This window comes from Zea mays, chromosome 5 (genome assembly GCF_902167145.1).
Source record: "Zea mays cultivar B73 chromosome 5, Zm-B73-REFERENCE-NAM-5.0, whole genome shotgun sequence".
NCBI classification, from domain to species: Eukaryota; Viridiplantae; Streptophyta; class Magnoliopsida; order Poales; family Poaceae; genus Zea; species Zea mays.
In genome coordinates, this window is record NC_050100.1 from 14,296,263 (window position 1) to 14,368,351 (window position 72,089).

At 46.3% G+C, this 72,089-nt stretch overlaps 2 protein-coding genes, 1 long non-coding RNA gene and 3 other non-coding genes across 6 annotated transcripts; 5 read left to right on the forward strand and 1 right to left on the reverse strand.

Annotated features, from left to right (window-relative positions):
- Positions 1 to 31,275: 31,275 nt before the first annotated feature.
- Positions 31,276 to 33,227, forward strand: LOC100274049 (uncharacterized). Its single transcript, NM_001148429.1, has 2 exons — positions 31,276 to 32,318; positions 32,591 to 33,227. The coding sequence occupies exons 1-2, from the start codon at positions 31,748 to 31,750 to the stop codon at positions 32,995 to 32,997; spliced, it is 978 nt and encodes a 325-aa protein (NP_001141901.1). The 5' UTR covers positions 31,276 to 31,747; the 3' UTR covers positions 32,998 to 33,227.
- A 3,780-nt stretch (positions 33,228 to 37,007) lies between these two features.
- LOC103625992 (uncharacterized) lies at positions 37,008 to 43,157 on the forward strand. Its single transcript, XR_552652.4, has 2 exons — positions 37,008 to 37,572; positions 38,393 to 43,157. It is a non-coding gene; the product is annotated as an uncharacterized lncRNA (long non-coding RNA).
- Positions 38,596 to 38,691, forward strand: LOC111589468 (small nucleolar RNA snoR126). Its single transcript, XR_004849887.1, has one exon. It is a non-coding gene; the product is annotated as a small nucleolar RNA snoR126 (small nucleolar RNA).
- LOC111589467 (small nucleolar RNA snoR126) lies at positions 38,902 to 38,994 on the forward strand. Its single transcript, XR_004849886.1, has one exon. It is a non-coding gene; the product is annotated as a small nucleolar RNA snoR126 (small nucleolar RNA).
- LOC111589470 (small nucleolar RNA snoR126) lies at positions 39,066 to 39,164 on the forward strand. The gene has a single exon (XR_004849888.1). It is a non-coding gene; the product is annotated as a small nucleolar RNA snoR126 (small nucleolar RNA).
- Positions 40,118 to 42,945, reverse strand: LOC100101540 (uncharacterized). The gene is given in 5 exon segments (NM_001367392.1): positions 40,118 to 40,929; positions 41,157 to 41,475; positions 41,786 to 41,840; positions 41,843 to 41,973; positions 42,644 to 42,945. Coding segments are annotated over 5 exon segments (1,284 nt in total). The 5' UTR covers positions 42,882 to 42,945; the 3' UTR covers positions 40,118 to 40,388.
- Positions 43,158 to 72,089: the final 28,932 nt, after the last annotated feature.

Below are 72,089 nucleotides of genomic sequence, written 5' to 3' on the forward strand. Positions count from 1 at the left end.
CTGGCTCAGGCCACAGACGTAAAGATGGGAAGAAGAAGAAGACAAGGCGCATCAAGGAGATTGTCTACTACGACAGCGACGAATCTTCCTCTTCCCAAAAAGATGACGACAACGACTACAGGAAGACGGTTAATTCAAACTTTTCATTTGATTATTCTCGTATTCCACATAGTTCGAATTCGCATTTGCTTTCCATTCCTCTCGGCAAACCTCCACACTTTGATGGGGAGGACTACGGATTTTGGAGTCACAAAATGCGTAGTCACTTATTCTCTCTTCATCCAAGCATATGGGAGATTGTAGAGAATGGAATGAAATTTGATAGCTCGGATAGTCCTATGCTTATAAATGAACAAATCCATAGAAATGCACAAGCTACTACTGTTCTTTTAGCATCTTTGTGCAGGGAAGAATACAATAAGGTGAGCGGCTTGGACAATGCCAAGCAGATATGGGACACCCTCAAGATCTCTCACGAGGGCAACGACGTCACCATGCTCACCAAGATGGAGTTGGTAGAGGGTGAACTTGGAAGATTTGCTATGATAAGGGGGGAGGAGCCAACCCAAACATACAACCGGCTCAAAACCCTTGTCAACAAGATAAGGAGCTATGGAAGCACACGATGGACGGACCACGACGTCGTCCGCCTAATGCTAAGGTCCTTTACCGTTCTTGATCCTCATTTGGTGAATAATATTCGTGAGAATCCCAGGTACACCAAAATGTCGCCCGAAGAAATTCTTGGAAAATTTGTAAGCGGGCGGATGATGATCAAGGAGGCGAGGTACGTCGATGACGCGTTGAACGGCCCAATCCACGAGCCTCAACCCATTGCTCTCAAGGCATCGAGAAGCAAGGAGGCACTACCAAGCAAGGTGGCGCAAATTGAGGCGGCCGGGCTTAATAATGAAGAAATGGCTCTCATCATTAAGCGCTTCAAGACGGCGTTAAGGGGTCGCAAGGAGCATCCCAACAAGTCCAAGACGAAGGGGACGCGCTCATGCTTCAAGTGTGGTAAGATTGGTCACTTTATTGCTAATTGTCCCGATAATGATAGTGATCAGGAAAAGGGAAACAAGAGGGAAAAGAAGAAGCATTACAAGAAGGCAAAGGGCGAGGCGCATCTAGGCAAGGAGTGGGACTCGGATTGCTCCTCTTCCGACTCCGACAATGAAGGACTCGCCGCCACCGCCTTCAACAAATCAACCCTCTTCCCCAACGAGCGTCACACATGCCTTATGGCAAAGGAGAAGAAGGTATGTACTCGCAACTCTACCTATGCTTCTTCAAGTGAGGACGAATCTAGTGATGAGGATGAAGTAGATTATTCATGTTTGTTCAAGGGCTTAGATAGATCTAAGATAGACAAAATTAATGAATTAATTGATGCCTTGAATGAAAAGAATATACTTTTAGAAAAGCAAGAGGATCTGTTGTATGAAGAACATGATAAGTTTGTAGAGGCTCAAAAATCCCTTGCATTAGAAATCAAGAGGAATGAAATGCTTGCTTGTGAAGTGTCAACATGCCATGATTCTATTTCTAACTTAAAGAGCATAAACGATGATTTAAATGCTAAACTAGTAGAAGCAAATAAATCCAACTCTTGTGTTGAACATGTTGAAATTTGCACTAGGTGTAAGGATGTTGATATTAATGCTTGTAGTGAACACTTAGTTTCCATTTCAAAATTAAGTGATGAAGTAGCTAGTCTTAATGCTCAACTTAAGACTAGCAAAAGTGATTTTGAAAAACTAAAATTTGCTAGGGATGCCTACACGGTTGGTAGACACCCCTCAATTAAGGATGGACTTGGCTTCAAGAGGGAAGCCAAGAACTTAACAAGCCATAAGGCTCCCATTCCCGCCAAGGAGAAAGGGAAGGCCCCTATGGCTACTAGTGCTAAAAGGAACCATGCCTTTTTGTATCATGATAAAAGACAAACTAGAAATAGAAGTTATGATGCTTTTGATTCATATGTTTATGATTCTCATGCCATGTTTGCTCCTAGTTCTTCTTATGTGTATGATAGAAATGTTACTAGGAGAAATGTTGTTCCTAAAAGAAATGTTGCAAATGTTCATAGAAAAGTAGTGAATGAACCCTCTACAATTTATTGTGCTTTGAATGCTTCATTTGAAATTTGTAGAAAGGATAGAAAAGTAATTGCTAGGAAGTTAGGGGCAAAATGCAAAGGTGATAAAACTTGCATTTGGGTCCCTAAGGAAATTGTGACTAACCTTGTAGGACCCAACAAGAGTTGGGTACCTAAGTCCCAGGCCTAAATTTGCCTTGCAGGTTTATGCATCCGGGGGTTCAAGCTGGATTATCGACAGCGGATGCACAAACCATATGACAGGGGAGAAGAAGATGTTCACCTCCTACGTCAAGAATAAAGATTCCCAAGATTCAATTATATTCGGTGATGGGAATCAAGGCAAGGTAAAAGGGTTAGGTAAAATTGCGATTTCTAATGAGCATTCTATCTCTAATGTATTTTTAGTAGAGAGTCTTGGATATAATTTGCTATCTGTTAGTCAATTATGTCATATGGGGTATAACTGTCTATTTACAAATGTAGACGTGTCTGTCTTTAGAAGAAGTGATGGTTCACTAGCTTTTAAGGGTGTATTAGACGGCAAACTTTATTTAGTTGATTTTGCAAAAGAAGAGGCCGGTCTAGATGCATGCTTAATAGCTAAGACTAGCATGGGCTGGCTGTGGCATCGCCGCTTAGCACATGTGGGGATGAAGAACCTTCACAAGCTTCTAAAGGGAGAACACGTGATAGGTCTAACTAATGTTCAATTCGAAAAAGATAGACCTTGTGCAGCTTGTCAAGCAGGGAAACAGGTGGGAGGCTCTCATCACACCAAAAATGTGATGACAACATCAAGACCCTTGGAGATGCTGCATATGGACCTTTTTGGACCCGTCGCCTATCTGAGCATAGGAGGAAGTAAGTATGGTTTAGTTATTGTTGATGACTTTTCCCGCTTCACTTGGGTGTTCTTTTTGCAGGAAAAGTCCGAAACCCAAGGAACTCTCAAACGCTTCCTCAGGAGAGCTCAAAATGAGTTTGAGCTCAAAGTGAAGAAGATAAGGAGCGACAACGGATCCGAGTTCAAGAACCTTCAAGTGGAGGAGTTCCTTGAAGAGGAAGGGATCAAGCACGAGTTCTCCGCTCCCTACACACCACAGCAAAATGGTGTGGTAGAGAGGAAGAACAGGACGCTCATCGATATGGCGAGGACGATGCTAGGAGAGTTCAAGACCCCCGAGTGCTTTTGGTCGGAAGCCGTGAACACGGCGTGCCACGCCATCAACAGGGTCTACCTTCACCGCCTCCTCAAAAAGACTTCGTATGAGTGAGAGCACCTAGAGGGGGGGTGAATAGGTGATCCTGTAAAAACTTAAACTTATAGCCACAAAACTTAGATTAAGTGTTAGCGCAGTAATTGCCAAGTGGCTAGAGAGAACTCAAAACACGATAACCACAAGAAAGCAATCACAGAGTTGACACGGTGGTTATCCCGTGGTTCGGCCAAGTACAAAACTTGCCTACTCCACGTTGTGGCGTCCCAACGGACGAGAGTTGCACTCAACTCCTCTCAAGTGATCCAATGATCAACTTGAATACCACGGTGTTTTTCTTTCCTTTGATCTTTTTCCCGTTTGCGAGGAATCTCCACAACTTGGAGTCTCTCGCCCTTACAATTGAGTTCACAAAGAAATACGGAGTAAGGTGGGAATGAGCAACGCACACAAGACTCGAAAATCAGAGCAACAACACGCACACAAGTCGCAACAAGAGCTCGCAATGCAACACAAAGAGTTCACAACTCCACAAGAGCTCTATATGCTATCACAATGAAACGAATGCGTGAGATTGATGTCTTGGTGCTTAGAAGAGTTGTAGGAATGCTTGGTGTCCTCCTCCATGCGCCTAGGGGTCCCTTTTATAGCCCCAAGGCAGCTAGGAGCCGTTGAGAACACATCTGGAAGGCTATCCTTGCCTTCTGTCGTCGGGCGCACCGGACAGTCCGGTGCACACCGGACACTGTCCGGTGCCCGATTTATTTCCATAAACAGCGAAGCCGACCGTTGCCGACCGTTGCAGATCTGGCGCACCGGACAGTCCGGTGCACACCGGACAGTCCGGTGCTTCCTTCCGACCGTTGGCTCGGCCACGTGTCGCGCGCCGATCGCGCGGCCGACCGTTGGCTCGGCCGACCGTTGGCTCACCGGACAGTCCGGTGCACACCGGACGGTCCGGTGAATTTTAGCCGAAGTCGCCGGAGAAAACCCGAGAGCGGCCTCTTTGGCCGAGGCAGCCTGGCGCACCGGACACTGTCCGGTGCACCACCGGACACTGTCCGGTGCACCACCGGACAGTCCGGTGCCCCAGACCGAAACAGCCCCTTGGCTGTACACAGCCAAGTCTTCTCTTCTCTTCTTCTTTCTGTTTCTAACACTTAGACAAATATATTAGTATTCGAAACTAATGTACTAAGGCTTAGAAACATACCTTTACTTGTGATTTGCACCTTGTTCACCCATGAGCATATTTTCACATTTAAGCACTTGTGTTTGCACCCAATCACCAAAATACTTAGAAATGGCCCAAGGGCACATTTCCCTTTCAATCTCCCCCTTTTTGGTGATTTATGCCAACACAACATAAAGCAACTAGAACAAGTGCAAAATTATTTCAAATAAAAACTGACTTTGAGTTTTATTCAATTTTGGCATATATGGATCATCCTTTGCCACCACTTGGTTTGTTTTTGCAAATCAAATTCAAATCTCTATCTCTAAGTCAAACACACATGTTGAAGTATAAAGAGAGTTATTCCACAAGAGATTGATCAAAGATTTCAAAAACTCCCCCTATTTCCCATAATCAACACTTCTCCCCACAAGAAGCGAACTTTTGACAAGAGACACAATAAAAGAGTTTTGCTAAAACAAAAAGCTCTATTCTACTGTTTTCAAAATCTTCTCAAGTGGTAGCTGATCCATTTATCGCTTTGGCCTTTATTTTCTCCCCCTTTGGCATCAAGCACCAAAACGGGATCAATCTTGGCCCTTTAACCCCATTGCCTCACCAAAATCGTCAATTAAGAGCAAATGGCAATAAGATTGCATGAGATGAACTTGGAATTAGTTACCCTCTCATCGGAGTGCAGTGGAAGTCTTTCATGGTCCAAGTCCACCTTTTCCCTTTCAATCCTCCTTCGAGACTAAATTATCAAACTCAAGCACATGGTTAGTCTCAAAGGGTCAAGTTGTAACACATCTCCCCCTAAACATGTGCATCACTTTGCAACGGACTTGTGAGGTCCAGGGAGTGTTTGTACAACTTGAGCACCACAATAAGCAAAAAAATGCAGAATGAACCTAATCAAGGGCATAAGCACATGTATGCTACAATTCAATCCAGGTTCCGCGAATCTAAGACATTTAGCTCACTACGCAACCTGCAAAAGGTCTTCTCATCTAGAGGCTTAGTGAAGATATCGGCTAGCTGGTTCTCGGTGCTAACATGAAACACTTCGATATCCCCCTTTTGCTGGTGGTCTCTCAAAAAGTGATGCCGGATGTCTATGTGCTTTGTGCGGCTGTGTTCAACAGGATTTTCCGCCATGCGGATAGCACTTTCATTATCACATAGGAGTGGGACTTTGCTCAGATTGTAGCCAAAGTCCCGGAGGGTTTGCCTCATCCAAAGTAGTTGCACGCAACACTGACCTGCGGCAACGTACTCGGCCTCAGCGGTGGATAGGGCAACGGAGGTTTGTTTCTTAGAGTTCCATGACACCAGGGACCTTCCTAAGAATTGGCACGTCCCTGATGTACTCTTCCTATCGACCTTACATCCAGCATAGTCGGAGTCTGAGTATCCAACTAAGTCAAAGGTAGACCCTTTTGGATACCAGAGCCCGAAGCAAGGCGTAGCAACCAAATATCTAAGAATTCGCTTCACTGCCACTAAGTGACACTCCTTAGGATCGGATTGAAATCTAGCACACATGCATACGCTAAGCATAATATCCGGTCTACTAGCACATAAATAAAGTAAAGACCCTATCATTGACCGGTATGCTTTTTGATCGACAGACTTACCACCTTTGTTGAGGTCGGTGTGTCCGTCGGTTCCCATCGGAGTCTTTGCGGGCTTGGCGTCTTTCATCCCAAACCGCTTTAGCAGATCTTGCGTGTACTTCGTTTGGGAGATGAAGGTGCCGTCCTTGAGTTGCTTCACTTGGAACCCAAGGAAGTAGTGCAACTCGCCCATCATTGACATCTCGAATTTTTGCGTCATCACCCTGCTAAACTCTTCACAAGACTTTTGGTTAGTGGAACCAAATATTATGTCATCGACATAAATTTGGCACACAAACAAATCACCATCACAAGTCTTAGTAAAAAGAGTTGGATCGGCTTTCCCAACCTTGAAAGCATTAGCAATTAAGAAATCTCTAAGGCATTCATACCATGCTCTTGGGGCTTGCTTAAGTCCATAGAGCGCCTTAGAGAGCTTACACACATGGTCGGGGTACCGTTCATCCTCGAAGCCAGGGGGTTGCTCCACGTACACCTCCTCCTTGATTGGCCCGTTGAGGAAAGCGCTCTTCACATCCATTTGGTACAACCTGAAAGAATGGTGAGCGGCATATGCTAGCAAGATTCGAATTGACTCTAGCCTAGCCACAGGAGCAAAGGTCTCCTCGAAATCCAAACCTGCGACTTGGGCATAACCTTTTGCCACAAGTCGAGCCTTGTTCCTCGTCACCACCCCGTGCTCGTCCTGTTTGTTGCGGAACACCCACTTGGTTCCCACAACATTTTGCTTCGGACGAGGCACCAGTGTCCAAACTTCATTGCGCTTGAAGTTGTTTAACTCCTCTTGCATGGCCAATACCCAGTCCGGATCTAGCAAGGCTTCTTCTACCCTGAAAGGCTCAATAGAAGAGACAAAGGAGTAATGCTCACAAAAATTAACTAATCGAGATCGAGTAGTTACTCCCTTGCTAATGTCACCCAGAATTTGGTCGACGGGATGATCCCTTTGAATCATCGCTCGAACTTGGGTTGGAGGTGCCGGTTGCGCTTCTTCCTCCACCACAAGATCATCTTGTGCTCCCCCTTGATCACACGCCTCCTGTTGATGAACCTGTTCATCGTCTTGAGTTGGGGGATTCACCATAGTTGAGGAAGAAGGTTGATCTTGCTCTTCTTGTTCCTGTGGTCGCACATCACCAATCGCCATGGTTCGTATAGCGGCCGTCGGAACATCTTCTTCATCTACATCATCTTGATCAACAACTTGCTCTCTTGGAGAGCCATTAGTCTCATCAAATACAATGTCGCTAGAGACTTCAACCAAACCCGATGATTTGTTGAAGACTCTATACGCCTTTGTATTTGAGTCATAACCTAACAAAAACCCTTCTACAGCTTTGGGAGCAAATTTAGAATTTCTACCCTTCTTCACCAGAATGTAGCACTTGCTCCCAAATACACGAAAGTAAGATACATTGGGTTTGTTACCGGTTAGTAGTTCATACGACGTCTTCTTGAGGAGTCGGTGAAGGTAGACCCTGTTGATGGCGTGGCAAGCCGTGTTCACGGCTTCCGACCAAAACCGCTCGGGGGTCTTAAATTCTCCAAGCATCGTCCTCGCCATGTCGATTAGCGTCCTGTTCTTCCTCTCTACCACACCATTTTGCTGTGGTGTATAGGGAGCGGAGAACTCGTGCTTGATCCCTTCCTCCTCAAGAAACTCTTCCACTTGAAGGTTCTTGAACTCGGACCCGTTGTCACTCCTTATCTTCTTCACCTTGAGCTCAAACTCATTTTGAGCTCTCCTGAGGAAGCGCTTGAAGGTCCCTTGGGTTTCAGACTTATCCTGCAAAAAGAACACCCAAGTGAAGCGGGAAAAATCATCAACAATTACTAGACCATACTTACTTCCTCCTATACTCAGATAGGCGACGGGTCCGAAGAGGTCCATATGCAGCAGCTCCAGGGGTCTTGAAGTGGTCATTACATTTTTGGTGTGATGAGAGCCTCCCACCTGTTTCCCTGCTTGACAAGCTGCACAAGGTCTATCTTTTTCGAATTGAACATTAGTTAGACCTATCACGTGTTCTCCCTTTAGAAGCTTGTGAAGGTTCTTCATCCCCACATGTGCTAAGCGGCGATGCCACAGCCAGCCCATGCTAGTCTTAGCTATTAAGCATGCATCTAGACCGGCCTCTTCTTTTGCAAAATCTACTAAATAAAGTTTGCCGTCTAATACACCCTTAAAAGCTAGTGAACCATCACTTCTTCTAAAGACAGACACATCTACATTTGTAAATAGACAGTTATATCCCATGTTGCACAATTGACTAACAGATAGTAAATTGTAACCAAGAGACTCTACTAAAAACACATTGGACATAGAATGCTCATTGGAAATTGCAATTTTACCTAACCCTTTTACCTTGCCTTGATTCCCATCACCGAATATGATTGAATCTTGGGAATCTTTATTCTTGACGTAGGAGGTGAACATTTTCTTCTCCCCCGTCATATGGTTTGTGCATCCGCTGTCGATAATCCAGCTTGAACCCCCGGATGCATAAACCTGCAAGGCAAATTTAGGCTTGGGTCTTAGGTACCCAACTCATGTTGGGTCCTACAAGGTTAGCACATATATCCTTAGGGACCCAAATGCAAGTTTTATCTCCCTTGCATCTTATCCCTAACTTTCTAGCAATTACCTTCTTATCCTTTCTACAAATAGCAAAGGGTGCATTGCAAGCATAATAAATGGTAGAAGGTTCATTTGCTACTTTCCTAGGAGCATGAATAACCTTCTTTTTAGGAACAACATTTTTCCTAGTAACATTTCTATTATTCACATAAGAAGAACTAGGAGCAAACATGGCATGAGAATCATAAACATATGAATCAAAAGCATCATAACTCCTATTTGCATTTCTAGTATGTCTTCTATCATGATACAAAAAGGCATGGTTCCTTTTAGCACTAGTAGCCATAGGGGCCTTCCCTTTTTCCTTGGCGGGAATGGGAGCCTTATGGCTTGTTAAGTTCTTGGCTTCCCTCTTGAAGCCAAGCCCATCCTTAATTGAGGGATGTCTACCAACCGTGTAGGCATCCCTAGCAAATTTTAGTTTTTCAAAATCACTTTTGCTAGTCTTAAGTTGAGCATTAAGACTAGCCACTTCATCATTTAGTTTTGAAATTGAAACTAAGTGTTCACTACAAGCATTAACATCAAAATCCTTACACCTAGTGCAAATTGTAATATTTTCAACATACGAGTTACTTGCTACTTCTAGTTTAGCAGTTAAATCGTTAATTTCACCTTTTAAAGAGGAAATGGTTTCATTACAAGTAGAAAGTTCACAAGAAAGTATTCCATTTCTTTTAACTTCTAGAGCAAGTGAATTTTGTGCACTAACAAATTTATCATGTTCTTCATATAAGAGGTCTTCTTGTTTCTCTAAGGTTCTATCCTTCTCATTTAAGGCATCGATCAACTCATTAATCTTAGCTATCTTAGTTCTATCCAATCCCTTGAATAAACTAGAGTAATCAATTTCATCCTCACTAGATTCATCATCACTAGAAGAATCATTAGCATTACGAGTGATTACCTTCTTTTCCCTTGCCATGAGGCAAGTGTGATGCTCGTTGGGGAAGAGAGCCGATTTGTTGAAGGCAGTGGCGGCGAGTCCTTCGTCGTCGGAGTCGGACGAAGAGCAATCTGAATCCCACTCCTTTCCAAGGTGTGCTTCGCCTTTGGCCTTCTTGTAAGCCTTCTTGTTCTCTCTCTTCCCATTTTTCCCTTGCTCCTGGTCACTATCATTTTCGGGACAGTTAGCAATAAAATGACCAAGCTTACCGCATTTGAAGCATGATCGCTTTCCCTTGGTCTTGGCCTTGCTTGGCTGTCCCTTTCGACCTTTTAGCGCCGTCTTGAATCTCTTGATGATGAGAGCCATTTCTTCATCATTGAGCCCGGCCGCCTCAACTTGCGCCACCTTGCTAGGAAGCGACTCCTTGCTCCTCGTTGCCTTTAGAGCAATGGGTTGAGGCTCATGGAGTGGACCGTTCAATGCGTCGTCGACGTATCTTGCCTCCTTGATCATCATCCGCCCGCTCACGAATTTTCCAAGTACTTCCTCGGGCGTCATCATCGTGTACCTGGGATTCTCACGAATATTGTTCACGAGATGAGGATCAAGAACGGTAAAGGACCTGAGCATTAGGCGGACGACGTCGTGATCCGTCCAACGCGTGCTTCCGTAGCTCCTTATTTTGTTGATAAGGGTCTTGAGCCGGTTGTAAGTTTGAGTTGGCTCCTCTCCCCTTATCATGGCGAATCGTCCAAGCTCGCCCTCCACCAACTCCATCTTGGTGAGCATGGTGATGTCGTTCCCCTCGTGAGAGATCTTGAGGGTGTCCCATATCTGCTTGGCATTGTCCAAGCCGCTCACCTTATTGTATTCTTCCCTGCACAAAGATGCTAAGAGAACAGTAGTAGCTTGTGCATTTCTATGAATTTGTTCATTTATAAGCATAGGGCTATCCGAGCTATCAAATTTCATTCCATTCTCCACAATCTCCCATATGCTTGGATGGAGAGAGAATAAGTGACTACGCATTTTGTGACTCCAAAATCCGTAGTCCTCCCCATCAAAGTGTGGGGGTTTGCCAAGAGGAATGGAAAGCAAATGCGAATTCGAACTATGTTGAATACGAGAATAATCAAATGAAAAGTTCGAATTGACCGTCTTTTTGTAGTCGTTGTCATCATCCTTTTGGGAAGAAGTAGATTCATCACTATCGTCGTAGTAGATGATCTCCTTGATGCGCCTTGTCTTCTTCTTCTTCCCTTCCTTCCGTCTATGCCCCGAGCCGGAGTCGGTAGGCTTGTCGTCTTTTGGCTCGTTGACGAAGGATTCCTTCTCTTTGTCGTTGATCACGATTCCCTTCCCCTTAGGATCCATCTCTTCGGGCGGTAAGTCCCTTTGTGAAGAGAACGGCTCTGATACCAATTGAGAGCACCTAGAGGGGGGGGTGAATAGGTGATCCTGTAAAAACTTAAACTTATAGCCACAAAACTTAGATTAAGTGTTAGCGCAGTAATTGCCAAGTGGCTAGAGAGAACTCAAAACACGATAACCACAAGAAAGCAATCACAGAGTTGACACGATGGTTATCCCGTGGTTCGGCCAAGTACAAAACTTGCCTACTCCACGTTGTGGCGTCCCAACGGACGAGAGTTGCACTCAACTCCTCTCAAGTGATCCAATGATCAACTTGAATACCACGGTGTTTTTCTTTCCTTTGATCTTTTTCCCGTTTGCGAGGAATCTCCACAACTTGGAGTCTCTCGCCCTTACAATTGAGTTCACAAAGAAATACGGAGTAAGGTGGGAATGAGCAACGCACACAAGACTCGAAAATCAGAGCAACAACACACACACAAGTCGCAACAAGAGCTCGCAACGCAACACAAAGAGTTCACAACTCCACAAGAGCTCTATATGCTATCACAATGAAACGAATGCGTGAGATTGATGTCTTGGTGCTTAGAAGAGTTGTAGGAATGCTTGGTGTCCTCCTCCATGCGCCTAGGGGTCCCTTTTATAGCCCCAAGGCAGCTAGGAGCCGTTGAGAACACATCTGGAAGGCTATCCTTGCCTTCTGTCGTCGGGCGCACCGGACAGTCCGGTGCACACCGGACACTGTCCGGTGCCCGATTTATTTCCATAAACAGCGAAGCCGACCGTTGCCGACCGTTGCAGATCTGGCGCACCGGACAGTCCGGTGCACACCGGACAGTCCGGTGCTTCCTTCCGACCGTTGGCTCGGCCACGTGTCGCGCGCCGATCGCGCGGCCGACCGTTGGCTCGGCCGACCGTTGGCTCACCGGACAGTCCGGTGCACACCGGACGGTCCGGTGAATTTTAGCCGAAGTCGCCGGAGAAAACCCGAGAGCGGCCTCTTCGGCCGAGGCAGCCTGGCGCACCGGACACTGTCCGGTGCACCACCGGACACTGTCCGGTGCACCACCGGACAGTCCGGTGCCCCAGACCGAAACAGCCCCTTGGCTGTACACAGCCAAGTCTTCTCTTCTCTTCTTCTTTCTGTTTCTAACACTTAGACAAATATATTAGTATTCGAAACTAATGTACTAAGGCTTAGAAACATACCTTTACTTGTGATTTGCACCTTGTTCACCCATGAGCATATTTTCACATTTAAGCACTTGTGTTTGCACCCAATCACCAAAATACTTAGAAATGGCCCAAGGGCACATTTCCCTTTCAATGAGCTTCTAACCGGTAACAAACCCAATGTATCTTACTTTCGTGTATTTGGGAGCAAGTGCTACATTCTAGTGAAGAAAGGTAGAAATTCTAAGTTTGCTCCCAAAGCTGTAGAAGGGTTTTTGTTAGGTTATGACTCAAATACAAAGGCGTATAGAGTCTTCAACAAATCATCGGGTTTGGTTGAAGTCTCTAGCGACGTTGTATTTGATGAGACTAATGGCTCTCCAAGAGAGCAAGTTGTTGATCTTGATGATGTAGATGAAGAAGATGTTCCGACGGCCGCTATACGGATCATGGCGATTGGTGATGTGCGACCACAGGAACAAGAAGAGCAAGATCAACCTTCTTCCTCAACTATGGTGAATCCCCCAACTCAAGACGATGAACAGGTTCATCAACAGGAGGTGTGTGATCAAGGGGGAGCACAAGATGATCTTGTGGTGGAGGAAGAAGCGCAACCGGCACCTCCAACCCAAGTTCGAGCGATGATTCAAAGGGATCATCCCGTCGATCAAATTCTGGGTGACATTAGCAAGGGAGTAACTACTCGATCTCGATTAGTTAATTTTTGTGAGCATTACTCCTTTGTCTCTTCTATTGAGCCTTTCAGGGTAGAGGAGGCCTTGCTAGATCCGGACTGGGTGTTGGCCATGCAGGAGGAGCTCAACAACTTCAAGAGGAATGAAGTTTGGACACTGGTGCCTCGTCCGACGCAAAATGTTGTGGGAACCAAGTGGGTGTTCCGCAACAAACAAGACGAGCACGGGGTGGTGACGAGAAACAAGGCTCGACTTGTGGCAAAAGGTTATGCCCAAGTCGCAGGTTTGGATTTCGAGGAGACTTTTGCTCCAGTGGCTAGGCTAGAGTCAATTCGAATCTTGCTAGCATATGCCGCTCACCATTCTTTCAGGTTGTACCAAATGGATGTGAAGAGCGCTTTCCTCAACGGGCCGATCAAGGAGGAAGTATACGTAGAGCAACCCCCTGGCTTCGAGGATGAACGGTACCCCGACCACGTGTGTAAGCTCTATAAGGCGCTCTATGGACTTAAGCAAGCCCCAAGAGCATGGTATGAATGCCTTAGAGATTTCTTAATTGCTAATGCTTTCAAGGTTGGGAAAGCCGATCCAACTCTTTTTACTAAGACTTGTAATGGTGATTTGTTTGTGTGCCAAATTTATGTCGATGACATAATATTTGGTTCTACTAACCAAAAGTCTTGTGAAGAGTTTAGCAGGGTGATGACGCAGAAATTCGAGATGTCGATGATGGGCGAGTTGAACTACTTCCTTGGGTTCCAAGTGAAGCAACTCAAGGACGGCACTTTCATCTCCCAAACGAAGTACACGCAAGACTTGCTAAAGAGGTTTGGGATGAAGGACGCCAAGCCCGCAAAGACGCCGATGGGAACCGACGGACACACCGACCTCAACAAAGGAGGTAAGTCCGTTGATCAAAAAGCATACCGGTCAATGATAGGTTCTTTGCTTTACTTATGTGCTAGTAGACCGGATATTATGCTTAGCGTATGCATGTGTGCTAGATTTCAATCCGATCCTAAGGAGTGTCACTTAGTGGCGGTGAAGCGAATTCTTAGATATTTGGTTGCTATGCCTTGCTTCGGGCTCTGGTATCCAAAGGGGTCTACCTTTGACTTAGTTGGATACTCAGACTCCGACTATGCTGGATGTAAGGTCGATAGGAAGAGTACATCGGGGACGTGCCAATTCTTAGGAAGGTCCCTGGTGTCATGGAACTCTAAGAAACAAACATCCGTTGCCCTATCCACCGCTGAGGCCGAGTATGTTGCCGCAGGACAGTGTTGCGCGCAACTACTTTGGATGAGGCAAACCCTCCGGGACTTTGGCTACAATCTGAGCAAAGTCCCACTCCTATGTGATAATGAGAGTGCTATCCGCATGGCGGAAAATCCTGTTGAACACAGCCGCACAAAGCACATAGACATCCGGCATCACTTTTTGAGAGACCACCAGCAAAAGGGGGATATCGAAGTGTTTCATGTTAGCACCGAGAACCAGCTAGCCGATATCTTTACCAAGCCTCTAGATGAGAAGACCTTCTGCAGGCTGCGTAGTGAGCTAAATGTCTTAGATTCGCGGAACTTGGATTGAATTGTAGCATACATGTGTTTATGCCTTTGATCATGTTCATTCTGCATTTTGTTGTTTATTGTGGTGCTCAAGTTGTACAAACACTCCCTGGACCTCACAAGTCCGTTGCAAAGTGATGCACAGTTTTAGGGGGAGATGTGTTACAACTTGACCCTTTGAGACTAACCATTTGCTTGAGCTTGCTTGATTTAGTCTCGAAGGTGGATTGAAAGGGAAAGGTGAACTTGGACCATGCAAGACTTCCACTGCACTCCGATGAGAGGGTAACTTATTCCAAGTTCATCTCTATGATCTTATTGCCTTTGTACTCTTAATTGAAGATTTTGGTAAGGCAATGGGGTTAAGAGGCCAAAATTGATCCCGTTTTGGTGCTTGATGCCAAAGGGGGAGAAAATAAAGGCCAAAGTGATAAATGGATCAGCTACCACTTGAGAGATTTTGAAAATAGTAGAATAGAGTTTTTGTTGTGTCAAAAGGCTTTTATTATCTCGTATTGTCTCTATTGTCAAAAGTTGGCTTCTTGTGGGGAGAAGTGTTGATTATGGGAAATAGGGGGAGTTTTTGAAATCCTTGATCAATCTCTTTTGGAATGACTCTCTTTATGCTTCAACATGTGTGTTTGACTTAGAGATAGAGATTTGAGTTTGATTTGCAAAAACAAACCAAGTGGTGGCAAAGGATGATCCATATATGCCAAAATTGAATAAAACTCAAAGTCAGTTTTTATTTGAAGTGATTTTGCACTTGTTCTAGTTGCTTTATGTTGTGTTGGCATAAATCACCAAAAAGGGGGAGATTGAATGGGAAATGTGCCCTTGGGCCATTTCTAAGTATTTTGGTGATTGAGTGCAAACACAAGTGCTTAAATGTGAAGATATGCCCATAGTTGAACAAAGTGCAAATCACAAGTAAAGGTATGTTTCTAAGCCTTAGTACATTAGTTTTGTGTACTAACATCTTGTCTAAGTGTTAGAAACAGGAGAAAGAAGAAAAGAAAAGAAGTGGAGAGTGGCTGTGTACAGCCAAAGTCTGCTTCGGACTGGGGCACCGGACTGTCCGGTGTGCACCGGACAGTGTCCGGTGCGCCAGACCAGCACGAGCAAACCAGCTGCTCTCGGGTTTTTCTCCGGCGACTTCGGCTAAAATTCACCGGACTGTCCGGTGTGCACCGGACTGTCCGGTGAGCCAACGGTCGGCCGGGCCAACGGTCGGCCGCGTGATCGGCGCGCGACACGTGGCCGAGCCAACTGTCGAGAAGGGGCACCGGACTGTCCGGTGTGCACCGGACATGTCCGGTGCGCCAACGGTGCGCAGATCTGACTCAGACAGCAACGGTCGGATGCGCTGTTTAAGGAAACAAATCGGGCACCGGACAGTGTCCGGTGTGCACCGGACTGTCCGGTGCGCCACGAGACAGAAGGCAAAGATGGCCTTCCAGATTTGTTCCCAACGGCTCCTAGCTGCCTTGGGGCTATAAAAGGGACCCCTAGGCGCATGGAGGAGTACATCAAGCATTCCTACAACTCTTCTAAGCACCAAGACATCAATCTCACGCATTCGTTTCATTGTGATAGCATATAGAGCTCTTGTGGAGTTGTGAACTCTTTGTGTTTCGTTGTGAGCTCTTGTTGCGACTTGTGTGCGTGTTGTTGCTCTGATTTTCGAGTCTTGTGTGCGTTGCTCATTCCCACCTTACTCCGTATTTCTTTGTGAACTCAATTGTAAGGGTGAGAGACTCCAAGTTGTGGAGATTCCTCGCAAACGGGAAAAGATCAAAGGAAAGAAAAACACCGTGGTATTCAAGTTGATCATTGGATCACTTGAGAGGAGTTGAGTGCAACTCTCGTCCGTTGGGACGCCACAACGTGGAGTAGGCAAGTTTTGTACTTGGCCGAACCACGGGATAACCACCGTGTCAACTCTGTGATTGCTTTCTTGTGGTTATCGTGTTTTGAGTTCTCTCTAGCCACTTGGCAATTACTGTGCTAACGCTTAATCTAAGTTTTGTGGCTATAAGTTTAAGTTTTTACAGGATTACCTATTCACCCCCCCTCTAGGTGCTCTCAGGGTCTCCAATATTGTGCCGGTGGAGAAAAAGGAGTCAGGTAAACTTAGAGTATGCATTGATTTTCGCAATTTAAATAGAGCAACTCCTAAAGACGAATATCCCATGCCCATAGCCGACACATTAATCAATAATGCATCAGGAAATAGAATTATTAGCTTCCTTGATGGTAATGCCAGATATAATCAGATTTTCATGGCCAAAGAAGATGCGTCTAAAATGGCCTTTATATGTTCAGGCTTCATTGGTTTATTTGAGTGGGTTGTCATGACATTTGGTCTGAAAAATGCTGGTGCTACTTATCAGAGGGCTATGAATTTGATCTTCCATGAATTGTTAGGAAACACTGTGGAAGTTTACATTGATGATATTGTAGTCAAATCAGCTGAGTTTAGTTCTCATATAGTTGATTTGCGCAAAGCCTTTGATAAAATGTGTCAGTATGGTTTGAAAATGAACCCACGAAAATGTGCCTTTGGAGTGTCGGCTGGTAAGTTTTTAGGATTTGTCATACATGAACATGGTATAGAGATAGACCCTGACCGAATCAAGTCTATTCGGAATGTGGGACCTCCGACCTGTAAGGTCGAGGTACAAAGGTTTCTCGGCAAGGTGAATTATTTACGAAGGTTTATTTCTAACCTAGCCGGGAAGATTGATGCGTTTACCCCTATTCTTCGACTTAAGAATGATGCCGAATTCGCTTGGGGGACAGAACAGCAAGCAGCATTTGATCTCATCAAAAAATACTTATCTTCGGCTCCCGTATTAAAAGCACCACGAGCAGGAGTACCATTCCGATTATACATTGCAGCTGAGGATAAGGTCATTGGGGCTGTTCTGACACAAGAAACTGAGGGGAAGGAGCATGTGGTGACATATCTAAGCCGAAGGTTGGTCGATGCTGAAACAAGGTACACTTTTATTGAAAAGTTATGCTTATGCTTGTTTTTTGCATGCACCAAATGTAGATGTTATTTACTGTCTAGTCATTGCACTGTTTCTGGTCAAGCCGATGTGATCAAATACATGTTGCATAACCCAATTATGAGTGGTAGAATTGGTAAGTGGGCTTATGCACTCATAGAATATGACTTGGCCTATGAACCATTGAAATCTATGAAAGGCCAAGTCATAGCGGATTTCATTGTAGAACATCGGGTTAATGATATTCATGAACTAGACATGTCATACCTCACTATTACTCCTTGGACTTTATATTTTGATGGATCGGTTTGCAATGAAGGGCAAGGAATTGGCATTGTGCTTGTTTCACCAAGTAATGTCTCCTTTGACTTCTCTAGCCGATTGAAAACTTATTGCACTAATAATCAAGCTGAATATGAGGCCCTCCTATTCGGCTTAGAACTTTTAAATGGTATGGGAGTAAAACATGTGAAGGTATTTGGTGATTCTCAGCTGGTTGTCCAACAAGTGTTAGAAGAATATCAATGTTTTGATGGTGCTCTAAATAGTTACCTTGAGAAATGTTGGAGCATAATTCATTCTTTTGACGAATTCAGTATTCGGCATATCTCTAGAGTTGAGAATCATAGAGCTAACGATTTGGCACAAGATGCATCAGGTTATCGGATAAAGAGAGGGAAGTTTCACAAAACTGAAAATCTGATAACCAGTGCAGAGCCAAATTCCCAGGTCGCGGACCGTCCGCGTGATGGCGCCGGACCGTCCGGGGTTACCAGAAATGTTCTCTTCATCGATTCGGCTGACAATGAAGTCGATGCAAGAGATTGGAGGACACCTATTGAAAGGGAATTAGGCTTACACCTAGTTCTTATATAATTTTGGTGGTTGAATTACCCAACACAAATTATTGGACTAACTAGTTTGCTCTAGAATATATGTTCTACAGGTGCCAAAGGTTCATCTACAAATATACTAAATCGACTGTCCGGAATACCGTAGATTATTCCGGACAGGAGAAGCTTTTTGGAAAAAACAGGCCAAGCGCGGACTGTCCGGGCCCTTGCGGCGGACCATCCGCACCACCAGGATGACCCTCGGATAGGACCAATGCAAAAATCTAAGTCTGCACTATGGACCGTCCGAAGGAAAAGAGCGGACCGTCTGGGACCTCGCGCGGACCGTCCGGCCTCAGGCGCGGACCGTCCGGTAGGTGAGGAACCGAAAAACCCGAAGGTGACGGGTTCGGAAAAATGAATTATAGCGTCCGCGCGGACCGTCCGGGGTGCACGACCGGACCGTCCGCGCCTGACTTTATCTGACATCTGACGACGCATTAAATGCAATATAGCCGTTGATATAGCCGTTACTGCTGACCGTTGCCTTTTCAGCCGTTGATCTACAGGGGCGGACCGTCCGGACCTGGCGGGCGGACCGTCCGCGCTCAGCAGAATGGAGTAACGGCTAGGAAGTGGTTGGTGGCTATAAATACAACCCCAACCACCTCCATTCAAAACATCCAAGCATTCCAACCTTCAGCATTCAATACAAGAGCTAGCAATCCATTCCAAGACACATTCAAAGCCTCCATCTCTCCAAGTTTCACAATTGAGAAAAGAGATCTTTAGTGATTAGTGACTTGAGAGAGAAAGTGATCCGTGTGTTATTTGTCGCTCTTGTCGCTTGGCTTTTGCAATCGTGCTTTCTTTCAATCTTTCTTGCGATCAAAACTCACTTGTAATTGAGGCAAGAGACACCAATCTTGTGGTGGTCCTTGTAGGAACTTTGTGTTCCAAGTGATTGAGAAAAGAAAGCTCACTCGGTCCGAGGGACCGTTTGAGAGAGGGTAAGGGTTGAAAGAGACCCGGCCTTTGTGGCCTCCTCAACGGGGAGTAGGTTTGAGAGAACCGAACCTCGGTAAAACAAATCCGCGTGTCTCACTTGATTATTCGCTTGCGATTTGTTTTGCACCCTCTCTCATGGAGTCTATTATATTTCTAACGCTAACCCGGCTTGTAGTTGTGATCATTTTTGAGAATTTCAGTTTCGCCCTATTCACCCCCCCTCTAGGCGACTTTCAATTGGTATCGGAGCCCGGTGCTTCATTAGAGCCTAACCGCTCGAAGTGATGTCGGGAGATCACACCAAGAGGGAGATGGAGACCGGCGACAAGCCCACTACGAGCCATGGGAGCACTTCATCGGAAGAGTCCCGCACCAAGAGGAAGGAGAAGAAGAAAGACTCCTCCAAACGGAAGGAGAAAAGATCTTCCTCTTCTCACCACAAAGAGAAGAAGGAAAAATCTTCTTCTCACAAGTCGCATCGGAAAGGCGACAAGCACAAGAGGATGAGGAAAGTGGTCTACTACGAGACCGACACTTCATCAACATCGACCTCCGACTCCGATGCGCCGTCCGTAACTTCTAAGCGCCAAGAACGCAAGAAGTTTAGTAAGATCCCCTTACACTATCCTCGTACATCTAGACCTACTCCATTACTTTCCGTTCCATTAGGCAAACCGCCAACCTTTGATGGCGAAGATTATGCTAGGTGGAGTGATTTAATGAAATTTCATCTAACCTCACTCCACAAAAGTATATGGAATGTTGTTGAGTTTGGAGCACAGGTACCATTCGTAGGGGATGAAGACTATGATATGGACGAAGTGGCCCAAATCGAGCACTTCAACTCTCAAGCTACAACCATACTCCTAGCCTCTCTAAGCAAGGAGGAATACAACAAGGTGCAAGGGTTGAAGAATGCAAAGGAGATTTGGGACCTACTCAAGACCGCGCACGAGGGTGATGAACTCACCAAGATCACCAAGCGGGAAACGATCGAGGGGGAGCTCGGTCGCTTCCATCTTCGCCAAGGGGAGGAGCCACAAGATATGTACAACCGGCTCAAAACCTTGGTGAACCAAGTGCGCAACCTTGGGAGCAAGAAATGGGATGACCACGAGGTGGTTAAGGTTATTTTGAGATCACTTATTTTCCTTAACCCTACTCAAGTTCAATTAATTAGTGGTAATCCTAGATACACACTAATGACTCCCGAGGAAGTAATCGGGAATTTTGTGAGCTTTGAATGCATGATTAAAGGATCAAAGAAGATCAACGAGCTTGACGAACCCTCCACGTCCGAAGCACAACCGGTGGCTTTTAAGGCGACGGAGGAGAAGAAGGAGGAGTCTACACCAAGTAGACAACCAATTGACGCCTCCAAGCTCGACAATGAGGAGATGGCTTTAATCATCAAAAGCTTTCGTCAAATCCTCAAGCAACGAAGGGGGAAGGACTACAAACCCCGCTCCAAGAAAGTGTGCTACAAATGTGGTAAGCCCGGTCATTTCATTGCAAAATGTCCTATATCTAGTGACAGTGACAGGGGCGACGACAAGAAGGGAAAGATGAGAGAAAAGAAGAAGTACTACAAGAAGAAGGGCGGCGATGCCCATGTTTGCCGGGAGTGGGACTCCGACGAGAGCTCCACCGAGTCCTCTTCCGACGAGGACGCCGCCAACATCGCCGTCACCAAGGGACTCCTCTTCCCCAACGTCGGCCACAAGTGCCTCATGGCAAAGGACGACAAAAGGAAGAAGGTTAAATCTAAATCCTCCACTAAATATGAAACCTCTAGTGATGATAATGCTAGTGATGAGGAGAATAATTTGCGTACCCTTTTTGCCGATCTTAACATGCAACAAAAGGAAAAATTAAATGAATTGATTAGTGCTATTCATGAGAAGGATGATCTCTTGGACTCTCAATAGGACTTCCTTATTAAGGAAAACAAAAAGCATGTTAAGGTTAAAAATGCTTATGCTCTAGAGGTAGAAAAATGTGACAAATTATCTAGTGAGCTAAGCACATGCCATGACACTATTGCCAACCTTAGAAGTGAAAATGCTAAATTAATTGCTAAGGTTGATTCTCATGTTTGTATTGATTCAACTTCCTATCCTAGAAATGATAATTTTGATTTGCTTGCTAGGATTGATGAGTTGAATGCTTCTCTTGCTAGCCTTAGAGATGAGAATGAGAAATTGTTTGCTAAGGCTAAAGAATTAGATGTTTGCAATGTTACAATTTCCGACCTTAGAACTAAGAATGATATGTTACATGCTAAGGTTGTAGAACTAAAATCTTGCAAACCCTCTACATCTACCGTTGAGCACACTTCTATTTGTACTAGATGTATAGATGTTGATATCAATGCTATTCATGATCACATGTCTTTAATTAAACAACAAAATGATCATATAGCATTATTAGATGCTAAAATTGCCGAGCATAACTTAGAAAATGAAAAGTTTAAATTTGCTAGAAGTATGCTCTATAATGGGAGACGCCCTGCATTAAGGATGGCATTGGCTTCCAAAGGGGAGACAATATCAAACTTAATGCTCCCCCTAAGAACTTGTCTAACTTTGTTAAGGGCAAGGCTCCCATGCCTCAGGATAACGAGGGTTACATTTTGTACCCTGCCGGTTATCCCGAGAGCAAAATTAAGAAAATTCATTCTAGGAAGTCTCACTCTGGCCCTAACCATGCTTTTATGTATAAGGGTGAGACATCTAGCTCTAGGCAACCAACCCGTGCTAAGTTGCCTAGAAAGAAAACTCCTAGTGCATCAAATGATCATGGCATTTCATTTAAGACTTTTGATGCATCTTATGTTTTAACTAACAAATCCGGCAAGGTAGTTGCCAAGTTTGTTGGGGGCAAACACAAGGGCTCCAAGACCTGTGTTTGGGTACCCAAAGTTCTTGTTTCTAATGTCAAAGGACCCAAAACCGTTTGGGTACCTAAAGTCAAGAACTAAAATTGTTTTGTAGGTTTATGCATCTGGGGGATCAAGTTGGATACTCGACAGCGGGTGCACAAACCACATGACAGGGGAGAAAAGGATGTTTTCCTCATATGAGAAAAACCAAGATTCCCAACGAACTATCACATTCGGGGATGGAAATCAAGGTCTGGTCAAAGGATTGGGTAAAATTGCTATATCACCTGACCATACTATTTCCAATGTTTTCCTTGTAGACTCTTTAGATTACAATTTGCTTTCCGTTTCGCAACTTTGTCAAATGGGCTACAACTGTCTATTTACTGATGTAGGTGTCACTGTCTTTAGAAGAAGTGATGATTCAATAGCATTTAAGGGAGTGTTAGAGGGTCAGCTATACTTGGTAGATTTTGATAGAGCTGAACTCGACACTTGCTTAATTGCTAAGACTAACTTGGGTTGGCTCTGGCACCGCCGACTAGCCCATGTTGGAATGAAGAATCTTCATAAGCTTCTAAAGGGAGAACACATTTTAGGACTAACAGATGTTCATTTTGAGAAAGACAGGATTTGTAGCGCATGTCAAGCCGGGAAGCAGGTTGGCACTCATCATCCACACAAGAACATCATGACTAGTGACATGCCACTGGAGCTCCTACACATGGACCTATTCGGCCCGATCGCTTACATAAGCATCGGCGGGAGTAAGTACTGTCTAGTTGTTGTGGATGATTATTCTCGCTTCACTTGGGTGTTCTTTTTGCAGGAAAAATCCCATACCCAAGAGACCTTAAAGGGATTCTTGAGACGGGCTCAAAATGAGTTCGGCTTAAGGATCAAGAAAATTAGAAGCGACAACGGGACGGAGTTCAAGAACTCTCAAATCGAAGGCTTCCTTGAGGAGGAGGGCATCAAGCATGAGTTCTCTTCTCCCTACACTCCACAACAAAATGGTGTAGTGGAGAGGAAGAATCGAACTCTATTGGACATGGCAAGAACCATGCTTGATGAGTACAAGACACCGGATCGGTTTTGGGCCGAGGCGGTCAACACCGCTTGCTACGCCATCAACCGGTTATATCTACACCGAATCCTCAAGAAGACATCCTATGAACTCCTAACCGGTAAAAAGCCCAATATTTCATATTTTAGAGTTTTTGGTAGCAAATGCTTTATTCTTGTTAAAAGAGGTAGAAAATCTAAATTTGCTCCTAAAACTGTAGAAGGCTTTTTACTAGGATATGATTCAAACACAAGGGCATATAGAGTCTTTAACAAATCCTCGGGACTTGTTGAAGTTTCTTGTGACGTTGTGTTTGATGAAACTAACGGCTCTCAAGTAGAGCAAGTTGATCTTGATGAGATAGGTGAAGAACAGGCTCCGTGCATCGCGCTAAGGAACATGTCCATTGGGGATGTGTGTCCTAAGGAATCCGAAGAGCCTCCAAATACACAAGATCAACCATCCTCCTCCACGCAAGCATCTCCACCAACTCAAATTGAGGACGAGGCTCAAGTTGATGAAGGAGAAGATCAAAGACATGAGCCACCTCAAGATGACGACAATGATCAAGGGGGAGATGCGAATGATCAAGATAAGGAGGATGAACAACCAAGGCCGCCACACCCAAGAGTCCACCAAGCAATCCAACGAGATCACCCCGTCGACACCATCCTCGGCGACATTCATAAGGGGGTAACCACTCGATCTCGTGTTGCACACTTTTGTGAGCATTACTCTTTTGTTTCCTCTATTGAGCCACACAGGGTAGAGGAAGCACTACAAGATTCGGATTGGGTGATGGCGATGCAAGAGGAGCTCAATAACTTCACTAGGAACGAGGTATGGCATTTAGTTCCACGTCCTAATCAAAATGTTGTAGGAACCAAGTGGGTCTTCCGCAACAAGCAAGACGAGCATGGTGTGGTGACTAGGAACAAAGCTCGACTTGTGGCCAAGGGATACTCCCAAGTCGAAGGTTTGGATTTCGGTGAAACCTATGCACTCGTAGCTAGGCTTGAGTCAATTCGTATATTATTGGCCTATGCTACTTACCATGGATTCAAGCTTTATCAAATGGACGTGAAGAGTGCCTTCCTCAACGGACCAATCAAGGAGGAGGTCTATGTTGAGCAACCTCCGGGCTTTGAAGACAGTGAGTATCCTAACCATGTCTATAGGCTCTCTAAGGCGCTTTATGGGCTCAAGCAAGCCCCAAGAGCATGGTATGAATGCCTTAGAGATTTCCTTATTGCAAATGGCTTCAAAGTCGGCAAGGCCGATCCTACTTTATTCACTAAAACTCTCGACAATGATTTGTTTGTATGCCAAATTTATGTTGATGATATTATATTTGGGTCTACTAACGAATCTACATGTGAAGAATTTAGTAGGATCATGACACAGAAATTCGAGATGTCTATGATGGGGGAGTTGAAGTATTTTCTAGGATTCCAAGTCAAGCAACTCCAAGAGGGCACCTTCATTAGCCAAACGAAGTACACTCAATACATTCTAACCAAGTTTGGAATGAAGGATGCCAAGCCCATCAAGACACCCATGGGAACCAATGGGCATCTCGACCTCGACACGGGAGGTAAGTCCGTGGATCAAAAGGTATACCGGTCGATGATTGGTTCATTGCTTTATTTATGTGCATCTCGACCGGACATTATGCTTTCCGTTTGCATGTGTGCAAGATTCCAAGCCGACCCTAAGGAATCACACCTTACGGCCGTAAAACGAATCTTGAGATATTTGGCTTATACACCTAAGTTTGGGCTTTGGTACCCTCGGGGATCCACATTTGATTTGATTGGTTATTCGGATGCCGATTGGGCAGGGTGTAAGATTAATAGGGAGAGCACATCAGGGACTTGCCAGTTCTTGGGAAGATCCTTGGTGTCTTGGGCTTCAAAGAAGCAAAATTCGGTCGCTCTTTCTACCGCCGAAGCCGAGTATATTGCCGCAGGCCACTGTTGCGCGCAATTGCTTTGGATGAGGCAAACCCTGCGGGACTACGGTTACAAACTAACCAAAGTTCCCCTTCTATGTGATAATGAGAGTGCAATCCGCATGGCGGATAATCCCGTTGAGCATAGCCGCACTAAACACATAGCCATTCGGTATCATTTTCTTAGGGATCACCAACAAAAGGGGGATATCGAGATTTCATACATTAACACTAAAGATCAATTAGCCGATATCTTTACCAAGCCACTTGATGAACAAACTTTTACCAAACTTAGGCATGAGCTCAATATTCTTGATTCTAGGAATTTCTTTTGCTAATTTGCACACATAGCTTATAAATATACCTTTGATCATGTCTTTTTTATGCTATGACTAATGTGTTTTCAAGTATATTTCAAATCAAGTCATAGGTATATTGAAAGGAATTGGAGTCTTCAGCGAAGACAAAGGCTTCCACTCCACTCTACTACTCATCCTTCGCCGTCGCTCCGCATCACTCTCCATCTTTGGTATAATCTTCTCTTATATGTTTTCCTTGCCAAAGGGGAGAAAGTACCTAGAAAGGGCCTATATTTCATTCCAAGTATCCGTTTTTGGCGATTCATGCCAAAGGGGGAGAAAGTATTGGCCCAAAGCAAAAGGACCGCACCGCCCACCCTAATTTTAAAAATTAATGATGTTCAATTGGTAAATTTCAAATTGGTATATCTTTATGTTCTGAAGGGGGAGCAAGTAGCATTCTCAAAATTGTTGTCTTAAAACCCTCTTGAACACTAAGAGGAGAATTTATTTGAGGGGGAGTTTTGTTTAAGTCAAAGGAAAAGCATTTGAAACAAAGGGAGAAAATTTCAAATCTTGAAAATGCTTCTCAAAATCTTATTCATTTACCTTTGACTATCATGCAAAAGGACTTTGAAAAGAATTTACAAAAGAATTTGCAAAACAAAACGTGTGGTGCAAGCGTGGTCCAAAATATTAAGAATGAAAGAAACAATCCATGCATATCTTGTAAGTATTTATATTGGCTCAATTCCAAGCAACCTTTGCACTTACATTACGCAAACTAGTTCAATTATGCACTTCTATATTTGCTTTGGTTTGTGTTGGCATCAATCACCAAAAAGGGGGAGATTGAAAGGGAATTAGGCTTACACCTAGTTCTTATATAATTTTGGTGGTTGAATTACCCAACACAAATTATTGGACTAACTAGTTTGCTCTAGAATATATGTTCTACAGGTGCCAAAGGTTCATCTACAAATATACTAAATCGACTGTCCAGAATACCGTAGATTATTCCGGACAGGAGAAGCTTTTTGGAAAAACAGGCCAAGCGCGGACCGTCCGGGCCCTTGCGGCGGACCGTCCGCACCACCAGGATGACCCTCAGATAGGACCAATGCAAAAATCTAAGTCTGCACTATGGACCGTCCGAAGGAAAAGAGCGGACCGTCTGGGACCTCGCGCGGACCGTCCGGCCTCAGGCGCGGACCGTCCGGTAGGTGAGGAACCGAAAAACCCGAAGGTGACGGGTTCGGAAAAATGAATTATAGCGTCCGCGCGAACCGTCCGGGGTGCACGACCGGACCGTCCGCGCCTAACTTTATCTGACATCTGACGACGCATTAAATGCAATATAGCCGTTGATATAGCCGTTACTGCTGACCGTTGCCTTTTCAGCCGTTGATCTACAGGGGCGGACCGTCCGGACCTGGCGGGCGGACCGTCCGCGCTCAGCAGAATGGGGTAACGGCTAGGAAGTGGTTGGTGGCTATAAATACAACTCCAACCACCTCCATTCAAAACATCCAAGCATTCCAACCTTCAGCATTCAATACAAGAGCTAGCAATCCATTCCAAGACACATTTAAAGCCTCCATCTCTCCAAGTCTCACAATTGAGAAAAGAGATCTTTAGTGATTAGTGACTTGAGAGAGAAAGTGATCCGTGTGTTATTTGTCGCTTGGCTTTTGCAATCGTGCTTTTTTTCAATCTTTCTTGCGATCAAAACTCACTTGTAATTGAGGCAAGAGACACCAATCTTGTGGTGGTCCTTGTAGGAACTTTGTGTTCCAAGTGATTGAGAAAAGAAAGCTCACTCGGTCCGAGGGACCGTTTGAGAGAGGGTAAGGGTTGAAAGAGACCCGGCCTTTGTGGCCTCCTCAACGGGGAGTAGGTTTGAGAGAACCGAACCTCGGTAAAACAAATCCGCGTGTCTCACTTGATTATTCGCTTGCGATTTGTTTTGCACCCTCTCTCGTGGAGTCTATTATATTTCTAACGCTAACCCGGCTTGTAGTTGTGATCATTTTTGAGAATTTCAATTTCGCCCTATTCACCCCCCCTCTAGGCGACTTTCACCTATACTTAATTATTTACGAAATCCCAATATCAAAATAGATAAGTGTAGGATTACGGGGAGGCTACGCTAGCGCAAAACAAAATTTCAACCCCATAATACCAAGAACTACTGCGGTTATAGGTCATGGAATTACCACTAGACGCGCAGAGCAGCGGAAGACGTCTCGATGTAGACGAACGCGTCGAGCAGTGCCGTGCAGTCGTCGGCGTCCTTCACGTCCTCGCACGGTTCGTCCTAGTGCTCTAGATGCAGCACCTCCGAGGTATCCACACGTACAGGGAGGAAGCGCCGCGTATCGAACTGCTAGGTTCGCGACGGCGGCTTGGCGAGGGCGAGAGGTGAGCGGCGGCTGCTCGTTTGCTCGTGGCAAATTAGGTTAAGCCTAACCGCGCCCCCGCCCCTCATTATATAGGCGTTATGGTGGGCTTCTGACACCGAGGCCCATCATTAACCCTAAAGCCCAGTCTAATTTCGGATCTAATCCGAGTTAGGCTTCCTTCCCCTTAAGTGTGTGACCCTATAGGTTCACGTACAAATAGACATAGCCCGAGTACTCTTACTTGGCCCAATAATTGACAGCGGCCTCTAGCAAGACATGTCAACTCCTATGCGCACGTAAAGATCATATCAGACGAACCATTGCAACATTACGTACATGTTGTTCCCTTTGTCTCACGATATTTGGTCTGGCTCTAAGCTGACCTCTCTTTCTCGATACTGTGAATTGGAATCCTTTCAATGGTTAACTCTTAACCCTAGCACGGCCATGCATTTCTTGATCCAATCACTCGAGGGGCCCAGAGATATCTCTCTCACAAAGAGAGGGACAAATTCCATCTTGACTGACCATGCCTCACAGCATGCTTCCTGACAAACCCAAAACTACCTTTATAACTACCCAGTTATGGAATAACGTTTGATAGTCCCTAAGTAAGTCAATTCACATCTTGAGAACATGCGACAATCTTGGGTCTAAGGATACAGTATTCATGTTGCAAAAAGAGAACTGTATTACAATATCTTACGTTGGGTCGGTCCAGCCTCATGTCATACATGCGCCCACATTATTAGTTTAACATCTCCATGTTCATGACTTGTGAAATGTAGTCATCAACTAATACATGTGCTAGTCATCGACTCTAACTAGGACATCATTTAGAATAACCATATAAGTAAAGAATCTCACAAACAATTCACATAATTGCTAATCAATACAAGGTGCCTTCCATGGATATTCAATTAAGCAATATATATATCATGGATACAAAGAAATATGCTCATCTCTATGATTATCTCTAGGGCATATTTCTAACAATAAGAACATTCGGCGAACAGCTTTCAAGTATGTTTTGATGAGTGACGAACTTTACCGCCGAACAGTCAATGACATCCTGCTTAAGTGCTTGGGCACAAATGATGCTATATTAGCCATGGCCGAAGTACATAAAGGGATTTGTGGTACTCATCAATCAGCTCCAAAGATGAAGTGGTTGTTGCGAAGGTCCGGTTTTTATTGGCCTAGTATGATAGCTGATTGTTTCAAGTACTACAAGGGTTGCCAAGTGTGTCAAAAATTCGGCGACCTACAGTTGGTCCCTGCAGCCGAATTACATACTATCATCAAGCCTTGGCCGTTCAGAGGATGGGGATTATACTTTATTGGAGAAATTCATCCTTCATCATCAAAGGGGCATCGGTTTGTGTTAGTTGCCACTGACTACTTCACCAAATGGACTGAAGTCATTGCTCTAAAGAACATGACACACAAGGAGGTAATCGAGTTTATAACTGAGCATATTATTCATAGATTTGGCATTCCCCAGACCTTAACTACAGATCAAGGTACTTCTTTTATGTCAAAGGAGGTACGTGAATTTGCTGAATTATACAAAATTAAGCTGCTTAATTTATCTCCATATTATGCTCAGGCCAATGGTCAGGCCGAATCTAGCAATAGGACATTGATTAATTTGATAAAAAAGAAAATATCTGATAATCCTAAACATTGGCATAAGATTTTGTCTGAAGTTTTATGGGCTCATAGGATATCTAAACATAGGGCTACTAAAGTATCTCCTTTTGAGCTTGTCTATGGGCAGGAAGCAGTGTTGCCTGTGGAAATAAGTTTGAACGCTGTCAGGTTCGCCAGACAAAATGATCTAACTGCTACTGATTATTATGATTCAATGATTGATAATATTGATGAGGTGACCGACAAGAGGATGATAGCTTTGGGAGCAATAGAAAAGGACAAGATCATGGTAGCCAGGGCCTACAACAAGAAGGTCAAAGCAAAATCATTTCAAGTAGGGGACCTGGTGTGGAAGACCATTCTGTCTCTAAGGAATAAAGACCGGAAGTTCGGAAAATGGTCACCAAGCTGGGAAGGTCCTTATAAAGTAAAACAGGTGATGTCTGGTAACGCCTATTTGCTACAAACATTACAAGGCAAGGACTTGCCTAAGGCTTTGAATGAGCGTTTCCTCAAACAGTATCATCCTAGTATGTGGCAAGATGCCTAAGAGAACCGATGTAATCACATCGAGTTAGTTGCTTTTGGTTTGCTCAGCTCCACCAAAAGGCAGGAGGGCATATGTTGAGCTCCATTTTGAGCGGGCGGACGGTCCGGCCCTGAGGCCGGACGGTCCGCGGTTCGGACAGTCCGCGCCTATGGGCCGGACGGTCCGCGCATGCGCAGAGCAGTTTAGGGTTCCGAGTTTTGTGCTATGTTTGTTGGCTAGATTTGCGGAATTAGCTCGGAATCCAGTCGTGTAAAGGGTCCAGCCCCCCTCCTCTATAAAAAGAGAGGTCTAGGGCCGATTTGGGATAAACAATCGAACCTTCAATCAATACAATTTACATTTTATCCTAGGAGTAGTTCTAGTCTAGTTTAGGTTTAGCTATCCAATCCCCAAATTCTTCGTCTCTCTTCGGCTCTACGTCGATTAGAGGAGTCTAAGTCGGCCGGCCCGAGCCTAGACACCACCTAGGATCTCTCCTCCCCGACGGGGTCCCTCCCGGGAGCGAGATCCAGACGCCGTCGGCGACTCCCGCCGCCTCTGCGTACGCGCGGACCGTCCGGCCCCCAGGGCGCGGACCGTCCGGCCGTCAGGCAGAGAAGCCCTAGCCGCGGACCGTCTGGCCCCAGGCCGCGGACAGTCCGCCCCTGCGCAGAGAGTACCACCGCGCCTCGCACCAGGCCGCGGACCATCCGGCCCTGCGCGCGGACTGTCCGCCCCTGTGCAGAGGGCACCGCCACGATTCTTGTTGAGTGTTTGACGCTCCGGAAAGGCGTCAACACCACACAAGTTCTAACTTAGCTGTGTCTACTGTCTAAAGCCCTCCACGGTGCAATAGGTTCTTGGGGACCCTTCTTTTGTGTTTTTTTCTAACCTGACGTCGACCAAAGATTTCGCCGATACTTTTGGGCTTTGGCGTCGCTAGCAACAGTGAAAGGAATAGTTTTGACCCCGTACAGGTTTTAGTAAAAAATGTAAACGCAGAAGTGTTTGTTTGTTGTTTTTTCATTCGGTTGCCAGTTTAGCAAGCCAGACGGGCGGTGAAAACCGCGCAATTCTCTCCCTGCTGTGAAAGGGATGCCACAATGGCGAACTACTGCGACGCATCAGATCAATCTGCCTGTCGCTGCATTCTGCAGACGACCCGAGACTCCGAGAGCAGCAGCAGGAGGAGGCCGGGGGCCGTTCTCCTGGGCTCCTCTCCTCCGGCTCCGGTTCTCCCTCCGCACGGCGTCGCTGTCGCCACGGGCACTGTCCTACAGTCCCACTCGGCCACTCCTCACTCACTCCCCTCCCGACCCACGTCTAGTCCCACTACCCAACAAGGCAACAACCACCGCGGGGACCCCCGACCCCGAGCTCGAACCACCCCAGGATATGAGAAGAATACATTTCCCTGTCCCTCCCCTACTCCTCCCACTGCCTTTCGTCACATGCGCACAAGAAACCGCGCCGCCCCCGAGGCCTGTGACCCCCACCTCTCCTCCAGCGCCCCGCCAAGCCGTCGCTGCGCCGCTTCCATGACCCTCGTTCCCCTCGCGACGAGCGGCATCGTCCCGTTCCCGTCCGTGGCTGGTGCCTTTTTGTTGTTGACCACCCGCTGAGCTGCTGCGTGCCCGCGCGCATGGCCGCCGCGAGGAGGCTCTCGGAGCTGCTGCAGGAGCAGCAGGAACCGTTCCTCGTCGAGACCGCCAGGGCAAGGCGGCCCCGGCGCGGGCGTGGCGCGGTGGGAGCAGGAGTAGCAGGAGGAGGACTGGGCTGCTGCCCCGCCGCCGCGTGCCGGCGGCTGTTCAGGCTCTGCAACCAAGGGTTCAAGAAGAGGAGGGCCGCCGCCGCCGCCGGCGGCGGCTCTGGCTCGGGCGTCGCGAGCGGCCTGAGGTTGGCGCTGAGCAAGGTGCTGTGCGGCAGGGGCATGCGCCGGGTGCTGCGCCTGGACGACCTCTGTGGCGGTGGCGGGTGCTTCTCCGGCGCCAGCGCCTGCGGCGCCCGCGAGTTCCGCCGCCTGCGCCGCTCCCTCGGCGACAGCGGCGAGTGCGACCCCCGCGCCATGGTCTTGCCTGGGGATGATGGGGAGGAGGAGCAGATGGGTTGGAAGGCCGACATGGACGTCGACTCGTCGCGCCAGCTTAGCCCGGTCTCCGTCCTGGAGCTGCACTCCGACGACGACGACGACGAGTCGCCGGTGCACTCGCACTGTAAGCTCCCTCTCACTCACGCATCTACTGCCATTCTGATTAATTCAGTTTCCACTTCGCACCTGGTCAGCTACTACAAGATAGTAGTATACCACAGTGTGGTACTCTATCTATTGATCCTGCAAGCTAGTTATCATTTCAAGATTCTCTCTGTTTTTTTTACTTTATTGTCTAAATGTTCCTCAAGTAATGGCAGAAGCTGAACTGAATAATCCACGCAAGCATGTAAAAAGACACTGCTAATTTGTTTCCTCTGCTGTTACTTCCGACAGGGGGCGACGAGAAGCCATCCACCTCCGGGACCGGGAGCTCACCTCCGTCCGAGTCTTTCCTCGGTCCGACTCCGACCTCCCCATGCTTCAGCTACGACCTCCAGGACAAGTTCTGCGAGATGGAGGTGGACGAGGCCGAGGAGGAGGAGACGGTCCGAACCGGCAGGTCCATCGAGGAGCAGGTCTCGTCGTGGGAGAAGATCGCGGGGGACATCTCGAGGATCCCCGCGATGATGGAGCTGGACCTGTCGCGTTCCACGCGGCAGTGGCGGGAGCCGGAGCCCGAGGTCAGGGAGGTCGGCGCCAGGATAGAGGTCCTCATCTTCGACGACATCAGGAGGGAGACCGTGTGCGACATGCTCGCCTCGCATTGTAGATTGGCGGCAGCAGCAGCAACATCTTGTTGATCGAGGGAGGACTGGACTGGAGGAGTGGTGTTGTGTTCGTCAGAAGTAAGGGGAAAAAAAGAGAGAGTAGAAACAGTAGAGGAGGAGGATGTGTACAATCTGAGGCTTGCTTGATGTGAAATTCTTTTTGCCCAAACGACGAAGCCTTGGACTCTTTGCCGCATCGAGTTCCACGCTGTTTATGTGTTTGCAAATATGATATTGGTGGCAAAAGGACAAGCTTGTTTATCATTTGTTAAACAGAGCAGCAGTTGAGGCCTTGGACTAAACACACCCAGGATGCATGTGAAAGCTGAAAGCAGCTGTCTGAAAGTTCAAAGCTGCAAAAGTGCGTGTCTGCTAGGTGTAAGAAAGAAAGAAAGAAAGTGAGACACTTGGTTCTCTAAGCAAGCAACAAACAAACCATTTTCCCAGGTAAACAGCAGGCAGATCTGCTGTGGCCCCAAAGTCAGAAGAGATGGACATATAAAAGAACAACATGGGCTTTGTTAACTGATGATGGGGCTTGTCCATTTTGTGACAATAGCACCGAAAGAAGTAAAGCACACACCACATTTGGAATCTGAGCAGTGAGCAGTGGTGCATTGAGAGAAGTGGGGGTGCCTTCCTCTAGTTCCAAATGGAGCGACTAAGAGGGTGTTTGGTTTCTAGGGACTAATGTTTAGTCCCTTCATTTTGTTCCATTTTAGTATATATATTGACAAATATAGAAAATAAAATAGAGTTTTAGTTTCTATATTTGATAATTTTGTAACTAAAGTGGAATAAAATGTAGGGACTAAAAATTAGTCCCTAGAAACCAAACATGGCCTAAGGAAGAGAGATGGGGTGGGGGTGGGGGGGGGCTGTGTTGTCCTTCTAAAAAAGGACAAACATCACGTTATTGTATACTTGTATAGGATGCCCGTTCATGTCTGTGTGCAGTGCGTGCCCACGTTGATGTGCAAGTTGATCTTCATTAATTACGGAGTCAAAGTGGTAGTTCATGGTTGGCAGTACAACCCCCTTCCTCCATGCTGCTGAATTACTGCTAGTCCGCTGAATTACGTTTGTTTGTTCGATGTGGCTTTAATCTAGCTACGACTTATGCAATATTTTGTCAAATATGAAAGCTATAATAGAATTTTAGTTTTTATATTTAACATTTTAGGGACTAGAATAGAATAAAACGAAGGGACATAAATTTAGCCCCTATAAACCTAATATCCCTTTCGTTTGGTAATCTCGGTAAACGTTGAATGCCTAATGCATGCTCGAAGTGGTTATTAGTAAAAGTGGTATCTGTTTTGAGAATGGGAGGGGAAATGCAACGGCTCTGCGATGTTTTTTTTTTGTAAGATCTGGATGTTTGCGTAACTATAAGCATGTATGCTGATTGTTTATTAGTTATATCTAATTAAGTTCCAAACTTCCTTCAGCGATATTGATAATCTGAAAACGGGTAGTAAATTCGTCGTTGTAGTAATTAGCTGTAGCTTCGCGCCCTGAGTGCTAGGCAGCTAGTAGTAGATACATACATTATCACCATCTCCTGCAGGACAACATAGATGCTGAAGTTTCACAGATAGTGCCAAAACTCCGAACAATAACCCGAAAACAGGGATTATGTACGGTCGCTGTTCCTCTCGTGCAGCCCCATGCATGTGTAATAACAACGAGCTCCCTCCCACCAGGCCACCACCCCCCATGGGCCATGCCCCCCCCCCACACGCTGATGCGAAAATGCAAAGCGGCGGTTAGACGGGGACAAGAGGGCCCTTCATTTTCATTTGGCGTCAGGCCATGGGCACGTACGCGCGGGACTGTTCGGGGATCCTCCCCTGTCTGTCTGTGCTGATCCATCTTGTTCGCGCAGCACTGTTCCTTCCGGCACGTCTCGGGCATCTCGTCTCATACTCTCTTCCGTTGCGGCTTGCGGGCCGGGGGCGGAGCCGCCGGGGCGCACGCTCCGGCTCCAGCGTCGTCACAGAACACGGGCGCGGCGCAGCCGTGTGTGTAGCCATGTGCCCCACATTAATTTCGCGGCGGCGGTGATCGCGCGTACGGCGCAGGTACACCGCGCGCCTCCATGTTCGTTCCATCCGGGTGGGTGTGCGCTCTGCTCGCCGTCCCGTCCGTCCGTCCGTCCGTCCATCCCCGCCCAGGCCCAGCACACGTACGCCGCACGGCACCATTATTTCGTCTTCACTTTTTTTTTTGTTACATATCAACAGGCCCTGTCCCTGAGCGCGCACTGGTTTGGCACGACACGACGCGCGTACGTGTGTCCGTCCGTACTGGGCCTGCACGCACGCACGCACGCACAGAGGTGATCCGCAGCGGGATTTTTTTTTGCCCCCTTATTCGAGCTAGGCCAACACGTACTCCCTCCAGTACAGGTTTACAGGTCGTTCTGGCCACGAAGCGTTCTACACCAAAAGAAGTCGTGGCACACGCGCCCAAGCGATTCTTCCTATTCTTTCCTTTGATACCCCTAATTAATTGCAGCGATTAATTGCAGCGCTCTTCGTTTTCTCCTCCATCGCGCGCCAACAGGCGGTACCGCGCGTACAGGAACTCGCGAAAAACAGACGCGCGCCAACGAAACAATGAAAAACCCACGGTAAAAAGACCGAAACGATGAAAAAAACAAGCAGCCACGGAGAATCGATACTGAGACCTGCTACTTAGCAGATGCTGGCAATAGCCAATCGGCTAAAGAAGTTTTGTTGATTTCAATCCACTTGCCACCCTATATGAGGGTAAAAATGGAAAAATTACTCCAATTAATGACTCCTTGGTAGACTAAATCTGGTCTTAAACGACTTCTAAACCTGTACCGGAGGGAGTACATACGTAGTAATGCATGGGAGCTCCGGGCCAACAACACGTGATAATAATGCATATATAGTACACGCATGGCTGCTTTGTCGTCACCGGTGGCGGGATATATATGCATAATCATTGGTTAATCATCACTTCCAGGCTCCAGCAGCAGCATGTGCTCCCACAGTTGCGAGCTGCGGCTGGTAGCACGGCGATATGCATGCCGGCGCACCTTCTGGCGGGCTTCCGTGCTAGCTGCCGGTAACGGTACGGCACACTGCCCGCGTTTACTACGTACGTGCTCGTCCATTCTCCAACTCATCTACCAGTTCGTACCCATTACTTGCCGCTGTTCCATCCTTGTACACTGTTCGCGCGCAGCTACGTTGCCTTGGCCAGTTTGGGTCGTGTCGTGTGGCGGCCGAGGTGCAGTTTGTTAATGGAATTGCTAAGATGCAAATTAACCCTGCACCAAGCAAGCGTTAATCATCATACATGGATGGACATGGACTATGCACATGCAGGTCACCACTCACCACTGCGGGCGCAAATTAAACACAGGAGACGCGCCGCCGCAGCCGGCAGTCTGTCTCTGCATCCACTCCTGCTGGCGTACGTGTTGCGTGCAGCCAGAGGTATAGACAGCCTCGGATGCCCTTCCACACACAGCCTCCAAGGCTCGACACGACATGCCTATCGGAGGAGCAGGCTGGTACGGACACGGTACGAAGCCAAGCTGATATCGGACCAAAAGTGCAAAACAATACCGGGCGGGCCTCGAACCGCCTGGTCTGCTCGTATCGTTTCGTTCGGACATTTCCCGTTCCTGCAGATCTCTCTCGATCCGCGCTCGTCGTGGCGACCTCTCTCCTCCAGTTCCCGTTCCTGTTCCTGAAATCAATCCCTACTTTCGCCATTTGTGTGTTTTCTCGAGGTTTTCGCCCCTCGTTTGGACGTTCCCAGATCTCGACTGAGGTTTTAGAGCAAGTCTAATAACAGAGTTAAATGCTAGCTGCAAGTATTCTTGTAGCCTGCTATTGAGCCCACTTATCTCTCTTACAGAGATCTTGACAGAATTCGTGTCATAATATCATATCATACTCGATGAAGAACTTTAGCTGCTAGGATTATTGGGCCGTGTGTTTTAGCAGTCCAAATTCCAGATCAGAAAGCCCAGCAAAAACGACATAGGGTTCCTAGTTCCTTCCAGAACCCCTGTCGCTGGCACTCGACTCCAAATAGGCTCGACACACACTCCCCTCGCTCTGAATCCGGCGGCGTGAAAGCCTTGCGCCCTTGCCTTGCCTTGCCTTCCTGCGAGCGCGAGGACCACGGCTCTCCTTCCCTTCCCGGCGTGCACCGTAGCCCGAAGACCGTCGTCTTCTCGCGTCTCACGCCGTTTGGTGCGTTCCCGTTCCCCGCGTCGGCTTGCCGTATTTTCTGCACGGGTGTCACTGTCATGTCGGACCCGTGAAGCGATTACGCCGCCCATGGGCCATGACCCTGCCTGGGCTGGGAGAACCCAACCGCAGCGTCGGCAAGCCAAGTCGATCCCTATCCGGCTATGGCTGCCCGCTATCCCCAGGCGCTCAGGCGGCGGCGTATCCGTTCTGTTGCAGACAGCAGGTCCTTCCTAGTAGCGCCAACGGCCGGCTACTGCACAAGTTGCCCCGGATGCGATGTGCCAAGAAGGCGGTGACGACGAGTTTCCCCTTCCCCGCACCTACGTGCTCTGCTACGGGAGCCACCCTTCCGCGTTGGTCTCCTCGGGTGAGTTTCCTGTGTTTTGCGTATTTGACATTCAGCTACATCATTGTAGACGACGACGGCGCATTTGAGCTGCAAATGGCTTCCATGCAGTTTAGTATGTACTGGCCAGTACTTCTGCACTTACAACAGCCCAGAGTACTTCCACGTTTGTGTTACGTACTAGTAATTAGCATTCTTAGGAGGCGGTGTCACTATCTCTTACAGGATAGGGTAGGTCAGGGCAATGCAAATTTTTTTTATGTAATCGGAAAGGGCAGGGCAAGCGTTGAGCAAGCATCATGATCAGTACTGAACAATTGGTTCTAGCAAAACTAAATATGTCAGGGTTCATGGGTGTAGTGATCTTGCAATATTTCTGCTGCCTTTACTATATTTCTACATCTTAACATGCTCTATTCTTCTCGTGCTCATTGTGGCGGTGCAAATTGAGTTGTTTAAGAGAACTCAAGGTTACGAGGAAATCTGGCATTTTCCCTGACCCAACTTTCTCCGACTTCCAGTGGCTAGTAGGTTTATGTTATTTTCAGTTTCCCTTTGTCAGATAGGGGTTGTTGGGGACTGCTTCACTTCACAAAATTCTAGCCTAATGTAGTAATTTTGGCATGTACTTGACTAACAACTTTTTGGAAAGTTGTTTTTTATCCATGTTTTTTGGATGCTCTTTGAGTTGCTCTCAATTCGACCCCAAAAAAAATGCACGACCAAATCTTTCCCAACGCCCTCCTCTTTGTTCGATCACACTTTCTTTTCTTGCTGGAATGTTTGCTCCACCTATTTATTAATGGGAGGTTGCTCATTTCTGTGGAGCTGTGGTTTCTAGATACGATGGCCATGGCGTTCTTCTTCCAGCTGCTCCCAGATCACCCCGGGGTTCTAATAGCCGCAGCCCAAGTAAACGATGGATTTCTGGTTACGCAGCCTCGCACATCAATTCGATTGGTGCAGCTCTATGTTGTAGCCATTTTTTTCTCTTCAATAATTGTTTGCTGAAACCTGGTGACGAGTACAGTCTCTGCTGCTGCGTGGCTGTGATGACAAAAAGGTTATTTGGTTGATTATGATTCTTAATGCCATTTAAGGATCAAATTGTGATGACCTATTTGTGCGTGTCTGAGCCGATGCAATGAAGAGTCCATTTTTGCTGACCGTTCTGCTGATCTTTCTGCTAAGGATTTTGCACTATTGTTTATCTGATTTTGGTCGTGGGATGGTAATCAATTCGGGGTGCAAGTATCCTTTTATCTGTAGCTGGCAGGATGAATGGCAAAGGGACCAATCTTGAATTTATGTTTGTCGATTGGATTTCTGGCATCTTTGGAACATCTGGCATGGCTGGGATGACAAAAACATACGTTTCTCGATCCTGATACTTGGTTTTATCAAGGACCAAACTTTGATGACCTTTGTGCGTATCTGAGCCGTTGCAAATGAGTATGTTTTCCTTATTTATTGTTACAAGGTTATGGCCTTCTGTGCATCTGGGTTATCCAGGGTGGCTATGGTGACACAAATGTTCGTTTCTCGATGATATTAGTTGTGTCAGAAGAACTTGATTTATTCAAGGTTATGAGCTCTGTGCGTGTCTGAGCCAGCACCTTAATTCTTTGCTTGTAAACTATGAACCTCTTTTGTTGCCCATGGTATACTTGAGTTCTGTTTGCCTGAAGTGAATGTTATTAGCTGCTTGTCTACTGTGATATTTGGAGAGTTTGCAGATCGGAACGGGTTGCTCTGGTCCAAATCATGACACTGACTGTGTTGTGGTGATAGAGATAATAATCACTTTTTTGGATGAGATATCACTATTACCTATCTTTATTCTTTGCACGAAAAGTATGACCTTTTCTGTTGTTCATGTCTTATTTGAGTTTTGTTTAGCTCAGTTTTGCTTTTTTATTAAATTTTGGTGACAATAATCTCCAAAATTATGCTGCTGGTTACTTGTCTGTTGTGATTTTTGGCGAGTTCTAAAGTTCGATAGATATTTGTGCACTGCTTCATCAGTCTTTTGCATTCTCAGATGTAATCATAGCTGTTCTGGATGATGATGTCAGAGCGGCCACGGATCCTTTTCTTGCATCGAATTGTCATACATGAACTTGGATTCTTTGTGGCCATCATATTGTCGTATACATGAACCTGGGTTCTTTTGTGGCCACCTGGCTGCTCTTTCTATCCAGGCCATGTTCCAATTATAATACATGAATTGCATATATCATTGACCAGAAACTATGTTTGGAACCCTGGTAGGATTGTTTTTGGAAAAGCACTCAAACTGTGTGATGGCAGTAGTTAGTTTTGTGGCTTGTCAAAGGGATTCCTACAAGTGGGTACTCTGCTGTTTTACGTCGCAGCCATTTTGAAGGTCAAATGACCTCAATGTTTGCAACGGGAGCTACATGGTCATCTGTTTAACATGTACTCGTATTTAATATAATGATGACACAGCTCTCCTGTATGTTTGAAAAAAAAACAAGAGTCAGAAAAGCGTGCATGTAGTTTCTTGGAACCTTGTTTACTAGAGCTGGTTCTTCAAACAGTTTTCTGTCAATCAAAGTGGTTGTCTGAAGTTCCTGTTGAAAGTGGAACATGAAACATCTAGCAAGCAAGATATCATCTGACACAAACTAGAACTTGTTTAAGATACAGCCGTATCCAGAAGAACTGATAATTCAACTAGCTAAATGCTACGTAACAGAAATACAAATGTAGATAGCAAGCATGCATGGGGCAAGCAATGTGGTCATAACCTTTTTCTGACCATTGTTTGCCTACATGATGGGATATCTATGTCAAGCTCTTCATGGATTGAGGAATCATGGTGCATGGTCAAGATTCAACAACCAACCATATGACCTTGGTTTACACTTGCTTAAGTCCTTGCTATTCTTGGAGTTCGTTAAGATTTCGCCTAGAGGTCCACCTTGAGGCATCTCCCAAGAGCTTGATATGCAATCCTGCTTCACCTGTGTCATGTTAGGTGTAAGGCAGGTAGCTCTTGGACCGTCTGCAGAATAGAAAGTCGACGAAACTAGCACGGAATCAGAATATTTGTTCTTTTCTGACTCCATCTTCTCATTCTGGGCTAGGCTGAAATTTTGAAGGACTGATTGGAGGGATTCAGCATCATGGCGCTCTGTAGAGGAAATGCTCTTGTGGCTAGGCTGGTTGCCACCCCAGGCTTTCAATATTGTGTCTGGGTTTGACTCATTTTCCAGTGTGGGGCCTAACTTATCTGGTTTGTTTTGCTGCTTCAGCTGAGAGAGCAGGGACAAGGTGGGTTGGCTGTTCGTAGAAGTAAGCAGCAAAGAGCTATCTTCCGTCGGTTTGTTTGCTTTCTCTCTGCTCAACATTGTCCTGAAAATGAGTACAAGGTTGTGGAATGGGAATTATTATGACTGCTAAGTGGCAACTAAAATAAAAATTAATATTAACTAGAACCTCAACATACTAACATTATTCCAGGATGCATGCTCTTAATAGGATGCACAAGTATTAAATTGGGATTTTATTATTCAGATATCATGCTAAAATAGGGTGCCTTATATAAGGAGATGACTCTGGTGTAAGAATATAGTATTTACCTGTTTAAACTATCTGCCCAATAGCTGACAGTGCCTGGCTTGGAGTCATTAACTTTTGCCTTCTTCAAGCTACCTTGTGGCCCAGCACATGGCAATGAGCCAGCAGCAGCAGGCACCTCCTTGGTGGTCTTCTTAGGTTGATTTTCCACAGGCTTTCTTGAACGGTGACGGTTTCTGTTGATGTGCCGCTCACAGTACTTGTGATCAGCCATTGCTTCCTTGGAGCACCGCCACTTCTTTCCATCCGTTCGTCGGCATCTCCCAGGTTCTGGGTCAGAGTCTGCATTTGTGTAGCCTTGATACAGAGGCCTCCAGCTCACTGCGTTAGAGAAGTCTGTCAAGCTCTGGCATCTATATTCAAAGCATTACTGTGGTTATCCTTTATGGCATACGAGTGTTTAGGTACAAAATGGTGGTTCCTTTTTGGTGTAATATCTTTGAAATTCCATGGCATTCATACATTGAACCTAATGAGTTGCAGTTTCAAATACTACAGAGCTGCCACTGCCAGCATTTTTTGTTTACCATGTAACGCTGCACCTTTGCAAAGTAATATTTCTCTTCTATCTTGGTTGGTTGCAAGTGCCAGTAGTTTTGAAGTAGAAAACCTTAGTTTTCTGGTTCAGTACCTCTATTGGATGATCTGAAGCTCTTGCTGATTGAAATGAGCAGGCTGGAAGGTATGGGGGGGCCTTTGCATTGAGGTACTTGTATATCAGAGCCTGGTGCTCCAGCTCCATCCACTGCGAGGGAGTAAATGGCATCTTGGTCCTGGACAGCAGGAAAGCCTGCTCACCTGGGCCTCCAAAATCCAAGCCTAGATGACGGTGAAACAAGGAGAATATTTTAGTCTGACCAAATCTGAAATGCTGAAGCAAACAGCAACCTTATCTCCAGAGACAAAAGTGTGAAGGTAAAAAAAAAAGCAGATGAAATGTTTACAGGCAGCCTTGGCGGTGAGGGAGGGGCCCAGGGCCCAGACCCCAGGACCCAGGGAGAGCTCTAGTGCTTTGCAAATCCCTATTGCTGCTAGGCTAGGCCCCTCCATATAAGGTAGCACTCATGAGCGCTCATCAAGTTCAATGAACGCTGCACCGCTGTTCTCCTTTTGACTTTTGCTTTTCTTTTTGAATATTATTAGGCCATTCTCAGTGTACAGAGACTGGCCGCGGTGAATCGTTTAAACGTAGAACTGTGCGTGACACTGTTAAACAATATTTGTAGATTGAAGTTTGGCATAGGAGATGAGAATGGTGATTAGGAGAGAGGATACTCTGTCTCATCCCCTATTTTAAATTTCGCGTCCCTATTTTACACTACCGCTAGAGACCGTCTTACTACCCCTGTCTAACATGTTTTGCAGAGAACATATCCATCCAAGAACATGCACATGCGGCGTGATATCTCCGTATGGATGGGAACTGGGAAGGAAGAATGAAGATGCATGAGGGAAGATGTGTTGATGAGGACTGAGGAGGCATCCAAACCTGAGTGCAATGTGTGAGCCGCCTTGGAGAACCTGAGCATCTTCTCCTCGTCAAGGAAGGGGGAGGGGTAGGGGGCAGCAGCCGCAGCCTGGGTGAGGCCTGCTCGCTTGAGAAGACCCAGGTCGCTGTCCCTGGGCGATGGCGCGGTGATTGCGATGCCTTGCTGCAGCCCCAGCACATCTCCGACTCCGAGCTCCATGGCCACGACACCGGCAGCAGCGCAGAACTCAGCGCTCATTTTTGGGGGAGAGGAGCCTGACGAGAGAGTGGATGTTGGTGTGCATTGTTGGGGACAGGCTGGTGAAGAGAGAGAAGGTGGGTGTGCTTTTCTAGTGGGAGCCTGGGAGGCAGGGGTGTGGGTGGGCGCTGGGCGGCTTAAATATCTCCGGTCCTTTCATCCATTCTTTTGTCTTTGCATGAGTTCCGAGAGTTTTTTTAGCTCAATACAATGCTGTACAATATTTGGTTTATGCCAGTGAGTTGTCAGCGAGTACCACCGATGGTGTAGCAGTGAGTTGTTAAGGCTATCTGCACTTATTATATTCTAAATTCCTACTCTAAAAATAATATTCTATCCTTCTCATCAACATTTTAAAATACAGTAACCAAACTCACACATCCATAATCACTCTATATCTTAACCCAATTAAAAATATCACATTTTTTATCAATACATATATCAAACACTCTTACCGCTGGCCCCACTGCCCATCTCCTCACCTAACATAAGAGCACAGTGAAGTATGAGAGTATATACTCTACAAATGAAGGTTTCTCTTGCCCACTCTAAATTTAGAGTACTATGTAAAGTATATCGCTGCATCTGCACACACAACTCGATCCTAAAGGGTATCGTGTGCAGTTGTTGACTATGGTCAGCCTAAAGGAGAATATCAAATCTACAACCAAAGGTACCAGTGTTTTCTTTCATCGCCATTGGTGTGAACGAACTCATATGTCATGTACTCTCCTCATAAGCTTAAGGAAAAGGTGTGGTGTATTACAGTTGCAAGATATAATTAATACCAACTTGGATCATTTTTTACCGAGCAATTTCGTTTCATAAGGAGGCAATAACTGTGTGTTGAATATAGGTTCAAGAGACAATCGTAATATATGAGAACATTAATGATTTTGGGGGTGGGGGGGAAGCCATTAGCAAGGATCTATATGCTAGAGAGAATCATTTGATTGTCGCCACCACCTCTCTCCCAAGGGCCATGGGCATCCAAGACGTCGTCGTCGTCATCGTTTCTCTCATTGTGATGGCATCACATTGTTTCATCTCCACCCGCGTGGATGTCGTTGAGACACTATTACTGTTACGGCGTTGATCGACAACAAACTTGAAGAGCATGGGTGAAATGATGTTGTTGCTTGTGTGTGAGGACGTACAACTACTTTTACTACATCGACACACTCTCCCGTTGCACTATCTGTCTAGTGGTAACGATTCATGATCATCTAGTCGTATATCATCTTGGGTGAACATGATCGATATATTAGTGTGTTGCGTAAATATTTTTCTATAGTGGTATTGGAGCTTGGTCATGCACAGTTTTTTTTGGTCTAGATGATTTGTATATAGACGATACACCTACTAGATTGGAACCATGAGGTCGTTGTTGGTATAATCGCTCAGCTTGTTTGCCGCTACTATCTAAAAACACCATGGGGGTCATAAGATCTATTTGCTTTTCCTCCTAATCGATTGCACAACCTGTCCCTACCGATTAGAATCACAACTGGGACTTAAACTATCTCCAGCAGCTTATCCATCCACATACTCATATTCGAACTCCATTCTGCAAACAATTCAGTCTACAATGCAAAAACAGTGTTTTAGTTAAGAGAACATATCTGATCCACATGGAAGTTTAGTGCACATGGTGCACATATTAAATCAGCATCACTCATTTTAAATCTAACGTTTCTAGTTGTCTGGTATATTTTGCTAAGGACACCCTCCGACGTGGAGGGATGTAGTGGTGGAAGGTGATATTTATAAATTGCAATAATCAACCAGATACATTAGATCTAAGATGGATGGTGATGGATTGTGCTGATTTAATATGTGCACCATGTGCACCAGATATGTCCTCTTTAGTTAAACTATGAGTAGACTGTTGCAGACGGCCTTACACTACACATCTTTTAGGGCGGGAAAGACAGAGGATCCGAGTTGGGTGTATACAATCGTTCTACTTCACACGGTAGTTACTGTCAAAATAGTATTAAGAATGTCTAGTGTTCATCTTAATTTGACCAACCCGACGAAGTTTTTATAACGATTTTATGGATATGATTGATGAATTTCCGCGTGGACTTGGTGGTGGAGATCGTCGTTTGATTGCATACAACGCATAGGTTGTTTAGGTAATACCTTCGCAGACCACACGTTAGTATACAGTTCTCCGGCTAACTTGGTTTTGTAGGGAATATTATAAATAGTATGACCTAAATATCACGGCCATGGATGGAAGATTTCACCATGTCTTGGTTGAAGCGTGATATTAATGTTTTAGGGCGTGTTTGGCGCCTAAGTTGCGGCGGCCGAATCGATCGTTCCAACTGCGACGGGAAAAGTGTGGCTGGTGGCGGCGGCTTAGGCCACTTACCAAATACTCCCTCCGTTTCTTTTTATTTGTCGCTGGATAGTGTATACACTATCCAGCGACAAATAAAAAGAAACGGAGGGAGTACGCCTTTAATGTCTCCATACTTTGGTACAGCGTGTGGGCGGGCGGGTACGTACGCTGGGCGTGGGTGAGTAGAACTAGGGCGCTGGTACTCGTAAACTGTTGGGCTTTGTATCCTTGCAGCAGGTAAGGTAAATACGGGGAAGTAAATGGCGGGCTTCATCCATGTGATCGCCACAGGACCAAGAGGCAGATGTGACGCTGAAAACGGGGGGGGCATTGACTCGTAGAGAAAGGAACTTCTTTTTTACTGCTTGAGCCTTGTTGTTGTTTACCTGTCTTGGTGACGGTAAATGTGGTGCCATCTCATCTCTGTGAAACGGTGAAACCACCTACAGGCTACAGCCCGGCCCTGTGCGCAAACATGGCATATGGCCCCGCCAAAGGCAAAGTACGTGCTGCCGCGCAGGGAGCCGCAGGCGCTTTGGCAGAGCCGCTCGCAGCAGCAGACTCCGCTCGTCCACCGGTCCGCCGCTGGCCGCTGCCGCGGTCACGAGGAAGAGGTGACGCGCTTTTCATCCATGCGGTCTCTCTCTCTCTCTCTCTCTCTCTCTCTCTCTCTACTTACAGTCCCGGGCGGTCTGGGTCTGGGTCTGGGTCTGGATCTGGGCCTGGGGGTTCGTTCATTGCCCAGCCAGCGCACGGCGCGCAACCCCGTCGGTCGTCCGCTGCTCCTGCTCTGCTTTGCCCGCCCAGTGAAATGCCAACGCCCGAGGCCGGGCCAGGGCTACTCGCGCGTTCGCGAAGCCGAGCGGCCGGGCGGATGGACCAGTTTCCGGCCCCTCCCCTCTTCATTGCCGCAGCACACAATTTGCCCTAGCAGATCGTTGCTCCAGAGCCCCCCGTGCTCGTGCTGCCTGCCTGCCACATGCGGCGCTGCCCTGCCCTGCCCTGCCTGCTATCTGGCGAGCAGAGCAGCCAAGCCCAAGCATCATGTGAGTTTCAAGGGGAGAGGGGGGTCTGGGCCCCGTGACACTGGCACGCACAGCACACGGCCAGCGTCTTATACGGCGCGGCGGCCCAATTTCTTCGGCATGACCATGGCGACGAGAGACAGAGGACGAGATACAGTTTTTTTCTTCTTTTTAGGCTATCCGCACTCATACTACCCTATTTCTCTACCCTAAAAGGAATATTCCATCCTGGTCAACGAGGTTTTCTACTCTATCCAATAATTCTCTGCGGTCACAATTACTCTATATATCTACCCTATACCAACTACCACAGTCCACAGTATGCACGTGTCCATTCTCCAGATTCCCAACGAGGTGGGGCCAGCATATAAAAAGCCAGAGCCTGATTGGACCGAGCACTGCCCTCCACGCTCCACTCCCGACACCTATTCCTATGGTCAGTTTAGCGCATGTTTGCGTCGACGCTGGATTTAGGGTTCTAGAATTGGAGAGAGACAATAGAGTAGCGTATTCAGCTCCCCACTGCAGCCCTCCACTCCACGCTAAAATTTTAGCGCAGCCTTTCCAGCTCCCACTGCGGGCAGCCTTAACGACTGTAGTGGCGGGGCGGCAACGACATTGCCAGCGCCCAGCGGGCAACCACGTGTTGGCCGGCGCTTGCTTGCACTGGAGTAACGAAGAACGATTGTTGGAGGAGCTGTGACTGTGCATGAACAGTATAGAAAGAATCTCGGAGGAGGTGGACCAAAGAGAGGTTATACCTATAAGACATGACAGGAGTAGCTCAATCCACACCGTGTGCTGCTGCCGTGGGCCTCCTCTTCCATTCCACTGTTTCATTCTGTTTATCCGCGCCCTCAATGGTTATTGCTTATGAACAAGAGATAGAAATATTCTTGTATCTCGCTTTCGCCACCGCAAGGTACACGTACGTACGCTCCCACCCAGAGCAACTGCGAAGAAATAACAGAGAGAGAAGAAACGGGTGATAAGCTTACGGCTAGTTTAGACACAAGACAACAACAAAAAAAAACTTTATAAATAAAGGATATAAATGGGCCATGCATTAATAACGAAGAACAACTAAGAGCATCTCCAACAATGCCTCAAACTAATGCCTCAAATCGAAATATAGGGCTCTACACAGAAAAAATCACTCCAACAGTGTCTCAATTCAACAAATTTTATGAAAAAACTATAGGGCACCCTATCAAGTGCCTCAAATATAATACACCGTAGTGGGCTGTCTTATAATCTAGATTTGGGGCTTTACTGTTGGAGTGGAGTGTCTTGTTGGTGCCCTAAATTCTATAAAATTTACTTATTTTTAAATTATAATGCATTTTTATAGGTCACGTTGTTGGAGATGCTCTAACTACTAGTAGGCCAGTACAGAGGTAGTATTTGGTATTGCTGCCAATTGTGCCGCGTCGCGCACGAGCCATCAATGCGATTCGATGCCTCATGTGCCCGCTGGCCGTTTCCCCCTGAGGCTCGCCAACGGCGGACGGGACGCGTGGCCGCGTACGAGACTCCGACGCCGCTGCGATCTCGGCAGGATCCCGTTTGCCGGTCTTTGTCGCAGCGTACTCGGCAGCCGAGGTGGACGAAGATAAAAGACCACAGTTTTTTTTAAAAAACATAAAAGTTTACTAGTAAAATTCTATATAAAGAGATCGACGCACCAGAGAAACAATCACTTTAGCTGACGCCGCGGTCGCTGTTTTTATCCCATCTCCACCAGATTCTGTATCTTATCCACTATTCACTTTCTCTCCTTACTACTCGCACAACTTGTCCTTATTGGATGATATCACGATCGAGGCAACTAATGCATATATCTATCAGGTTATTAAGTCCAACAGATCCAAGTTAGATATCCTATTATCGTTCTGCCTCATGTGATAGTCAATATGATCGACGGTAAAAATAGAAGTGTTTGGAATATCTCGAAATCGGCTTGATATGATTCCTTTTGCATAGAACTTATAAATTATTTGGTCAAACCATTTTCATACCACACTGTAGTATCTAGTCCTCCTGGCTATATATCTTGGTTTTGTAGGGGATACTATGAATGGTATGACCTAAATATAACGCTCACAAACGTGGACCTGGTGATAGAGACCGTCACGATAAATGGTCATATTGTCTTGCATTAAATATGACCACTAGATAGGTGTCCGTGCGTTGTTACAATTTTTATATATTGCATAGATATACCTTGTTTAAATATGGTAGTTGGTCAAACACGATCCAAATCTTTAAAATCATATGTGCGCTATTTGAACTGGTCGTTGTGCTCGATCTGAATGGGCCTACCACGTAAACAGCATAAAAATGCATTTTATATGCCCGATGAGAAATCACAATTCCAATCCATGCGTCGTCTCCCATGAGATGGCTCGGACGGCACCGAACTGTAGCCTATGTCGCTGCCACACCCTCCTCCCCTCTCCACCTCGCTGTCACCAGAGTAAGCGGTCAAAAGTCTAGAGCGACTTTATGAGGATGGTGGCGGTGGCGCGGTCCTCCTCGTGACTTCTGGTCCCGTAGGCATGGTGTGCGTCGACGCCATGATGGGTGCTCGCGCTGGTACCTCTCCCCTCCTCAAATCAAACAACTACAATCTCGAATCAAATCTAACTAATTTCAAGTTTACCAAACCGAAAACTATGTAACTCAATCGATGAATTGACAGTTCTGTTATGCTGCCACCTGATAGCCCCGCCAGCATGGAGCATCGTCTTGCTCTTGCGTCGCTGCCGGACTACAGGTGCGCATCATTAGTGTATGGATATACATATTTAGATGGGTTGGACCTAATGGACGGCCCATGGTCTGGCACGGCCCACCGTCAATCATGCTCGGGATGGCCGATCTGATCATGGTGACGTGCCTGAGCCTTAGGGTAGCGTTACTGCACGCTGCCAGGGAAAAGAGACCGCACATCAAAACAAGTATTCTCCATGCCCTGGTAGGTACCGCGTAGGTAGGGGTATAGCAAATCCAAGTGGCTGGAGGCCCATGTCCATGTGCGGCGCGCGGGGGTGCACGTCACGCATGCCGCGGACCACTCCTGTGCTGTGCCCGGCCGGGGAGCAAGGTGCCCGAGACGAGACGACGTCAAGCGCCGGATCGCGCGCCGCTGGACAGGAGGACAAGCAGTCAGCAGCGAAGAAGCCGGGCACCGTAGTCTACTGTTCACATGGTGGTGTCACGGCCGCACACGGCGTGCTGACCTGCCGGCGCCGGGGACACACCGACTCACCGAGCGCGCGCGGCCGCGTTTTCTTTGCAGCTGTGGTCGGTTTGCGTGCTCAGCAGTCAGCACCGTCCGTCTCGTCCCGTCCACCCTGCGTCACGCGGCGAGGCTCTGCTTGCTTCTTGCCTGCGTCGTGCTGCATGCCGAGCGCGCCGCGCAGGCAGGCAGGCAGAGGCAGTCCACAGCACGGCGGCAAGGAGATCGCGGCTATTCCGTGGCTGTGTTACGGTATATCAGTAGCTGGTGGAGGAAACGAACAAATATCTTATATACCGGGGTTTCTTCTGGACCCAGCTACACAGACGCGTCAATGCCTCTTCTGTTTCTTTCCTGGGTGCCCAGTAGGCAGTACGTTTTCCGGACCACCGTTCTGGACGAGGACGACGCACTCCAAACAGTCAATACTCGAGACAGCCAGACAACCTGTAGTGCTACGGCTAAAATTAAATATCCCTCATTGTATCTATATACATAAAAGTTTAGCGTCATTGCTCCTCGTGTACGTCTGTCTCCTCGTATATCTCGCTCCTCCTGCGTACGTCAACAAAACCGAAAAAGATAAGAATCATTGTACAATAAATGTTGCAAACGATACCTTGTTGTAGGAGAAGATACCTTGTTCTAGGAGAAGACCGTCTCCGACAATTACTCTTATAAAGAACCTATCATGTACCTTAAATTCTAGAGAAGATTCTTATTGTTTGTGTGTCCACCAACGTTTTCTAAACGGTTCTGTAAATTTAGAGAAACTACTAGATCCTCTCTTTATAGATTTTCCGATCTCTCCTCCCCTCTATCCATTTCGATACTTTAAACAATATATTTAATAAAACTATAATATGTAAAATATATTTGAGAGTATGATAAATATGTATCTATAAAAATTTAAAATAAAATATGTCTATAATAAAAAAATTTACATATAGACGATAAGATATAGAGAACGTTGCTGAAGAGGAAGGAGATATAGATGAGATAATCTTTTAGAGAAGAATGTAGAGGACGAATATAGAAGATGAATATAAAAGACGTTTAGTGGTGCAAGTGGTGTGTATAATTATCCGTTCTGATCTGATCCAAATCCTAATTATACGGATACGGTGGAGGAGTTTTATATCCTTGCGGATATAGATAATCCGAATCCGATCTACATGTGGATACAGAGTAGGATATAGCATCACCAGTATCCAATGAATATGTAGTATCCGATATTTCAACGTGGATTATACTATGCTTACAATAGGATAATATCCAATTAATTTAGCAAGAATAAGAGAGACAGAGAGTTAGTCAACAATGATTACAAATCTAAATTTTGCTCACTACTTTTGTAGTCCTATTAAGTATAGATGAACTTCTATTAAGTTTTTTTTTCTATCAAGGTGTGACGAGTGACATAATGCTATTTATTATTTACCTACTTAGTTATTTAAAGCTATATTCAAGTTATGTAGTCACTTATTAAACTTTAATCTATAAATTATTGATCATTATAAAAAGGATTAATTGTATACATGCCACTCAAATTTTTACAAAATTAGATAGCTAGTTTATTTGGATGCAACTTTATGGCATCCAAATATACCAGCTATCTAATTTTACAAAATTTTCTATAAAAGACCTAGATATATATGTATAATCCGACCTTTAAAATTTGCTTCCGCTCCGACACCGGTCCAACTCTGTACCATTTCCGATATCCTAAAAAAAACATATCTATATTCGTAACCGCATAATATCCGCTCCGTCTGAATCCGACGATAAAAATAGAATTAGGATATGAAAAAGGCGTTATCCGCTCCGATCCGGTCCGTTTGCATCCCTAAAGATGTTGCTGGAGGCAACATAGCAGTTGGAGTTGGAGTGCACTAACTCACTTGGTACAACCTTTTGGCTCCATGTCTTTATAAAGATTGAGGTACAAAATTTGACAAAGGCAAGAGCTATGGGGAGGGATCAAAAATAGACTTAGAGAGTGTTTGGTTTATAGGGATCAATTTTTAGTCTCTTCATTTTAGTTCCTTTCTATACTACTCTATTAAGAGTCTAGCGTCAGCGTGTACATCCTGTCCCCGGCTCCGCCCCCGCCTGCCCCGCCTGCCCCGCCTGTGTCAGTCGCGTCCGCACGCCCCCTCCATGCAGCGCCGATACGAAAAGGAAACCTGCACAAGGAAATCGATGGAATCCACGGCTGCCGTGCCGGACCCGGGAAGCAATCACCGCGATCGTCTCCCGCGCTTTCCATCCATGAATCCACGCTCTCGCCCCTTGTAGGAATCACGGCTGGATGAGATACGTCCTCACCATCAGCTCCTTCCATATTCGTCAGTAGGGACTTTTGTTCATCTTCTCTCAATAGTGTTTTGAGTCCGACGTCTCTTCCTCCCTCAACTCTGGTCCACTCCAGAACCCTAGGCGGCACCCACGGCCCTCGGATCCAGCGTCCTAGAGCCTCCACCCGTGCAACATCGGGGTTGCCGCATGGCTCTCACCTTCGATCTCAAGCGAGGCCTGAACTTATCCGGCCGTCGTGAGCACGCGCTCGAACTGCACCATCGACAGCCGCAGTTGCGAAGAGCGGAAGACAGGCACCGGCGATGGCCTCCACTGTCGGTGAAGCTGACCTCTCGCCGCCTCCGGCTTCAGCGTGTGCGGCAGCAGAGTGTTAACAGAGTGGCGAGAGGAAGAGAGAAGATTTGGGGAGAATTCGTGATCGAAGCGGAAGAACAGGATTCTGCTACGGCTTCTCTCCGCCTCGTTTTCCCTCGTTGAACACGGCAAAATTTAAATACTGGCTAGCGCACGTACGGACAGCACACACACAACACGGCAGGCATAACCCATTCTGGGCCTGTCATCTCGGCCCGTACGCGCGTACTCCTTCTTGGCCCAACTTCCTTCACCTGGTCCGCTTCGGCCGACACAGCTCGAGCCGTTCCCGCCATCTCCTTCCTGACACAGTGCGACGTCTGGCTTCACCGAGGCGAGATAGTGCGGCGTTGGGCGAAACAGTGGTGGTCCTCCTCATCCCGACGGCAGGAGGTCGAACACCTCGTCGGAGAAGAGGAACCGGTGCGCCGCAGAGACCAGCAGTGGGAACGGTCCCCTGACCGCACCAAAAGCTTCCCCGAGGAGTACCGTGGTGACCTGCGGTCCGGCCCCTCATCCGACTATCCGAGGGTGTCGAAGCGCCAGCGGCGACTGTACGGACTTCGTTTTTTATACTTGATGATTGCCGGGCCACGAACGCGAAGCGCCTGCAGGGCTCGGGAGGGGCGAGCGGGGAAACGCCCCAGCTCACTGCACCATGCGCGTGGCACAAGTTTGTCTCGTCACTAGCCACTACTAAAAATCCCTGGCAGGTAAGCTAAGTTTGGCTGGTTGATCCAAATATGACCCAAGCATCCCTAGGATTGGAGTAATAGTAATACTCAAGTACAGTGTATAATTACTGTCAGAAAACATGTACGCACATATATGTACTACTAGCTAATAACCAAAGTTTAAGTTTGGTACTCCAGCATATGTACAATCTAGAGAAACCCGATGCGGCTTACACCGTCCGATGCATAGGCAACAAGCTACACTGTGAATAGAGGAACGCCTGCATTTTCTGCGCCGTGTGCACGGCACAACACATCCGGAGGATTAGTTGTGTCCAGCAGATCGTGTATATGATTATGTAAAACACTTTGTTTTACATCTTAGATATCATAGTTTGTTGTATAGTGAAGTTCGAAATAAGAAGTAAGATATGTAATGAGATATAGAGGGGGACGTGACAAAGGGCGCTATTCCTACACATGATACTGTACCTGCACCTGCTTTGTAGGGATCCGTAGACACGCATGACCATTGATTCAGGTGCGCGCAGATCTACATCGTTAAGCATTAAAACACCTTGTCGTCTCGATCTGCAAGACCGCAATCACTTGGGCATGCAGTGCCAGTGCTGGCAGCAATGCAGCACCCGTCCTAGCTTCACCCATTTCTTGCTGTAGCTGTCAGCTGCAGGGGGGAGCACCAAATTTAATACTGATGCACCAGCCCTTGACTCCTTGGCAATAACCCCTGTGCAGGGGGAGAAAAAAGGAAACCCAGAAAGAAGAAGGCCACATAGTCAACGAAACATCGGCACCTTCATAAAAATAAAATAAAAACTTATATAGCAAAATATCTGTTTTTTTCACTCTCTTTTAAGTATTTTTGTGAGATTAACTATACTGTGAATAATACAACAGTTTTATTTCAGTCCAGCTGGACAAAAGATAGGCAAAACTCAAATCGAGACATTGTTTTAAAGGAAAACGAAGAGATAAAGCACATCCAACACTAACAGACCACAGTTTTTTTTTTCTAACGGTCAAAAACCCGTCAGGAGAAGACGAAAAACCAACACAAAATATATTTCTGACGGCCGGCGGTAAGGTTTTTATTACTTTCCTTCTTCTCTGACCAACAGGATCTCATTTTCATATTCAGATGCTGATGATTTCTGAAAATTTTAGCATTGAGTTTGGACCACCACTGATACTTATCCTGAGAAAGCATTGCCAAACCCACCCTAAATCTATTGCGAAGGGAACAATTGGCCTCTGTGCGCGTCCGTCCGCAAGTACGGACCAGAGGGCCCATCTGTTTAAGGATCCAATAATAGTCCTCAGCTTTGCGATTGATCTAGGAGAAATGATATGGTATGAAAGAAAACATCATTCCTCCAATCCGTCTGAAGTCTGATGCATCACGCATTGTCTGAAGGCTTGAAACAAATTACCAGGTACAATTAATCGTGTGTGCAGTAGACTTTACATTCCGTGATGGTGAGGTACGCAGACAGGGCATTTATTTGTTGATGTGCACTCTAAACCGGCGTACAGTATTTCTCTTCCTAGTTTTGGTATTTTAGCTGGATTGTTTTAGATACTGCATATTGTGTTTTCCTCTGACACTTATCCAAGAAAAAAAAATATAAGTATGACATGGTTCCTACTCTTTTTAATCGAATCAAAGTAACCTATGCACAAAAAATAAACAGATCTAACATTCCTTATAGAAAAGATCCAAGCAGATAAACATAGCTCCAGGCTCCAGCGGTTGATTTGTACGCAATATAATATATCTTCCCTCCCACGATACTATTCGTTTTAGCCTTGGTTTTTTTTATCTATATTCAAATAGATAATGTTGAATCTAGAAATACATATAAAACATATACATCAAGTATTGTATGCATCTATTAATTATTAAAATGGATTTTAATTTAGGATAGAGGGAGTATATCCGCACTAAAGCATCCTGAGAAAAGTATGCGACATCAAGTACAAATCTATATTGAAATCTGTTGCGATGGTCAAAACAATATGATTTGAAACCTACAATTTTTTTACTCTATCCCAACACGCATTTGTATTCATTCTCCATTCCTAATATATTAATGAGGATAAGTTCTAAAAAATCCAGAAAATAATGACTCATTTCTGATGAAGACTCTAATAAAATTAGAAAATCAATCTATTTGAATATCTATTTGTATAATTTTGAGAAGCTATTTTTTTTCTGAATATTGTGAATGTGTATGAACTCCAACAAGAAATTAGTAAAAAAAAGAGCAGAAGCCCTTTCATTATTCTTAGAAGAAAAATTAAATAAACTGAAGACGATCAGTTGGTCGGACGACCAATTTACAATGTGTTAGATTGTAAGGACATGCCATATACTGTATATTTTTAAAACATGGTTAAATTCTAGGTGAAAGCTTGTTTGTTTTGCTCTCAATACATGTGGATTGAATGTAATTGAGTGAGTTTTAAATATCAAGCAACTCAAAATCTTTCATAACTTTTTCCAATCCTATCCGATCCACATGAGATAGGAATAACTGAACAAGGTCTGAGTGAGTTCGTTAGTTTCTAGTTTCTTTGTAAAAATGCAATATTCCCAAGAATCTGTATGTCAGACCAGCAACCTTGTACAAAATGCAAGGGTTGACAACAACAAATGAGAATTTGGATAAAAATATGTAAGAAAATAGGGAAAATAACATTGAGATTGTTGTGGATTTAGATGAGATTTCTTAATAGTGAGATAATCACACAAATTCTAGAAGCAAAACACCATGAGTGGTTCTAGGCGAGCTTCAAGACACACTCTGCCTCGCTAGGGTCACGCCTGGGGTCGCTTTCTCCATGCTGCTGATGCGGTGATGCCTGCCACATCCTCCACTCTCGGCCCTTATTCCTTGGTCTCCTAGCGCTCTATCCTCTCCTCCCTATGAGAGCCCCTTACGAGACCAGAGTCACTCGCCCTCTCCCTCGATGATGCACCTTTCTATCTCAATAGAGTCTCGGAGGGCCACCCCAACTCCCATCGATAGGCAGAGGATGGCTTTTGGGACAACTCTAACTATGAAAGTCTACTGATGGTCTTTCCCAACTCTCTACCTTGACGACACTCCACGCCATCCTAGGCTCTCGCTTACGTGGGCGGTTCAAAAGGAGGCGGCACACACACAAACGAAGCACTTGAGACGACCTCATTAGAAGAAGCAACGATATGCTCCCCGTGCTCCTCCTATCCATGTCACTACTGGAATCCGAGGCTTTGCCGAGTGTCGGCCTCTTGCCGAGTGCCTTTTGTCTTGTCGGACACTCGGCAAAGAGGGCTTTGCTGAAAGCCGCACTCGGCAAAGTTCGGCTCTCGGTAACGAGCCTCTTTACCGAGTGCAGGACACTCGGCACAGGACCGCACTCGGCAAAGAGGTGTTTGCCGAGTGTCAAACACTCGACAAAGAAAGTGCTCGGCAAAGGGCCATCAGCGGCTGTCCTAATGCTGACGGCCGTCACTCTTTGCCGAGTGCCTAATATTAGGCACTCGGCAAAGAAGGCTTTGCCGAGTGTCTTCTATAGACACTCGGCAAACCATATTTTTGTTTTTTATATTTTGGCCACCAAACTTTTTGTGGTATGTTCCTACACTATGTACATGTAGGTCTACATAGTGTAGGAACTACATACCACAAAAAGTTTGGTGGCCAAAACAAAAAAATTCTAATGTACTTTGCCGAGTGCCCCCTGGGTGACCCTCGGCAAAGAAGTGTACATTAATCTTTGTCGAGAGTCACTTGGTCGACACTCAACAAAGGAGCCTTTGCCGAGTGTCCTCGATCTGGCACTCGGCAAAGCTTATTTTAAAAATAAAAAAAATCTTTGCCGAGTGCTAGATCACGGGCACTCGGCAAAGCGCATGTACATAGCGCTGGTAATTCCTTCTTTCTCTCTCACTCTCACACTCCGCGCCGCCGCCGCCGTAGACACGCCGCCGCCGCGACCCCGCCGCGCCCACGCCACGCGCGCTCGCCCTCGCCGCCGTAGCCCGTGCCCCGCCCGCACCGCGCCCTCGCCCTTGTCCCCGCCCACGCCCTCGCCGCGCCGCCGCAGCCGCGACCGCGCCATACGCCGTACGTCGTGCCCCCGTCGTGCCCTCGCCGTGCCCCTGCCGCGTCCCCGCCGTGCGTGCCCTCGCCGTGCATTATAGAGGAGGTCTCAAACTTCACAACAACTTATTATGGTGACAAACTGCCGAGCGTGCATAATCCACCCCCTCGTTATAATGATGGCGACAATGAATCGAACCTTAGCATATTTCGAGGCCAACTCGGAAGCGCAAGTGGCTCGACCACCAAGACCCTGACACATGAAGAGTGGTGGCATATCATGCTATATGTATTGACCAACTTTGAAGAGGTGACGCCATACATGGAACAATTCCTTCATGAATTCTGGTGTCGATCAAGGGACCCCACTCCACAGGAATATGACACTCTTCTTAGAAAGGGTGCGAGAAATGGGTTGCCCGATTTCATTTCCTGGTTCAAACGTAAGGTACGTGCTTAGTTTGTAAAAGACATACGTTTTTGAACTCAATTTAGCGTCTTTTAACTTGCGAATACTTGTAGGGCCAAAGAGATCCGTCTATGAGTGCCGAGTTGAGACCAGTAGCCAACGACTTTGCTTATAGGGTCAAGAAATATTCTGGGTATGACGACAATGGATATTGTTTTCGCACAACAAACTACGACAAAAGTCGGCCCAATCGGAAAACAACGTGTTCTAGAGTCTTTATGCCCAGCCTTGACAATGTCGATTATTTTGGACGAATCGAAGAAATATATGAGCTCAATTTTTATGGTTCCAAACCTCTTACTCCAGTGATATTCAAATGTCATTGGTTTGACCCTCAAGTGACGAGACGGACACATTATAATCTTGGGATAGTCGAAATTCGACAAGATTCCACCTTACCAGGAGATGATGTCTATATCGTGGCCCAACAGGCCACACAAGTGTATTATCTCCCATATGCGTGCCAAACGAAAGAACATCTTAAGGGTTGGGATGTTGTGTATAAGGTATCGCCGCACGGGAGGTTACCTGTTCCTAACGATGAAGATTACAACTTAGACCCGGACACATATGATGGAGAGTTCTTCCAAGAAGATGGGCTAGAAGGGCGATTTGAGATAGACTTAACCGAAGTTATCGGAATGGACGTAGATATTGAAATGGTTGTTGATGAGGAGGATGATGAGGTGCAAAATGATAGTGACTTAGTAATCCTTGAAGGCAATGACATTAATGACGAGGTTGCGTATTCCGATGGTGTTGAGATTGAAATGGTTGATAGTGATGATGAGAGTTATGATCCGGCTAACCCCGACACATATGAAGATTATTTTTAATCGATGTAATTCTATATGACTTTTTATTTGGCACCTCTTTTTTAAATACATCTTTTTATATGTGCTTATTTGTTTACTCTTAATTGCAGGTTTTTGGACAAATATGGTCGACGGTAGTTGGCTGAGTAGGAGGAGGAGGGGGAGGAGGAGTAGAACGGCGGACGAGGCAGACCAGCAGCAGGCGACGCAGCAGGACGACCTTGTCCAGCAGTAGGCGGTGCCTCAGGTCGACGACGACCAGCAGCAGGACGACGGTGACCAGGAGCAGGACGCCTCAGGTTCTGGTGCCTCAGGTTCGAGGGGCATCTACCTGCGAGGTCCCGAGAGTCTTCCTCAGCGTCCCATACTTCGGGACAGGTGGCCGCTGTTTCGGCCGGAAGGGGAGAGGTATGTAACTTTATGTTCTTCATTTTTGTTCATAATATGTGTTCAAAATCATAATATAAACTAATACTTTTTATTTATCACTTGGACAAGTCTTGGACGGTTGTGGATTATGCTGGGGGTCATATCGCCCCCCAATGGCATCCTCGGCCTGCTGTGCAGGGAACACTTCCCTGGACTGGTGGAGTACGCTGGAGTGACGGGCCCAGCCTTCACCTTCGACCACTACGCCGTCGCCCCCGATGCAGTAGACCGGGACGGCCGGGAATTCAATAACAAGGCGGAGCGGGTGAAGCAAGAGCTGTGGGTAAGTCTTAGTATAATGTAAAATATGTCACATTCGTTGCAAATTCTTGAAATAATGTATGGATACATCATTTTTGTATGCAGGATTTCTTCAGATGCGAGGCTGGATAAGAGGCTAGGGCGGATGTGGTGGCCACCACGAGCTGTAAGAAGCTCGTCGTGGACATGCACTATGAGGCCCGAATCCAGGCCATCGTCACCTACCACGGCTCCGTCCTTGGGGAGAGGGTGACCAAAACTCAAGCCCAAACTATGTCGTTGACCAGGGACTAGTACCTGCAGGTAAAGTCATGCATGTTTGGTACCAGTACTCCATGCATGAATTTTATTTTATCTTCTGATATGCACTTTACGTGTTTACTTTGTAGATGATTCCACATTGGTGCGCCGCACATCCTCTGTGCTGGGAGCAGATGGTGGATAGGTGGTGTTCCGCTGAGTGGGACGAGGCGCACACCGCTAGCCGAGAACGGTGTATGATGATGCAAGGTCCCTCCCACCATCAAGGCAGCCGAAGCTTGGGCCAATATGCCGAAGCATGGGTACACCCTCTTTTTTATTTAGTTATTGAAAGTCGCCTAGAGGGGGGGGGGGTGAATAGGGCGAAACTGAAATTCTCAAAAATAATCACAACTACAAGCCGGGTTAGCGTTAGAAATATAAACGAGTCCGCGAGAGAGGGAGCAAAACAAATCGCAAGCAAATGAAGAGTGTGACACGCGGATTTGTTTTACCGAGGTTCGGTTCTTGCAAACCTACTCCCCGTTGAGGAGGCCACAAAGGCCGGGTCTCTTTCAACCCTTCCCTCTCTCAATCGATCCCTCGGACCGAGTGAGCTTCTCTTCTCAAATCACTTGGGAATCAAACTCCCCGCAAGGGCCACCACACAATTGGTGCCTCTTGCCTCAATTACAAGTGAGTGTTTGATCACAAGAAAGAATCAAGAAAGAAGGAAGCAATCCAAGCGCAAGAGCTCGAAAGAACACAAGCAAATCTCTCTCTCTAGTCACTAGGGCGTTGTGTGGAATAAGGAGAGGATTTGATCTCTTTGGTGTGTCTAGAATTGAATGCTAGAGCTCTTGTAGTAGTTGGGAAGTAGAGAACTTGGATGCAATGAATGGTGGGGTGGTTGGGGTATTTATAGCCCCAACCACCAAACTTGACCGTTGGCTGGGATGTCTGTTCGATGGCGCACCGGACAGTCCGGTGCACACCGGACAGTCCGGTGCCCCCGCCATGTCATCACTGCCGTTGGATTCTGACCGTTGAAACTTCTGACTTGTGGGCCCTCCTGGGTGTCCGGTGCACACCGGACAACTCCTGTTCATTGTCCGGTGCGCCGGAATGGGCGCGCCTGCCTTCTGCGCGCGCAGAGCGCGCATTAAATGCGCTGCAGGTAGCCGTTGGCGCCGAGTAGCCGTTGCTCCGGGGTCGCACCAGACAGTCCGGTGCACACCGGACATGTCCGGTGAATTTTAGCGGACTAGCCGTTGGAGTTTCCCGAAGCTGGCGAGTTCCTGAGGCCGCTCTCCGTGGCGCACCGGACACTGTCTGGTGTACACCGGACAGTCCGGTGAATTATAGCGCGAGTGCCTCTGGAAATTCCCGAAGGTGGCGAGTTTGCGTTGGAGTCCTCTGGTGCACCGGACATGTCCGGTGGCACACCGGACAGTCCGGTGTGCCAGACCAGAGGTGCCTTCGGTTGCCCCTTTGCTCTTTTGTTGAACCCAACTCTTGGTCTTTTTATTGGCTAAGTGTGAGCCTTTTACACCTGTATAATCTATACACTTTGGGCAAACTAGTTAGTCCAATCATTTGTGTTGGGCAATTCAACCACCAAAATTATTTAGGAACTAGGTGTAAGCCTAATTCCCTTTCAATCTCCCCCTTTTTGTTGATTGATGCCAACACAAACCAAAGCAAATATAGAAGTGCATAATTGAACTAGTTTGCATAATGTAAGTGTAAAGGTTGCTTGGAATTGAGCCAATATAAATACTTACAAGATATGCATGGATTGTTTCTTTCATTTTTAACATTTTGGACCACGCTTGCACCACATGTTTTGTTTTTGCAAACTCTTTTGTAAATCCGTTTCAAAGTTCTTTTGCAAATAGTCAAAGGTAAATGAATAGGATTTTGCAAAGCATTTTCAAGATTTGAGATTTTCTCCCCCTGTTTCAAATGCTTTTCCTTTGACTAAACAAAACTCCCCCTAAAGGAAATCCTCCTCTTAGTGTTCAAGAGGGTTTTGATATATCATTTTTGAAATACTACTTTCTCCCTCTTTTGAACACAATAGTATACCAATTGATAAATACTCTTGGAAAACACTAAGTTTTTGAAATTGGTGGGTGGTGCGGTCCTTTTGCTTTGGGCTCATACTCTCTCCCCCTTTGGCATGAATCGCCAAAAACGGAATTATTAGAGCCCTCGAAGTAACTTCTTCCCCTTTGGTCATAAACAAATGAGTTAAGATTATACCAAAGATGAAGTCCTTTTGCTTTCTCCCCCAAAGATGGAGAGTGGTTTGGAGCGACGGCGAAGGATGAGTTACGGAGTGGAAGCCTTTGTCTTCGCCGAAGACTCCAATTCCCTTTCAATATATCTATGACTTGGTTTGAAATAGACTTGAAAACACATTAGTCATAGCATATGAAAGAGATATGATCAAAAGTATATAAATGAGCTATGTGTGCAATCTAACAAAAGAAGTTGCGGGAATCAAGAATATTGAGCTCATGCCTAAGTTTGGTAAAAGTTTGTTCATCAAGTGGCTTGGTAAAGATATCGGCTAATTGATCTTTAGTATTAATGTAAGAAATCTCGATATCCCCCTTTTGTTGGTGATCCCTAAGAAAATGATACCGAATGGCTATGTGCTTAGTGCGGCTATGCTCGACGGGATTGTCGGCCATTTTGATTGCACTCTCATTATCACATAGCAAAGGAACTTTGGTTAATTTGTAACCGTAGTCCCGCAAGGTTTGCCTCATCCAAAGTAATTGCGCGCAACAATGTCCTGCGGCAATGTACTCGGCTTCGGCGGTTGAAAGAGCGACCGAATTTTGCTTCTTTGAAGCCCATGACACCAAGGATCTTCCCAAGAACTGGCAAGTCCCCGATGTGCTCTTCCTGTTAATCTTACACCCCGCCCAATCGGCATCCGAATAACCAATTAAATCAAATGTGGATCCTCGAGGGTACCAAAGCCCAAACTTAGGAGTATAAGCCAAATATCTCAAGATTCGTTTTACGGCCATAAGGTGGGATTCCTTAGGGTCGGATTGGAATCTTGCACACATGCAAACGGAAAGCATAATGTCCGGTCGAGATGCACACAAATAAAGCAATGAACCAATCATCGACCGGTATACCTTTTGATCCACGGACTTACCTCCCGTGTCGAGATGCCCATTAGTTCCCATGGGTGTTTGGATGGGCTTGGCATCCTTCATCCCAAACTTGCTTAGAATATCTTGAGTGTACTTTGTTTGGCTAATGAAGGTGCCTTCTTGGAGTTGCTTGACTTGAAATCCTAGAAAATACTTTAACTCCCCCATCATCGACATCTCGAATTTCTGTGTCATGATCCTACTAAATTCCTCACAAGTAGATTCGTTAGTAGACCCAAATATGATATCATCAACATAAATTTGGCATACAAACAAATCATTGTCAAGAGTTTTAGTGAATAGAGTAGGATCGGCCTTGCCGACTTTGAAGCCATTAGCGATAAGGAAATCTCTAAGGCATTCATACCATGCTCTTGGGGCTTGCTTGAGCCCATAAAGCGCCTTAGAGAGCTTATAGACATGGTTAGGATACTCACTGTCTTCAAAGCCGGGAGGTTGCTCAACATAGACCTCTTCTTTGATTGGTCCGTTGAGGAAGGCACTTTTCACGTCCATTTGATAAAGCTTGAAGCCATGGTAAGTAGCATAGGCCAATAATATACGAATTGACTCAAGCCTAGCTACGGGTGCATAGGTTTCACCGAAATCCAAACCTTCAACTTGGGAGTATCCCTTAGCCACAAGTCGAGCTTTGTTCCTTGTCACCACACCATGCTCGTCTTGCTTGTTGCGGAAGACCCACTTGGTTCCTACAACATTTTGGTTAGGACGTGGAACTAAGTGCCATACCTCGTTCCTTGTGAAATTGTTGAGCTCCTCTTGCATCGCCACCACCCAATCCGAATCTTGTAGTGCTTCCTCTACCCTGTGTGGCTCAATAGAGGAAACAAACGAGTAATGCTCACAAAAATGTGCAACACGAGATCTAGTGGTTACCCCTTTATGAATGTCGCCGAGAATGGTGTCGACGGGGTGATCTCGTTGGATTGCTTGGTGGACTCTTGGGTGTGGCGGCCTTGGTTCTTCATCCTCCTTGTCTTCATCATTTGCATCTCCCCCTTGATCGTTGCCGTCATTTTGAGGTGGCTCATCTTCTTGGTCTTCTTGTTCAACATCTTGAGTCTCATCCTCAACTTGTGTTGGTGGAGATGCTTGCGTGGAGGAGGATGGTTGATCTTGTGCATGTGGAGGCTCTTCGGATTCCTTAGGACACACATCCCCAATGGACATGTTCCTTAGCGCTATGCATGGAGCCTGTTCTTCACCTATCTCATCAAGATCAACTTGCTCTACTTGAGAGCCATTAGTCTCATCAAACACAACGTCACAAGATACTTCAACAAGTCCTGAGGACTTGTTAAAGACTCTATATGCCCTTGTGTTTGAGTCATATCCTAGTAAAAAGCCTTCTACAGTCTTAGGAGCAAATTTAGATTTTCTACCTCTTTTAACAAGAATGAAACATTTGCTACCAAAGACTCTAAAATAAGAAATATTGGGCTTTTTACCGGTTAGGAGTTCATATGATGTCTTCTTGAGGATCCGGTGAAGATATAACCGGTTGATGGCGTAGCAAGCGGTGTTGACCGCCTCGGCCCAAAACCGATCCGAAGTCTTGTACTCATCAAGCATGGTCCTTGCCATGTCCAATAGAGTTCGATTCTTCCTCTCCACTACACCATTTTGTTGAGGGGTGTAGGGAGAAGAGAACTCATGCTTGATGCCCTTTTCCTCAAGAAAGCCTTCAATTTGAGAGTTCTTGAACTCCGTCCCGTTGTCGCTTCTTATTTTCTTGATCCTTAAGCCGAACTCATTTTGAGCCCGTCTTAAGAATCCCTTTAAGGTCTCTTGGGTTTGAGATTTTTCCTGTAAAAAGAATACCCAAGTGAAGCGAGAATAATCATCCACAATAACTAGACAGTACTTACTCCCGCCGGTGCTTATGTAAGCAATCGGGCCGAATAGATCTATGTGTAGGAGTTCCAGTGGCCTGTCGGTCGTCATGATGTTCTTGTGTGGATGATGAGCTCCAACTTGCTTCCCTGCCTGGCATGCGCTACAAATCCTGTCTTTCTCAAAATGAACATTTGTTAATCCTAAAATGTGTTCTCTCTTTAGAAGCTTATGAAGATTCTTCATTCCAACATGGGCTAGTCGGCGGTGCCAGAGCCAACCCATGTTAGTCTTAGCAATTAAGCAAGTGTCGAGTTCAGCTCTATCAAAATCTACTAAGTATAGCTGACCCTCTAACACTCCCTTAAATGCTATTGAATCATCACTTCTTCTAAAGACAGTGACACCTACATCAGTGAATAGACAGTTGTAGCCCATTTGACATAATTGTGAAACAGAAAGCAAATTGTAATCTAATGAATTAACAAGAAAAACATTGGAAATAGTATGGTCAGGTGATATAGCAATTTTACCCAATCCTTTGACCAAACCTTGATTTCCATCCCCGAATGTGATAGCTCGTTGGGGATCTTGGTTTTTCTCATATGAGGAGAACATCTTTTTCTCCCCTGTCATGTGGTTTGTGCACCCGCTGTCGAGTATCCAACTTGAGCCCCCGGATGCATAAATCTACAAAACAATTTTAGTTCTTGACTTTAGGTACCCAAACGGTTTTGGGTCCTTTGGCATTAGACACAAGAACTTTGGGTACCCAAACACAAGTCTTGGAACCCTTGTGTTTGCCCCCAACAAACTTGGCAACTACCTTGCCGGATTTGTTAGTAAGCACATAAGAAGCATCAAAAGTTTTAAATGAAATGGCATGATCATTTGATGCATTAGGAGTTTTCTTTCTAGGCAACTTGGCACGGGTTGGTTGCCTAGAGCTAGATGTCTCACCCTTATACATAAAAGCATGATTAGGGCCAGAGTGAGACTTCCTAGAATGAATTTTCCTAATTTTGCTCTCAGGATAGCCGGCAGGGTACAAAATGTAGCCCTCGTTATCCTGAGGCATGGGAGCCTTGCCCTTAACAAAGTTAGACAAGTTCTTAGGAGGGGCATTAATTTTGACATTGTCTCCCCTTTGGAAGCCAATGCCATCCTTAATGCCAGGGCGTCTCCCATTATAAAGCATGCTACGAGCAAATTTAAATTTCTCATTTTCTAAGTTGTGCTCGGCAATTTTAGCATCTAGTTTAGCTATATGATCATTTTGTTGCTTAATTAAAATCATGTGATCATGAATAGCATCAACATCAATATCTCTACATCTATCACAAATAGACACATGCTCAATAGTAGATGTAGACGGTTTGCAAGAATTAAGTTCAACAATCTTAGCATGAAGAATATCATTTTTATCTCTAAGATCGGAAAGTCGCCTAGAGGGGGGGGGGGGTGAATAGGGCGAAACTGAAATTCTCAAAAATAATCACAACTACAAGCCGGGTTAGCGTTAGAAATATAAACGAGTCCGCGAGAGAGGGAGCAAAACAAATCGCAAGCAAATGAAGAGTGTGACACGCGGATTTGTTTTACCGAGGTTCGGTTCTTGCAAACCTACTCCCCGTTGAGGAGGCCACAAAGGCCGGGTCTCTTTCAACCCTTCCCTCTCTCAATCGATCCCTCGGACCGAGTGAGCTTCTCTTCTCAAATCACTTGGGAATCAAACTCCCCGCAAGGGCCACCACACAATTGGTGCCTCTTGCCTCAATTACAAGTGAGTGTTTGATCACAAGAAAGAATCAAGAAAGAAGGAAGCAATCCAAGCGCAAGAGCTCGAAAGAACACAAGCAAATCTCTCTCTCTAGTCACTAGGGCGTTGTGTGGAATATGGAGAGGATTTGATCTCTTTGGTGTGTCTAGAATTGAATGCTAGAGCTCTTGTAGTAGTTGGGAAGTAGAGAACTTGGATGCAATGAATGGTGGGGTGGTTGGGGTATTTATAGCCCCAACCACCAAACTTGACCGTTGGCTGGGATGTCTGTTCGATGGCGCACCGGACAGTCCGGTGCACACCGGACAGTCCGGTGCACACCGGACAGTCCGGTGCCCCCGCCACGTCATCACTGCCGTTGGATTCTGACCGTTGAAGCTTCTGACTTGTGGGCCCTCCTGGGTGTCCGGTGCACACCGGACAACTCCTGTTCATTGTCCGGTGCGCCGGAATGGGCGCGCCTGCCTTCTGCGCGCGCAGAGCGCGCATTAAATGCGCTGCAGGTAGCCGTTGGCGCCGAGTAGCCGTTGCTCCGGGGTCGCACCGGACATGTCCGGTGAATTTTAGCGGACTAGCCGTTGGAGTTTCCCGAAGCTGGCGAGTTCCTGAGGCCGCTCTCCGTGGCGCACCGGACACTGTCCGGTGTACACCGGACAGTCCGGTGAATTATAGCGCGAGTGCCTCTGGAAATTCCTGAAGGTGGCGAGTTTGCGTTGGAGTCCTCTGGTGCACCGGACATGTCCGGTGGTGCACCGGACATTGTCCGGTGGCACACCGGACAGTCCGGTGTGCCAGACCAGAGGTGCCTTCGGTTGCCCCTTTGCTCTTTTGTTGAACCCAACTCTTGGTCTTTTTATTGGCTAAGTGTGAGCCTTTTACACCTGTATAATCTATACACTTTGGGCAAACTAGTTAGTCCAATCATTTGTGTTGGGCAATTCAACCACCAAAATTATTTAGGAACTAGGTGTAAGCCTAATTCCCTTTCAGTTATATAGCACTTGATTAGATATTATTTCTAACTATCTCGTTGGTTTTCTTGCAGTCGGCGTCACATGGTGGCCGGCCTTGCTCCACCTTCTCGGCCTATGCTATGGCCCATAAGGGCAAGGCGACGTCCGACGTCACCTACAACCCGGATGACGGTCCCGAGGCCTACACCAACCCTGCCGTATACAGCCGCCTACATGACTACACCGCCATGGCGCAGGAGGTCCATGGCCCAGACTATGATCTGAGCATCGAGCCGATCGACCCCGATGTGCTCATGAGGGTCGGAGGAGGCAAGAGACATGGGCGGTACTGGATTGCCGACGGGGCAATTGACTCGTCCTCCACTCCCACTCTGTCTCAGGTGAGAGCAAGGAGCACGGGCTCGAGTCCAGCCATACGACCTCGGCACGACAGCTCACAGCAGCGCATATAGCAACTCGAGGTTAGTGCTTCTGTAACTCGTCCTTCCTTGAGTTTTATACCTTCTCTTTGAGTTACTTTAACGTTGGCTTGTAATATTACAGACCCAACTAGAAGATATGCAGGCGAGGATAATGGCGGAGCGGGCGGCGACTGATCAGAGGATGGCAGATATGTTCTAGTACATGTAGAGCCTTAGCGCGGCAGAGGGTTTCGCTCCGCCACCTCCATTGTTCCCTGTAGTTGACCGGGCTGTGTTCCATACTCCTGTGAGTATTAAAATTGTAGTTAGATGTTGGTAATGCATCTGGTATAACACATGCAATCTCTTCTCTGTGCAAGGTCAATCTGGTGCCGCATCCAACAACCCTCCTAAAGGGTTCAGCCCAACGCAGCACCAGACCAACCGCCCACCTCCATGAGTTTTATGTTTTCAGTGTTGAATACTTATGTCTATGTGTTTGAAGACTTCAAAACTTGTGTTAGTCACTTATGTTTGTGTTGGATACTTATGTCAGAGCTTGAGACGTATGAGACATGTTTGTGTTGGGTACTTGTGTTGAACACTTATGTTTGTGATGTATATTTATGTTTGTGTTGGCTATTTATGTTTGTGATGATATCTATGATGTATATATGTGATATCTTTTGTTTGTGTGGATGGAATACAAAAAACAAATAAAAAAGGTGCATACTGGTCACTTTGCCGAGTGTAACACTCGGTAAAGAGGTCCTTTGTCGAGTGTCAAGACCATAGCACTCGGCAAAGAACCAAGACCTGGGCACCGGTATAGGTTCTTTGCCGAGTGTAATGTCTGTGGCACTCGGCAAAGAGGCACGCTTTGCCGAGTGCTGCACGTAGCAAAGATGGATTCTTTGCCGAGTGCTTCTGGGAAGACACTCGGCAAAGGTAACTTCTTTGCCGAGTGTCATCCGTGACACTCGGCAAAGACGCCGTCTCCGTCATCCGTCGCCGTAACGGCCGCTTTTCTTTGCCGAGTGCTCCCTGGCACTCGACAAACCTCTTTGCCGAGTGCCCGAGAAAAAGTACTCGGCAAAGAAGGCTTTGCCGATGCACTGTTTACCGAGCCTTCTTTGCCGAGTGTCACACTCGGCAAAGGCTTTGCCGAGTGTTTTTAAGGCTTTGCCGAGTGCTTCGGGCACTCGGCAAAGCACTCATTTCCAGTAGTGTGTGGAGGTAATGCTAGTGGGGCTGCTTGGGTCATGAGCCATGGTGCCCAACGTGTGCCCCTGTTTGAGGCACAGTTAGACCACAAGTTTCCAAAAAACCTTGATGGTGCCGCTTCTTCGACCACACAATGCAGACTAGGTGCTCTCCCTAGGTTCATGTAAGGACCAATTGATATATACGAGTTGGTTCTTCATCGCTGTGGTATGATGAATTGCTCACAACCACATACACGTCTCTGCTCTGTTTGGTTGTAGAGACTAAAGTATTCAGAACACATTAAATGAATCATAAGGAGACCAAAATACCCTTTAGCATTCTCCTGCAATTAGTGCAACTGAAATAAGCGAGGGCAAAACGTGGAATTAATATAGTTTAGTCCCTTTTAGTCACCCCTTGAGTGAAGCGTCCCCAATCCTCTGGGACTCAAATGTGATACAATTACTAGTCCTAGGAGGCTAGTAAACACATTTATACATCAGATGATTCCGGATCTGCTTAAACGAGACAAACCTATAAAGGTGGCGATCAACTTTAAGAGTTGGTCCACAACTCGGGACATATCATCAGAGTGGGGCTGAAGCAGCCCGATATACGCAGCGAAGCAAATCAGCGGTCCAACAGCCACAGGCAAGGTTGGGAACAGTCGTAACTCTTACCCGATCTCCTTTTTCTGAACAACAACAAATAAGCAAGAGTGAGTACAAATGTACTCAGCAGCCCACCTTCACCCGTGGAATGGGGAAATCAGATATAATGCATGGAGTATGTGGAGCTTAGAATATTTTGCAGAAACAACAATATTTTATGCAGGGTTGTTTTGAAAAACATTTTGTATTTTTGCAAAGCGCATCCTCTCCAAAAGGAGCAGGAAGTTTTTCAATATTAGAACAAAATCCCCTGGACTAAACCATCCAGGTATCTCAGCAGTTTCCCACTGGTTTTCATTTTCAAAAACAGCTACTGGACTTCCCGTCCACCATAGCTCACGGCTCAACCGCTGGACCTTTTAAAAACCACTTTTCAAAAGCACCTCTTTTTTTTAAAACAAAACACTAATTGCCATACCACACCAGACTCGTCCATTCCTGTGGACACAGACTATTCGAATAGGTTTGAACTCTGCGCAGAGGGGTACACTTTACCCACTAGTCCGGCTCTGCGATCTCATGATCAATGAGATCTGAATCCGAATCTCTTTCTTTCCCCACACGTCCTAACCTTAACGGTTATACCGGAAGGAGTCAGGCCACCACCATGTCCAAACCGGACAAAACATTCCCCCTTCTTATCCTCCCGGTGCTCCCCAGCCTTCATAACCCTGGGGTTGGACCGTACGAGTTCAGATTGAGTGACTGCCCACACAGTCTCGAGTGGTTGTACTTATCATGAGTACAGGTAGTGAAAGATGACAAACCGGTCCTTATATGAGGGGACAATCCTTCTGCTCACGCCTAAACCAGCTGAGCCTTCACCTTAGGCCCTCCCCTAAACCAGGGAGTCCCTGATCATCCCTACTCAAAGGTGATAAGGGTGAAAACCCTTCATCATACACATTTTGAAAAGCATTTTCTTTTGAAAAACTCACACCCTTTTCTAAAATCATTTGTAACAAATATATTAAGGATTGATTGCGGCAAGCGGCTTGGGTGGCCATAATAACTTGTCTCAAATTCATATCATGCATAAAATAACAGGCTGAGGGTTGTGGTTGAAAAATCATAGGTAATTTATGCATCAAAGGGATCCAGTGAGCTTGCCGTGCTTATTCTGTGAAGGGGAAGGGGAGCTCACGGAACTGGCTTCTAGCTCCACTGCCTGGCGTAGACTTGCAGGTCTGGCCTCCATGAGACGGCACGAACACTCCGATAACTATGCAACATGAATAAGCAAACATACAAACAAGCAAGTATACCAACAAATATTTAGTATAGTAGTCAGAATAGTGATATATGGATGGGTAGAGTCTTGAGTAGAATCTGTGTCATGTGGTGTTGTGATATTACTGGTGGTGGAGCGGAGGTGCTTACCAGGAGGGTGGACTAGAGGCGAAGCGACACTATGTGTGTAGCCGACAGAGCAGAGTAACTGAGTGGGTGGGGTGTTTGCCTTGGCTGAGGGTGTTGAGTGTGTGTGGAGAGGGAGAGGGTAGCTGGGTGTATTTATAGCTGGGTGTATGTGGTGTAGCACAATGAAGTTCACTGTTGGTGAGAATAGTGACGAATGAATCGTCTGACTTAGTATGAACAAGAGAGTTATAGTCAGAATATGGGACAAGAGTATTTTAGGAGTTTTCTGGAATGTGGACCATGCTTAAGGGATGACATGGTTGGATAGGGAATAGTTTGATAAGAATTTAGAAACAAGAATTATTGGAATCTGAGTTTGGGAGCCTGGTTCAAAGGAATCTCAAAGTAAAACATGCTCAACTTGGAGAAACCTAGGATGGGTGACTGAAAGTCGCCTAGAGGGGGGGTGAATAGGGCGAAACTGAAATTCTCAAAAATAGTCACAACTACAAGCCGGGTTAGCGTTAGAAATATAATCGAGTCCGCAAGAGAGGGCACAAAACAAATCGCAAGCGAATAGTGAGGTGAGACACGCGGATTTGTTTTACCGAGGTTCGGTTCTCTCAAACCTACTCCCCGTTGAGGAGGCCACAAAGGCCGGGTCTCTTTCAACCCTTCCCTCTCTCAAACGGTCACACGGACCGAGTGAGCTTCTCTTCTCAAATCAAATCCGGGAATAAAACTTCCCCGCAAGGGCCACCACACAATTGGTGCCTCTTGCCTTGATTACAATTGAGTGTTGATCACAAGAGCAAGTGAGAAAGAAAAGAAGCAATCCAAGCGCAAGAGCTCAAAAGAACACGACAAATCTCTCTCTCTAATCACTAAAGCCTTTTGTGGAATTGGAGAGGATTTGATCTCTTTGGTGTGTCTAGAATTGAATGCCTAGCTCTTGTAAGTGGTTGAGAAGTGGAAAACTTGGATGCTATGAATGGTGGGGTGGTTGGGGTATTTATAGCCCCAACCACCAAACATGACCGTTGGCTGGGCTGTCTGTTCGATGGCGCACCGGACAGTCCGGTGCACACCGGACATGTCCGGTGCCCCCGCCACGTCATCACTGCCGTTGGATTCTGACCGTTGGAGTTCTGACTTGTGGCGCACCGGACATCTCCTGTTCATTGTCCGGTGCGCCAGTATGGGCACGCCTGCCTTCTGCGCGCGCAGAGCGCGCATTAAATGCGCTGCAGGTAGCCGTTGGCGCCTGAAGTAGCCGTTGCTCCGCAGATGCACCGGACTGTCCGGTGAATTATAGCGGAGCGGCTGGAATGAAAACCCGAGGCTGGCGAGTTCCTGAGGCCGACCTCCCTTGGAGCACCGGACACTGTCCGGTGTACACCGGACAGTCCGGTGAATTATAGCGCGAGTGCCCCTGGAAATTCCCGAAGGTGGCGAGTTTGAGTTGTAGTCCTCTGGTGCACCGGACATGTCCTGTGGCGCA

Bases quoted from the DNA above. Each gene is read 5' to 3' on its own strand.
- LOC100274049 (NM_001148429.1), top strand. From the start codon at position 31,748: ATGGCCGCCGCGAGGAGGCTCTCGGAGCTGCTGCAGGAGCAGCAGGAA. The intron at 32,319-32,590 runs GTAAGCTCCCTC...TACTTCCGACAG, and splicing joins GTCGCCGGTGCACTCGCACT to GGGGCGACGAGAAGCCATCC.